At 44.8% G+C, this 51,823-nt stretch overlaps 1 protein-coding gene and 1 non-coding gene across 2 annotated transcripts; both read left to right on the forward strand.

Annotated features, from left to right (window-relative positions):
- The first annotated feature begins 10,376 nt into the window (after nucleotides 1-10,376).
- On the forward strand, nucleotides 10,377-42,017 carry LOC132491625 (protein SPATA31F1-like). Its single transcript, XM_060100477.1, is given in 6 exon segments — nucleotides 10,377-10,527; nucleotides 10,921-11,035; nucleotides 38,205-39,921; nucleotides 39,924-40,386; nucleotides 40,389-41,155; nucleotides 41,157-42,017. Coding segments are annotated over 6 exon segments (4,074 nt in total).
- A 2,191-nt stretch (nucleotides 42,018-44,208) lies between these two features.
- Nucleotides 44,209-44,281, forward strand: TRNAA-UGC (transfer RNA alanine (anticodon UGC)). Its single transcript has one exon. It is a non-coding gene; the product is annotated as a tRNA-Ala (tRNA).
- Nucleotides 44,282-51,823: the final 7,542 nt, after the last annotated feature.

A 51,823-nucleotide genomic window follows, 5' to 3' on the forward strand; every position in this document is an offset into this window, starting at 1 on the left:
GGTGGATTCAAGGGAGAATGAAAGAAGAGCAGTTGGTTATAGCAAGTGTAATCAATTCAAGGAGGTTTGTTCCACAGAGGTGCAGAAAAACAAGCATACAGCTGTAAGAGGAAGTGGGACGCAGAGACGGGTTTTTTTGAAGGTGAGAGACGTAAAGTATTTGATGTTGACACAAATTATGCACTTGAGGAGTGAAAAACTGATGATGCAGGAGAGCAAAGGGAGAATGCTGGAGCCCTGTGGTGGTTACAGGTGAGGGGATGAGAGCAAATGTCCAAGTCCAGGAGATGGCCTTGGAAAAAGCACAGAAATTTTGCTGGTGGTTAATAGAGAGAAGGAAGCATTAATGAGGTAAGACTTTGAATATTAGAAGAAATATTGTTCCCACATGTACGAGAGTGTGGGCAAAGACTCAAAAGGGTAAGTGAGGAGCTGGGAAGGGACCATAGCTGGGGGTGGATGGAGGGGTATGAAGAACCAAAGCTGAAAGCCACAGATGGAGATGAATTCTGGAAGTTACCAGGGAAAATTACTATTACAGCGTATGCAGTGGGTGTCCAAGGTGGTTGAGTTGCTGATCATGTGTGTGAAGAAGGTGCTCTTGGAAGACAGGCAGCAAGAAAGATTGCAGAGAGGTTCTAGATGCAGGCAGCCTTGGGCATGAGGCTAGAGGCACAGTGCAGGTGTGGCATCCTAGTGTCCATCCAGAGACTGGGGATGTCTGAGGGTAGGAAGCAGAAAGACAAAGAGGCTGCCCTGAGTGGACGGAAGGGACCTCTGTTTTGGACACCTCATTTCTCTCAGAAGGTGGCACGTCTGCATTTCCACCTTCTGACCTACCACAGAGGAGCCAAAAGCTGAAATAAGGGCAGGAAGTGCTGTAGCTTCCTCGTGGTGTGGTATGGCAGACTGTGGGATGCCCCTGCCTCACTGATTCCTAAGGAAATCCAGGATGGCTCCACATACCATCAACCCAGGAGGTGGGGCAGGACTCTTCCTCTGATAGGACCCAGCACTTAGCACAATGTGTCCTGTTAGCAGAATGCAGAAAAGCCAGGATGCGGAGAAGCATGACTGTGTCCCTCCTCTGAAGGGTGATCCTGTGCCTAACAGATGGGAGTTCAGGCCCTGCTGTGGCCCCCCAAGGTGAGGAGGCACAAGGCCCAGGCCTGCTGAGCCACACCCTCCACTGTTTTCCCAAAGCATCCCCAAAGATCATAGGAGGTCTTGTGGCAGGCACATCCTCCATGCCCGGTGGGAGCTGGGCAGAGAGCCACAGAGCAAGGAGAGGAGAGGGAGGCCCGGAATGAAGGGAGTTGACTCAGAAGGGTCACAGCAGCGTCACGTCACGTGGGAAGCTGAGGTTAATGTGCACACATCCTGGCTTAGGTGGAGCGGGTCCTTCCCTTGTATCCTACCTGCCATGTGCCAGCATTGGCTGACGCTGCTGACCAAGTTTTGCAACAAAGGGCTAGGGGCAGAGAGATGAGCTGGAACCAAGACCTTCAGGATTCTCAGTTCTCAGCAAAATCAAGAGCTGAGAGAAGACAGGGTCAGAGCCTATGATTCATGCAGGATGTTGTAGAGGGATGAAGCCTTGCTCATCCCATCCTATAACCCTAGCCCCGGCCCCACCTTCCAGCTCCCCCTCAGCTCAAGAAGTAAAATCAGAATGAAAGCTCTCACGGCAGGGCACAAAATCAGGTATTCACTACTCCAGAATTGCTGCTAGATGCTAGGGATATAGCAATGCTTGCTTGGGAACTTTGGAGCTCGCCTCTGCCCTCTGAGATACCATGCTGTCGTGGCAAATGGCTCTGACCTTCTGGAGCCCTTCTCCTGGGCTCTGCAGAGAGCATTTCAGAATTCTACAGAGAGCACTTCAGGCAACCGAGTTCCTGCTGTGCGGGAGAATGGCTTCTCCACAAAATCACTTCTCTTGTTAAACACCAAGTCCCAGCAAATAGGGACCGGGGCTGCTTTGTTATTGTACCTCCTCACTGCAGCCCACGCAGGGAGGGCAACGACCACAGGATGCGCACAGGAGCAAACCCCAAGGCGATGCTGCTTCCTGCACCTGCGAGAGGGGCGGAGCCTCTGCTCCTCACCATTCATCCAAAGCCTGCTGCTCCACCTGCTCCTGACACAGGCCTGGGCTGTCACAGAATGAAGGACAAGAGTGGTTCCTGTGTCTACGGCAGGGACAGGAAATAAGGGAGGACAGCCGTGAGTGTGGGTGGGGAGATGAGGAATGAGTAAGGTGCTGGGGGACGCAGAGGACCAGATGCCTAACGGGGCTTGTGGAGGACTGTCCATTCCCATGCGCACAGACAGTGAGGCCAGGAACCTGAATACTTGATCTGGATGAGAGCATGGGGAGGAAAGAGGGGGCCTGAAGGACATCTCTGTTTCCAGTAGGAGGGGTGCATGCTGCCAAATGCCCCCCCCTTTCCCGCCTTGTCCCACTCCTCCACTGTAACTTCTCTGGGTCCACAGCCGGGCAAAGAGCATATTGGGGGGCTTTCCAGAGTGTATCATTCCCAAGCTCAAGCCCCACACAGAGGCCTCAGGGGCAGGGCCCTGGGCAGGCAGCCGGACACATGGGAATCCAGAGAGTGGGAAGGGAAAGGAAGCCAATCTCTTGCAGTAAATAGTGCTGGCAGCTGGGGCGCATCAGGGGAGAGGGTCAGGGGAAAGTGAGAGGCCAGAGCAGAGTCTCACACACAGTCAAGGACACATGCGTACAGACACCTAGCCACACAGACACATACACAGGAGGACATAAAGTCAACAATGCCACTCAGAAGCTAACTCAGAGTGCCCAGAGACATGTTCAGGAAACACACCTACATAGACTCATGAATACCCTGAGTCAGACATGCCCCAGCAGACTCTGGCACCACACACATGCAGACAGACACAGCCCATCTTGCAGGCCCACAAACACAAATGCATTCCCAATCCATCCTTCCCAGCCTTTCTCCCCGATAAAACTTCTAGGCCACCTCAGGCCAGGCCTGTTTATCCACCTCTAAACTCTGGTTTGTCATTTCTGTCCCATTGCCTGTCCTTTAATAAGGACAGTCTTGCATCCACGCGCACACCCCTGGTCTCAACAACTTGGCTGTGTGCTTTTAAAGGAACATAAAGGTCAGCAAGTGAGTCCCCTGCCCTCTTCAGCAGCCCCGTCCTTCACCTACACTCCCATCCCTACCCCCGGGAGCATCCCCAGTTTACTGCAGGCTCCAGACCCTCAGTCTCTCTGATGCAGCAGAAACAGAATCTAAAGGAAGAGTAAACCAGACAGACCTACTCTGTCAAATTCCCCCTCAGGAAACTGTGAAGAACCAGCTCCTGACTCCTCAGGAAGGAGCCCTTGATACAGGGCATGACCACATGGGTCGCTCTACCTCAAACTTCAACTGCAGTCCATGCCTTTCAACCCAAACCCTAACCTCAACTCCAACCGCATTCACAAACAACTCTAAAACCAGTCCTTCAAGTGAGACCCTCAGAATAACTGTACCTCATAAAGGTAATGCTGGTGGGTATTACCCAAAAAATGTCTACATGGCCAGTTAAGTTCAGGATAGAAAACTGTGATGTTCCCTCTCCCCAGGAGCTAGATGCCTACTTCCCTCTAGTCAATCGCAGCTTCAGGGATCATATAGCCATTTATAACTCTCAAGTGCAGAAGACCAGAAAATGTCCAAAACCTCTCATTTAAACCAGATCAATATCACACAATATGCATAAGGTTAAGTCCCTCTCCAGACTATCTTAGAAGCTTAAAACTGACCCCCAACACAAAATTTATCTCCTTGACCCACTTTGATCCCAATTTTAAACTCAAACAGTACCCTACTCCAACCCTAACACAATCCTAATCTAAGATGCACTAGCTCTTTTTTTTTTTTTAAAGATCGAGTTAGCTTTATTGAACAGTTCATGAATTGGGCAGCATCCCATTTAGCAAGTAGAGGGGAGCTTTAAAAGGCTATAGAAGGGCTTCCCTGGTGGCGCAGTGGTTGGGAGTCCGCCTGCCGATGCAGGGGACACGGGTTCGTGCCCCTGTCCCGGAAGATCCCACATGCCGCGGAGCGGCTGGGCCCGCGAGCCATGGCCGCGGAGCCTGTGTGTCCGGAGCCTGTGCTCCGCAACGGGAGAGGCCACAGCAGTGAGAGGCCCGCGTACAGCAAAAAAAAAAAAAAAAAAAAAAAGGCTATAGAAAAAGAGAGGTTTTCAAGAGTATGACAAGGAAGTCAAAAACAAAAAAAGATTATTTCAGGGTTAGGTAATCTATCTATAGGGGATGAAGGAGATCTATGTGCCAGGTTACCTCATCTTCCTTTGGGAGATGGAAAGGATTACCTCACTGGTGCGGACCAGAAATTTCCACACTGATCAGTTTGGATTACATTCTTGGAGAAGGTTGTAACTTCAATAAGGTCAGGCATTAAGTCTTCCTTTTAGCACAAGTGACTCCATTTTGGGCCTGTCATTTCTTTTTTAACAGGGAAATGGTGCCAGATCAACTCAGATAAGACACCCCTACTCCACCCACACTTCAGAGTGCTGGAGAAGAAAGCAGACTTTTATAGAACCTTTCAATTCTCACCATGTAGATAAGCAGATTCTCCAGCTACTATAGGTGAGATCTACAAGATGCACTAGCTCTTATCAACAGGAACCATAAACGCAATTCCAAATCCTACTTTAACGTCACCGTGATTCCAGCCCTATGCTTACCACTACCTACCTCCAATCCGTAACCACTATGTCAGTGCTGTTCCAAGCAAGGCCCTAAGTCTAACCCTGTCCCTAGGTAGCCACACATTGAGTAACATGTGCAACTACACTGGGCACACAAATATCACACGCTTATGAAGGTAATGGGTCATCTGCAGTCCAGGAAAACAGTAGCTTCCTCAGGAACAGCTGCACAGTCATCAGCGCAGCTTGTCCCTGGCGGGCTCAGTGCTCAACTGGGAACCCAGGAGCACCAAGACACCCAGGCCCTTTGACCCTTGTTACACATACAAGTGTACAGGGGCCCAGCTCACCCCAAGCCCTGTTCTAGCCCAGCTTCTGAGCTGAAATTCCTGCCATACCCCTCCCCGGCTCCTGCCTGCCAAGCTGGGAGCATCTGTTGCCCTGAAAGCCCCACCAGCCAGGAACAAATGGGCCTGGGGCCTGGAGCTGAAGGGAATGTGGCCTCTTCCCAACGTGGGCAATTCCAGACTCCTGCAACACCCGCACCTAGGACCTCTACCCCAGAGCCTGGCCCAGGTGCCCGTCCTAAAGAGGTAGTGGGTCTGCCGATACTGGGGGTGAGTAGGGGTGGATTAGCACACCTCCTCTCCCCGGCTCCAGGGTCTCAATCTGGCATTAGGGTGTGTTCACTCTGCGCTCATCAGCAGAGGTAAAGCTGAAGGGAGCCACGTGCACCTCCCTCACCTCTCACCCTCGGCACCAGGACCTCCGCTGTAGCATTCCTCTGTCCCTCGGCCCCCGCAGAGACTGTCAAACACTACCTAGGCTCTCTCGAGAGTTCACACCAAGCCAAAGCCTTCACCCAACAGACTGGAACACTTAGGTGGATACTCACAGGTCAGATGTGTAGCCATCGAGTCTCTGCGTCCCCTTCCTTACCGTCTACATCCAGGCTGGCCTGAGGACCAAGAGAGGGGCTTGGTTCAGGGCTGCAAGTTCCAAGATACGCAAGTGAGGTGCTTGAGAAATTAACAAAATCAGTTTCTAGAAAAACAAGTGATAAGGACTGTCAAGATCTGTGCAGGGTGTGAGATTTTACTCTATTTGTAAGTTAACTAGCTATCCTATTACTGTTCCATAAATGCTGGCAGAAGACACAAGACTCCTGGATCAGATATAAAGGATTTTATTACTCATAGCACAGCCATAGCAAGAGCTTTAGCATGGTTTTTTGCGTCAGTTTCCCATGTCTACCAAGTGCCATGGGGGTGGCACAGGATCTATGATAGATGCCTGCACATACAGTGGGCTGTGTTACAAGAGAGGAACATCTGTAAGGTAGTAAGGCATATGTGTGCAGCACTGAGGTCTGTGATTCACAGCTTATTTTATAGTAAGAAACAAGCCTGATCTTTGTCCAGGGGGAAATGTTGCCTTATCTGTCAAGGTTGAATGTTGCAAATACAATCCTGAGAAATGGCATGGAAAACAAGCAGGGCCTTGTATTCTTGGCATACCCAGTAAGAAAAACATTCAGGAATACTAAAGGTCCATGATGGTTTGCCTCTCTCAACAGTGATTAGCAATGGGTAAAAACAAATCGTTCGTGAAAAAAAAAAAAAAAAGGCTTTCCCTGTGCTGGAAGAAGTCCCAGGAGAGACACTCTGGTTAAAAAAGAAGTCAATTAACAAAGACCCTACAAATTATGCTTATTCATTACTTCTTTAGCTGATAGCTGGAACTAGGGATTTATCTGTCCTTATCAAGGAAGAAAAGAGAGAAGACGTTATCATAGGGACAACATGAATGTTGAAAAATTTGTGGTAACTTGAGAAGGGTTTGGAAAAAACTTCAAAGGTCAGGGGCAGGTGGTGGTAAATAGCAGTGAAACAAGGAAGTAGAATAGGCCCATGTGGCTGAATGAAATGGAAGAAATGAGAGCAGATAACAACCTAAACCTTTCCTTGTTTGCAGAGGCAGTCTCTAAGGTGGCTTCCCCTCATGATTCCCACCTCCTGGTATTCATGCTTTGTGTAATCCCATCCTCGCGAGTGTGGATGGACATGTGATTTGATTCTAATCAACAGCACACAGCAAAGGTGATGGGATGTCATACATATGATTATATTACATTACATAAGACTGTCTTCTAGCATACTCTAGAGACTACTTTCTGGCTTGATGAAGTGGCCACGTTGGGAAACCCCACGTGGCAAAGAACTGCAGGTGGCCTCTAGGAACTGTGGTGGCCTTTATTTCTTTTTTATTTATTTATTTTTTTTGCGGTACGCGGGCCTCTCACTGTTGTGGCCCCTCCCATTGCGGAGCACAGGCTCCGGACGCACAGCCTCAGCGGCCATGGCTCACAGGCCTAGCCGCTCTGCGGCATGTGGGATCCTCCCAGACCAGGGCACGAACCCGTGTCCCCTGCATCGGCAGGCGGATTCTCAACCACTGCGCCACCAGGGAAGCCCTGTGGTGGCCTTTAGATGTTGAGAGTGGCCTCCAGCTGACAGCCAGCAAGAAACTAGGGCTATCAGTCCCACAACTGCAGAGAAATGAATTCTGCCAACAACCGGAGTGAGCTTGGAAGACTCTTCCCCAGTCAAGCCTCCAGATGAGAACACAGCCCAGCTAACACCTTGACTACAGACTTGTAAGACCATAAGCAGAGGACCAAGCTGGACAACTGACCCACAGAGACTATGAGATAATAAATTGTGGGTTGTTTTAAACCACATTTGTGGTAATTTGTTACACAGTAATAGAAAACTAATACACTGCTGTAACCATGAGAGTACGAAAAGCATCTGTAAGGCAGTAAGGCATATATGGGCAGCATGGAATTTGCGTGTATGCAAGGCACACCCTAATTCCACAGTATGAGCTAGGGAAGAAATAGGGAAGGAGAAGGCATCTAGGGAACTCCTCTCCCTCAGCTCATTCTATAAAGACATGTAGCTATGGAGAGCCTGAAGCCCTCCTAATAGGCTGTAACCATCTCATCCTGCATATTAAATGTAAATTATCCTTTTGTGCCTTCATTTGATTCTTGATATGGGACAGGCAGACATTTGTAAAAGGCTCAAAAATGTAACTAACAGTGATCTTTAGAACATGGGGAGGGGTAAACCCCAGGCAGTAATAAAGTGAAAGAAACCTTTGAAAAGGGAAGTAGGGATTTCTCTGATCCCAGGAGAAAGCTACTAAATTTTGGAATTTAGTTAGTTTCCATAACACATCACATTTCTTTTGGATATTTACCCAAGAGTAGAACTGCTAGGTTAGATGGAAGTTCTTTTTAACATTTTGAGGAACCATGAAACATTTTCCACAGCAGCTGCACCACTTTACATCTCTGCCAGCAATGCAGCAGAATTCTAATTTTTCCACATCCTCGCAAACATGTTATTTTCCTTTTTTTTTTCTTTTTGAGAATAGCCTGCTTTGGACGCGAAGTAATATCTCATTGCGGTTTCCATTTGCATTTCCCTAATGACTAATGATGTTGAGCATCTTTTCATGTGCTGGTTGGCCATTTGTATATCTTGTTTGAAGAAATGTCTATACATGTCCTTTCCCCATTTTTGAATTGGGCTGGATTTTTTGCTGTTGTTGAGTTGTAGGAGTTCTTTTTTTAATTGGATATTAATCCCTTATCAGCCATATAAGTTGCAAATATTTCCTCCCATTCCATGGGTTGTCTTCTCACTATCAAATGATAGTGCCCTTTGAAACGCAAAAGATTTAAATTTTGATGAAGTCCAATTTATCTATTTTCTTCTTTTGTTGTCTGTGCTTTTGATGTCATACTTAAGAAACCATTCCCAAATCCAAGGTCACGGAGATTTTCAACTGCTTTCTTCTAAGAGTTTTATAGTTCTAGCTCTTAAATTTAGGCAAACATATACTCTTGCTTCTGTCTCTAATATTTCTTCCCAAATAAAACCTGAAAAACAGATTTCATGATTCCAACCTTTATGACCTTTTTCAAGTTGCTTAATCTAAGTCTCAGTTTAATTATCCCTCAAGGGATAATTTCACGTTATTTTAAGAGTTATACGATTAAACATAGCTAGTATAGTGCCTAGCACACTGGTGCTCAATAATCCTATGTATCCTTTCTTTTTTCCTTCAAAGTACTTTCTTTATAGGACCTGCCAGAGTCAGTTATTCTACCTGATTTTACTGTTTGCTTCCTGAGAGTCAAGCCCAGAGCCTCAAATCTCCTTTCTTTGCTTCAGAGGTCTCTCTGGTCCTCTCCTCTCTTACACCTTGTTCTCTTACATAAGTTCCTGCCTCCACTAAAATCCAGCTTGAAGCCAACTGGGCTACCACGAAGAATACACATTCTAACGGGGTTCGGGGAGGAATGGACAAAGGCGCAGTCCCACAGGGCCCCTGCCTCTCGACCACGTTGGAGGGAGGGATCACAACTTAAGGCACACTGAACCCTCAAGGAGGTCAAGGTCAAAGACCTTTGGGCTTAAGGGATGTTACTCCTGAACCTCTCCTTCCAGTTAGAGATTCCTTCCAGGCAGTTCTTTGGAACAGTCTCAGGTCCTCCTGTATACAGAGGTCCTCTGTGGGGTCCATCCCCATGGTGCAGGCTCCCGAGGCCCCCCATGTTCCCAAATGCTCTTCCACTGAGACAACACCAGAGACCACCCTTGCCGTACCGTACGTACACAGCTGGTCTCTCTGGGGCTGCTGTCCTGCACACAGGGACTCCCCGTGGCAGCAAATGCAGAGAGAGCCCTGAGAGTCTCCATTCGCACGTGCGTCTTCCATGGGGGCGGCTCCGCACACCGTTTCCGGGACGCTCCCAAGGGGTAGAGGCAGGGACACTCGTGGTTCATATACACAGGGACCCCCTCGGGGGCGGCTCCCATACAACACCTCAGAGTCCGCTGCCCGCAGACCCGCCCCTCACGGTGCCTGCCAGGTCCCCGCCGACCCCGACCCCGCTTACCGGGACAGCCAGGATGCGGGACGCTGGTCCGGGGCTGGCTGACTCTGGCCTACCCGGGTTACACCAGTTACCCGAGCGCTGGGAGCAGGCGGCGCGGGCGGAGCAGGACGGTAAGATGGCGTCAGCCCGCGCGTCCAGAGCACACCCACGCTCCGCGCCCCACGCAGGTATGGCGCGTACTCACGCGCGAGAAAACATCCGCGGGCCTGGAGATGTGCGCCCCGCCCTGCCCCGCCCTCCTGCTCCTCCAAGCTCCTCTCTCGCGCTTCACTCGGCGACAGCAAGCGGGATGAGGCGCCAAAGGACGGCTGAGGAGCGGCGGCCCGCCCCGAAGAGCTGTGGGTCCGGGTGCCAGTGGGCGCTCCCCACCAGCGCCGCGGCAGGGTTAGTGCCCGCCCAGAGGAGGCGACCCGGGAGGGGGCTCCTCGGGGGCTGCGGCACCTCCCAGTACCGCCCGCGCCGGGGCGAAGCGTCCGGCCGCCCGCTCCTGCCTGGGGAGGTGAGAATGACTCACCCAGCGGCCTCAGCTGAAGCCAGCCTCTCCTCCCGAGGCCAGCTGCCCACTCAGGCCTCCGGCCCCACGACCCTGGCATCAGGGCATAGACTTTAGCAGTACCGCACAGCGGAGGGTCCAAATGAGCCTCACAAAGTGCTTGGCTGGCCCAACTCTTTCAGTGCGCCGCTTTCTGAGATGATTGGTCTTCTGTCTCCACCAGCAAAGCTATACTCTGATGTGGCCCACATTTTGCTGCAGCACCCTTATCCTTCAGACTATCCAGTTAGCCGTTCGGAGGGCTGTAATGTGCATTTATACCGAACTAGGTACTTTGAAGAAAGTGGGGGTAACAAAAAAAGTTAAAAGTCAAGGGGGCTTCCCTGGTGGCACAGTGGTTGGGAGTCCGCCTGCCGATGCAGGGGACACGAGTTCGTGCCCCGGTCCGGGAGGATCCCACATGCCGTGAAGCGGCTGGGCCCGTGAGCCATGGCCTCTGAGCCTGCGCGTCCGGAGCCTGTGCTCCGCAACGGGAGAGGCCACAACAGTGAAAGGCCCGCGCACCATAAAAAAAAAAAAAAAAAAAAAAAAAAAAAAAAAAAAAGTCATGAAGCCCCCCAACAACTAATTATAAAGCAATAACTAAAGAAATACAAACGATATGCTGAGGCTCTTTTTATTTAAATTATTTTTTAATTTTTTAAATATTTTATTTATATTTTAATATACCCCATGTTTCCAGATGAATTCAATTTCTATGTCACAAGTACAATTCACTTCATCGTGTGGGGAATACAAAGAGGAACTCATTTTGTCCTTACCACCGTGAAACTTACCAGTAGGGAAGACAGTATAAGGTAAGTACAGTGCTATATATTGCTCTCACTTTTAAATGAAATGCCAGACACTAAACAGTGTACATATTAAGTAATTTAAACTTCACAACATCACCATGAAGTACCATACTTTCATTGTTTACATTATACAGATGTAGAAGGTGAGGCACAGAGAGATTAAACAACCTGTCCAAGGTCACCTAGCTAATAAGTGGAATCTGGGTATTCTGACTCCAGAGCCCATACTCCTAACCGTTGGTTTTACTGTACAGCCTCCAGGACCATGTTTACAATATGCAGGATCCCAAGTGAATGTTTTTGCAAGGACCCTGATTATGTAAACAATTTGATTAAAATATGTATTTTGAAATTCATGACCCCATGTGAAGTATAATGTTTTATTAATGAAGATTTGGGGTAATGGGTAAAGAAGTGGGACTTACATATTTGCTTGCTGTCATATCAGTGCACATAAAATTCTTGGTACTAAGAACCTTCTCTTTTTGTCTTTATTTCAGATGCATCATTCCTAGCTAATTTCACATCTCACACAAGAGAAAAAGGTAATGATGGTATTATTACTCACAAGGTCATGACTTTAGAACCTTTTTGTTTTGAAACAATATAGGTCTTCTTGCCTCTCTAGTTTCCTAATACCATTTATTTAATGCTAGTTACATCATTACTTATGCCACCATATCATCCATCTTGCCACCTGTGAATACAGGCTTCTAAAGACTCTTTCATTGGTTGCTACAGTGTTTCATTAATGATGAGCACAAATGCAAATCTTACCCAGAGTATATAGTCAAGTTTGAATGGTAATTTGTTTTCTAGATTGTTAAATTTACCCTTTGGAATTTTATAATGTAAATGTAGAACAATGTACCTCCAACCATGTCTTTTCTTGAATTCTTTAGGCCATAAGCACAACATTCCTAGAATAATCTTTTAGTGTTGACTGAACCCATAGCTTACTCACACTGCTACCAGCAGGGAGAATAGGTGAGAGGCCATTGGCTGATCAAGAAGAGTAATCCCATGGCACAGGATTATCCATCTGTCTTCCAGCATGACATAAGAGCAACCAGGGAACAACCCTTCGTGATAAACACACTCAAAAAACTAGGAGTAAAAGGGAATTTCCCCAGCCTGATAAAGGGCATCTACGAAAAAACCACCACTAACATCACTTAATGGTAAAAGACTGAATACTTTCCCCCCTAAGATCTTGAAAAAGAAAAGAATGTTCATTCTCACTACTTATATTCACATTGTACTGGAGGTTCTGGCCAGGTCTATTAGGCAAGAAAAAGAAATAAAAGGCATCCAGATTGGAAAGGAAAAAGTAAAACTATATCTATTCACAGAACACATGATCTTATACATAGAAAAGTCGTAAGAAATGCACTTAAAACTACCAGAATTAATAAATGAGTTCAGCAAGGTTGCAGATTACAAGCTCATTATACAAAAATCAGTTGTATTTTTATATACTTGCAATGAATAACCTGAAAATGAAATATTTTAAAACTTCCATTCTTAATAGCATCCGGAAGAATGATACTTAGGAATAAATTTACAAAAGGAGTGTGAAATGTACACTCTGAAAACTGAAAAATTATTGAAAGAAATTAAAGAAGATCTAAGTAAGGATTTTTTTATGAATCACTTCACTATATACCAAAACTAACAGCACTGTAAATCAACTATACTTCTATTTTTTAAAAAAGAAATTTAAGGAAAAAAAAGACTTAAAAAAAAATCTCAGGGGCTTCCCTGGTGGCGCAGTGGTTGAGAGTCCACCTGCCAATGCAGGGGACACGGGTTCGTGCCCCAGTCCAGGAAGATCCTACATGCCGCGGAGCGGCTGGGCCCGTGAGCCATGGCTGCTGAGCCTGTGCATCCGGAGCCTGTGCTCCACAACGGGAGAGGCCACGACAGTGAGAGGCCTGCGTACCACAAAAAAAAAAAAAAAAAAACTCAGGTTCATGGATTGGAAGACAACATTATCAAGATGGCAATACTCCCTAGATTGAGCTACAGATTCAACACAACACCTACCAGAATCTCAGCTGACTTCTTTGTAAAAATTGACAAGCTGATTCCAAAACACACATGGAACTTCAAGGGACCTTGAATAACCAAAACAATTCTAAAAAAGAATAAAGTAGGAGGACTCACATTTCCCAATTTCAAAACTTATTACAGGGCTTCCCTGGTGGCGCAGGGGTTTAAGAATCCGCCTGCCAAGGCAGGGGACACGGGTTCGAGCCCTGGGCCGGGAAGATCCCACATGCCGCGGAGCATCGAAGCCCGTGAGCCATAACTACTGAGCCCACGTACCACAACTACTGAAGCCCGTGCGCCTAGAGCCCATGCTCCGCAACAAGAGAAGCCACCGCAATGAGAAGCCCGTGCACCGCAACAAAGAGTAGCCCCTGCTCGCCGCAACCAGAGGAAAGCCCGTGCGCAGCAACAAAGACCCAACACAGCCAAAAATAAAATAAATTTAAAAAAAAACTTATTACAAAGCAACAGTAATTAAGTCAGTGTGTTACTGGCACAAGGAGAGACATACACATCAATGAAATAGAATTAAGAGTCCAGGGATAAACTATCTATGGCCAACTGATTTTTGACAAGAGTGCCAAGACCATTCAATGAGGAAGAACAGTCTCTTCAATAAATGGTGCTGGGACAACTGGATATCTACATACAAAAGAATGAAATTGAACCCTTACCTTACACCATATACAAAAATTAACTCAGTGGACAAAGACCTAAACATAGGAGCTAAAACTATAAAACTCCTAGAAGAATATATAGGGGAAAATCTTCATGACATTGACTTGGCAATGACTTCTTAGATATGATACCAGAGGGGCAGACAATAAAAGAAAGATAAATTGGATTTCACCAAAATTTAAAACTTCCGTGCATCAAAGGACACTACCAATATTGTGAAAATACAGGACTTCCCTGGTGGTCCAGCGGTTAAGACTCTGCGCTCCCAATGCAGGGGGCCCAGGCTCCATCCCTAGTTGGGGAACTAAGATCCCACATACTGCAACTAAGCCCACCAACTAAGCCCGTGCACCCCAATGAAGACCCAGCACAGCCAAAAATAAATAAAATTTTTTAAAAAGATTGTGAAATGGAATGGGAGAAAACTATTTGCAAATCATGTATCCGATAAGGGACTTGCATCTAGAATATTTAAAGAACTCTTACAACTTAATAACAAAAAGACAACCAAATTCTAAAATGGGCAAAGGATCTGAATAGATGTTTCTTCAAAGATATACAAATAGCCAATAAGTACATAAAAAGAGGCTCAACATCATTAGACATCAGAGAAATGCAAATCAAAACCACAGTGAGCTACCACTTCATAGAATGGCTCAAACCAAAAAGTCAGATAACAACAAGTGTTGACAAGGATTTGGAAAAATGGGACTCATACACTGCTGATGATAATGTAGAATGGTACAGCCACTTTGGAAAACAGTCTGGCACTTCCTCAAATAATTAAACATAGAGTTACCATATGACCCAGCAATTCTACTCTTAGGTATATTCCCAAGAGAAATGAAAACATGTCCACACAGAAACTTGTACACAAATATTTATAGCAGCATTATTCATAATAGCCAAAAGGCAGAAACAACCCACATGTTCATCAGATGAATGGGTAAGCAAAGTGTGGCGTATCCATACAATGGAATATTTTTCAATCATAAAAAAGAATGAAGTACTGATGCATGCTATGATGCACCTTGAAAACATAATGCTAAGTGAAAGAAGCCAATCACAAAAGATTACATACCATATGATTCCATTTATATGAAAGTACAGAATAGGGAAATCTATAGAGACAGAAAGTAGATTAGTGTTTGGTTAGGGCAGGGGTGGGGAGGACATAGCTAAAAGGTATGAAGTTTCTTTCTGAGGTGATGAAAATGCTCTAAAACTGTAGTGATGGTTAAACATATCTGTGAATATACAAAAAGCATTGAACTGTATTCTTTAAATAGGTGAATTTGGTATGTGTGGTATGATATGTGAATTATGTCTCAGTAAATCTGTTTTTTTTTAATTGCATGTGTTCTGGAGTAGAAAGATCTATGTTCATATCCCAAAACTGTAATTAGTAGTTATCTTTCCTTGGCGTTAGCTTCGTAATACCTCTGAGTCTCAGTCTCCTCATCCTGTGAAATAGGAATTAATTAAAATAAGGCATGTAAAGCACTTAGCATAATGCCTGGAATAAAATATATTTAATAAGTGTCAGCCATTATGTTGCCCAAGATTACCAACTTGTTCAATGCTGGAATCCTAATTTCACAAACATTTCTCTGTCCTTTATATAAACTCTGTTTAAGCCTATAGACCTGAGGACATAGTAGGGATGGTATATGGGAATTTGTGTATTTTATGTGATTATGTGTTAGCTTGGAAATGTAGACTTTCTTATTTTGCCATTAACTCACTGCTTTAAATCTTCTTCCCATCACCTCAAACTTATTCATCAAATCAATTTGCTCTTCAGATTAATAAACTGATTTGCAAATGACAGTCAACTCAAACAAATTTGAGGGAAGAAGATACATTTATTGGTTCATATAACAGGAAGTTGGGAAGTCCAGGGATGGAGCTGAGTTCAAGTACTCAAAAAATATAATTTCTCTCCAATCTTGGGTCTGATTTTCTCTCTCTGACCCCCTTAACAGAGAGAGAGAAAGAGTCGCTCCTTAACTCTTTTTCTTGACTGAACTCTCTTCTCAACTAAGCCCAGACTTTTGGGCTTCCATGTTCATCCCTGCATTGTCCAATTTTAGCAAGAATTCTGCTAAGTCAGTTTAACCAGAATCTCCCATCCTTGATATCTTATCACCCTCAATGTCTCATTAGGTTCCTTATCTTCCACCATCCCCCAAGTGATGTCTGATCTCCCTGGCCTGACTTCAGCAAGAATCCTGTTAAGTTGGTTTAGCAGGAACCCCCCTTTACACCTTATGTTTCCTCTTAGTAATTTTCTATCCCCTATCTATCCCCAACCTACTCCTTAGCTATAAATTCCCACTTTTCCTTGTTATGTTTGGAGTTGAGCCCAATCTCTCTCCCCTACTACAAAATCCCACTGTAGTGATGCCCAAACCTATCTGATAGTACCCCTGAATAAAGTCTGCCTTATCATTCTTTAACAAGTATCAGGAATAATTTTTTTTCTTTAACATCACTCCTACTGAGCTTGGGTTTTGCCAAACTGGGACAGCAGGAACATTGCTACAGACAGTTTCAGGATTATGTCATCCCAGTTTACCAGCCCCAGAAGAAAGAGAAAACATCTCTCTCAGCATCTGTAAAAAAAAAAAAAAAAAAAAAAAAAAGATTTCTCACAGCAGCTATGTGAAAGATGCATTTTCAAAGAATGCTTAGGAAAATTTTATCAAGATAGTGCATACTAATGCCATATACAATATTATTGCTTTGGACTATGTGTATTGTTCTTCCCCAGTACTAAAATATTTATCTTGTAGTACTTAAGAGTCTACTACAGCACTAAAATGTATATCTTGTTTTAGTACTTAAAAGGTCTACTACAAGGAGCCAACCCTTACCGACCAATGAAGAGTGTAAAAGGTGCCTATTTCAACTGCGAATCGCATTCTGGCCATCTCTTCATCCTAAAGCATTTTCTTTGAGGCAGGCCCTTTTAATTTTAGACAGTCTGGTGAGATTCTTGACCCTGCTTGATACACCCAGTAGGATAATAGAACCACTCATGCTTCGTGCTGCCAAGCTCCTTAATTTCAAAAGAAACAGGTCCTGGCCCCCTCTTCAACTCCTGTCTTCACATTCCACACCTCACCCCTTTGCTTTTCTCTGACCTAACTCTGGCCTCTTAACTGATTCAGAATATGCTGAGTCCAGAATGTTAGTGGCCTGCTGGGTTGTTGTTTTTGTTTTTGTTTTTTAATACACTTTTTTTTTTACAGCAGTTTTAAGTTCACAACAAAATTGAGTGGAAGGTAGAGAGATTTCCCATATACCCCATGTGGCCCCCCCACCAGCCTCACACATTGTTAACATTACCCACCAGAGGGGTACATTTGTTACAACTCATGAACCTACATCAACTCATCATCCAGAGTCCATAGTTTATGTAAGGATTCACTCTTGGTGTTGTACATTCTATGGGTTTGGGCAAATGTATATATATGTATAATGACATGCATCCACCATTATAGTATCACACAGAGTATTTTTTTTCACTGCCCTAAAACTGCTCTGTGCTCCACCTGTTGATTGCTCCCTCCTCCCTAACCCCTGACAACCACTAATCTTTCTACTGTCTCCACAGTTTTACCTTTTATAGAATGTCATATAGTTGGAATTGTACAATATGTAGCCTTTTCAGATTGGCTTCTTTCACTTAGCAATATGCATTTAAGTTTCCATCATGTCTTTTCCTTTTAGAATTCAGTAAGATATGACTTGCCCACTAAGAAATTACACTTTGACTCAATACCTCTTGGTATATCAAAAAAAAAAAGTGTTTCTCTGGAACGTACCAAGTGTTCTAAAAGATCTGCTCTTTACTCCAGTTTCCCTAGGGTATTTTTGGCAAGGAGTCTTTAATACACATCCAGCTGAGTTGATGCTAATATTTGTCACCACCTGGAATGTAGTTCTTGTCAACCTGAACATACTGCAGATTCCCCAGGGGCTTCTTTTGTACTTGAAAAATAGATAATATTTTTAGATGGCTCACTGCTAGGGCATGGGATATGCATGTCCCCTGAGATACACTATGAAGAAACACACTGAGAGAGTGGGACAGGTAGGTGAGAGAACAAAGTTTTGTTCCAGTTGAATCAGGGACCTATTAGAATTCTGATGGCAGGAAGTCTGCAGACAGGCCATTTGAGGAGAAGGATTTTTGGATGAAGTCAGTAAAGGTCAAAGTGAAACAGAAAAACTCACCCTCAGGACTGTAAGTTTATATTTTGAGGCAAGGTTTGAAGTTTTATAGTGGGCAGCCAGATCAAACAGAGGGGCCACAGAGTCAGCCTTCTTATCATTTAAGATACTGTTACACAGTCCATTCACATTTAATGTTGTTATTGATATGGTTAGATTTATGTCTGCCATTTTGAATTTGTTTTCTCTATGTTTCATATCTTTTTTGTTCTTTTCCTCCTTACTGCCTAGTTTCACATTAAGTGAATATATTCTAGTGTATCCTTTAATGACTTCTTTTGATGATCATACTAGGTAATAAAGTTTTTATATACACTGAATTATTTCCTTAAGATAAATTCCTAGAAGTGGAATTATTGAGTCAAGAAGTTGGCACAGGGGCTTCCCTGGTGGCGCAGTGGTTGGGAGTCCGCCTGCCAATGCAGGGGACACGGGTTCGTGCCCCAGTCCGGGAGGATCCCACATGCCGCGGAGCGGCTGGGCCCGTGAGCCATGGCAACTGGGCCTGTGCGTCCGGAGCCTGTGCTCCGCAACAGGAGAGGCCACAACAGTGAGAGGCCCGCATACTGCAAAAAAAAAAAAAAAAAAAAAAGAAGTTGGCACATTTATAAGCCTTTGATATCCATAGCCACATTTCTCTCCTAAGGAGTCATTGCAGTTTACATTCCCACTAGCAGGGCCTTTATGTGTTGTTGACTGATCCTAGGTATCAGTCTCATAGAGAGTTTAACTTAAGTCATTATAACTGGCTCTTATATAAATGTTGAAATTTGAGCTGAAATCTAGTAAGTTAAGGCTGATTTAATGTTCAGAATTGAGGATCAGCTATGAAATGAGCTTTCTTGGTATTTAGCACCTGTTGTTATTTAATGGTAATTATCTTGATGAATTTCCATGATAAAGTATAGCTTTTCATCTCAGATCCTACCATGTCTCAGCCAATCTCAGAATGAGAATGAGGACAAGGACATATTATTGATCTATTTGACCAAACCTCAACCAAAGTTAATGTTGGAGAGATGTAGCACTTGCTTTCTTTAAAGCAAGTCATTCTGAGTTTGAGGCCTAAATTCCTAACATCTTTCCCTCCATAATGTACAATCAAAATTTTTCTCCTAGTAGTAGTGATGGTTACACCAATTTACATATGTGATAAAGTGCTTAGGACCACACAAACACACAATTTATCAGTGTCACTTTACTGCTTTTCATATGTTACCATAATTGTGTAAAACATAACTATTGGGAGAAATTGGAGAAGGGTACAGGGGACCTCTGTACTATCTTTGTGGTTTCCCATGAGTCTATAATAACTCCACGATAGAAAGTTAAAAAAAAAAACCTTTCTCTAAGAGTTACCAGAGGAGCATTTTAAATTTACTTTTTGCATAGATAATGCCTTCACATGGTTCCAAAAGTCTTGCTTTCTCCCCGCGACCCCATTTCTATTGCTTCTCTTAACTTATTTTCATCTATACTGTTCTAATATATTTTTATGTAATACAAGCAAATATGGATGTATATTCTTACTTTTTCCAGCTTTCCCAAACAAAGGATATGTGTTAGTCTGAGTCCTCTGAAAAGCTGTTGCCAAGACGGAATTAAATGTAAGAGTACTTCCCAGAGTTGTATTTGTTGGGTCAAAGGAAAAATGTATTTGAAATTTATAATATTTCTAAAATTGTTCTCCATAGGTACTGTAACATTTTGTACTCCCACCAGAGAAGTAAGAGATGTTGGTTTCTCTTCAACTTGCCAAAAGCATGTGCTGTCAAACTTTTGGATTTTATGAATCTGGATTTTGTGATGTGATTTTAATTTGCATTTGTGTTATGATGAGTAAGTTTGAGCATCTTTTCATGGTTTTAAAAGTCATTGGTATTTCTTTTTCTATGGACTGTCTGTTCTTTGCTATTATTTCTACTGGGTTAGTAGGTACTCTTTATGTGTAAAGGAGATTAGCCTTTGTCTGTAATGAGATTTGCAATTTTTTCCAAGTTGTAATTTGTCTTTTGTCTTTGTTTATTGTGTTATGCCATTCAGAAGTTATTCTATGTAGTAGAATAAATCCTTTATTCACCAAAAGACAAAATGTATTTGAATGTTCAAAGCAGCATTATTTAAAATAATCTCAAACTAAAAGCAATAAAAATTTTGTTCATCAACAGCAGAATGGATAAATTGTGGTATATTTGTACAGTGGAATACTATACAATGAAAATGAATAAATTACTCCCACATAAAACAATATGAATGAATCTCACAAATATAATGTTGAATAAAGTAATACATATTATATGATTCCATTTATATAAAGTTCAAAAACAGAAATGTTAGAAATCAGAATAGAAGTTACCTTTAGGGAGAAGAGAAGTTGGGAGGTGATTAGGAGGGGATACAATAGGGTTTTGAGGTGCTAGTAATGTTCTATTTCTTGGATATCATGGAGGTGGATATTTAGGTGTGTTCACTTTGTGCTAATTTATTGAGATGTACACTTAAGATTTGTATATTTTTATATATGTATGTCATACTTCAACTGAACTTTAAAAAGTTAACCATGATTGGGCTTCCCTGGTGGCTCAGTGGTTGAGAGTCCTCCTGCCAATGCAGGGGACACGGGTTCGTGCCCCGGTCCGGGGGGATCCCACATGCCACGGAGCGTCTGGGCCCGTGGGCCATGGCCGCTGAGCCTGCGCATCCGGAGCCTGTGCTCCGCAATGGGAGAGGCCACAGCAGTGAGATGCCCACGTACCGCAAAAAAAAAAAAAAAAAAAAAAAAAAGTTAACCAGGATAATCCAAAATTGGAATTAAGAAAACAATTCCATATGCACTAGCATAAAAAAGAATACTTAGGAAAATGTTTAGCAAATGAAGTATAAAATTTATGCTCTGAAAACTACAGAACATTATTGAAAAAATTTAAAAAGACCTAAATAAATGGAAAGATATTCCCTGTACATGGATCCTAAGATTTAATATTGCTAAAAAGGCAATACTCCCCCAAATTGATGTACAGATTCAACATAATCCCTATCAGAATCCCATTTGGCTTCTTTGCAGAAATTCACAAGCTGATCCTAAAACCCATAAGAAAATTCAAGGGTTCTAGAATAGTCAAAACAATCTTGAAAAAGAATGTAGAGTAGTGTAGAAGACTTACACTACCTGCTTTCAAAACTTACTAAAAACCTACAGTAATCAAGACAGTGTGGCATTTCTCTTGGGTATAAACTTAGGGGTGGAATTGCTGGGTCATAGGGAAATGCATGTGGTAAGCTTTAATAGATGCTGCCAAACAGTTTTCCATAGTGATTGTACCAGTTTACACTGCTACCAGGTCTCTGTGGGAGTTTCAGTTGCTCCAGAACCTTGTCATCTGTTGGCATTGTCAATATTTTTAATTTATCCCTTCTGGTAGGCCTATAGCAGTATCTCATTCTGGTTTTAATTATTTATATTTCTGTGATTTCTTTTTTTTTTTTTTGTGGTATGCGGGCCTCTCACTGTTGTGGCCTCTCCCGTTGCTGAGCACAGGCTCCGGACACGCAGGCCCAGCGGCCATGGCTCACGGGCCCAACCGCTCCGCGGCATGTGGGATCTTCCCGGACCGGGGCGTGAACCCGTGTCCCCTGCATCGGCAAGCAGACTCTCAACCACTGCGCCACCAGGGAAGCCCTTTCTGTGATTTCTAATGAGACTGAGAACATTTTCATTTGTTTACCGGCCATTTAGATATCTTTTTCTGTGAAGTGCCTATTCAAGTCTCTTGCACATTTGTCTACTGGGTCGTCTGCCTTTTTCTTATTGATTTAGATATTTTTTCTTTAGATACTCTGGATATAATACATTTATTGACTAAATGTTATATATATATTAAAAACATTAAATATATTATATTATTAATATATATTAGTAATATATAATAATAATATATAATTATAAATTTGTATATTTATAATTATATATAATTATAAATATATAAAAATTATACATAATTATATAATTATAAATATATAGTTATATATATTTTAAAAAATATAATATATATTAATATGTTATATATATTATATATAATATATGTATGTATATATGTGTATAATATATAATATATTGCATATTATTATATATATATATTATTGTATAATATATAATATATATAACATATATATAATGTAACTTCCAGTAAAATGCATTAGAGGTTCTTCCACCTCTGTTTATGGCTTGATAGCTCATTTCTTCTTAGTGCTGAATAATATTTCATTTTCTTAGATGTACCATAGTTTATTTATCCATTCACCTATTGAAGGATATCTGGGTTTCATCCAAGTTTTGAAATTATGAATAAAGTTACTATGAACATCTGCGTGCAGGTTTTTGCATGGGCATAAGTTTTCAACTCCTTTGGACAAATACCAAAGAGTACAATTGCTGGATCATTCAGTAAGAGTATGTTTACTTTTGTAAGAAACTGCCAAACTGTCTTACAAAGTGGCTAGATCATTTTGCATTACCACCAGCAATGTATCAGAGCTCCTGTTGCCCCACATCCTCAACCAGCATTTGGTGGTGTCAGTGTTCCATGTTTTGGCCATTCTAACAGGTGTGTACTGGTATCTTGTTGTTTTAATTTGCATTTCCCTGATGACATATGATGCGGGGCATCTTTTCATATGCTTATTTGCCATCTGTATTTCTTTGGTGAGGCATTTGTTAAGGTCTTTGGCCCAATTTTTAGTGGCGTTGTTTATGCTTATTGTTGAATTTTAAGAGGCTTTTTTGCATATGTTAGATAAAATTTCTTTTGCAAATATTTTCTCCCAGTCTGTGGTTTGTCTTTTCAACCTCTTGACAGTGTCTTTCACAGAACAGACTTTTCATAGATCATGCTTCAAACAGGTTTTTTTTTTGGCTGCGCCGTGTGGCATGTGGGATCTTAGTTCCCCCACCAGGGCTTGAACCTGTGCCCCCTGCAGTGGAAGCATGGAATCTTAACCACTGGACCCTCAGGGAAGTGCCCAGATTTTTTTTTAATTTGTCAGTCTTTCCTAGTTGTTCTTAGGAAGGATGGTCTGAATAAACTTAATCTATCATTGGATTGGCAGCTCCCTAATTGTTTTCTTTGAAATGCTTTTTTTTTTTTTTTTTGCGGTATGCGGGCCTCTCACTGTTGTGGCCTCTCCCATTGCAGAGCACAGGCTCCGGATGCGCAGGCTCAGCGGCCATGGCTCATGGGCCCAGCCGCTCCGCGGCATGTGGGATCTTCCCGGACCAGGGCACAGACCCGTGTCCCCTGCATCGGCAGGCGGACTCAACCACTGCACCACCAGGGAAGCCCCTGAAATGCTTTTTTAAACTATAGAAGTACAGTAGCATGTTCCCAAAAATGGAAAAAATGTACTCACAACTTTATCCCCCTAACAAACACTGCCAACAGTCTGGGCTGTCTCTTTCTGGTCTTTTTTCTTATGGGTACATTTTTACGTAGCTATGCTTGTGTTGCTCAAATAATTTCACATGCTGGTTTTTTTCCCTTACCCTTATCTCATCAGTATTCTACCTAACTACTTCTTATTGTAAATATCAATTTTTTCCAAAAGCTATTAAATTTTTAATCATTGTCCCAAAAGAAGACCCACAACTACTTCTTACACCCAGTGAAGCAGCTAGCCTATGCACAGTGAAACTGAGTGATGGATAGAACATAGAGTGGCCCACGCTGCTGGTCCTCTTGATCATGGCTAATCAGGTTTTGCCAGTGGAGCTGTGGAGCCAAGAAGCCAGGTATAGGGGAGCAGGAATAGGAGATATTATCATAATTAACAATGCCTTAGCTGAGGAGACCTCATATTCAGCCTATTTCAGCTTCCTGCCCTTTACTCTGAGCCACGGAAGTCTGTCAGCCTGCAACTTCCTCTAATCCCTCCTCTGCTTCAGTCTGCTCAGTACGTCCACACAGCTCCTTTAGTATCCATCCCAGCAATGCTATCAGCTTCTGCCCAAGCCTTCCAGTTAAGAGATGGCCTTATCTATTCAGCCCCATGCTAAAGTATTCCCGTCAGTTTATACTTAAACCCGTCTTCTTCAACACCTGTCTATCTGGTGGAGCCGGTGATTAATGAGTATATTATAGGCCTTAATTTAAAAAAAAAAAAAAAACTTGCCAAGTCACGACAGTTGATACTCTCTCCTTCATCTACTAGGAATGTTCCTGTGCCAAAGATTGCCTGATTTTTGAAGGACCTGTTCTTTAGAAAAGCAGCTCTCAACCTTTTTTCTGCTCTGATACATTTGACAAATGATATTTAAATGCTCAGTATACCCCAGTGCACCATTTTCAGCATATGTGCTGTAACTCTACCCCTTTCTGTCTCACACAGCAAAGCACACCTGAATGGAAGTGAGTAAAAATGGCATATTACAGAGATAAACTTAAATTGTCTTTATCTTTCACTGGGTAAAACATTCACAAAATTTGACATGATATTATTTAGTAACAAATCATCAAGGTTGAAAACCACTGCTTTGGAGAAAAGTAGTGATTCTTCTCATCAGAAAGCAGTTACTGAGCACCTTTTGATGCACAGCACAGATCCATGTTGCAACCCAATATGTGGTTGGTCATAAGCAAACTAATTTTGTTATGGTTTTACCCTCAATATAAATTAAACTTACAGCTCCATGATTTTATGCTTTATACTTTTCTCAGTCTTATATATATGTAGTTTATTGGTTCTTCAAAGCCCCAAGCCTGTTTATTTTCCAGTGAAGTCATTGATACAATTCCTAGAATCAGGAATCCAATTGTACTTTGCTCCCCACTGACTGCCCCATGGTCCATCCTTATTTCTAGCCCCTAATCTTGGGTACTTTTGCCATCTTAGAATTAAGATTGCTTGGGATAAATATGGAAAAAGTGAGGAGGGGACAAGCCATTTCTCTAAGGGCAATGATTTGTTAGGCACCTCTACAGGACCCATAGAGTAATGTAAATTCTTTGCCCAAACTCAGGAAGAGCTATATATATAAAAGAGACACTCCTAGGATACTTGAGAGTTGTTTCCTGACATGAGAATGATGGCTAATATCATGGGTCCTTTCCAAAATCCCAGGCAGTTAAAACTATTTCTGGGGGAATTCCCTGGCAGTCCAGGGGTTAGAACTCCATGCTTCTACTGCAGAGGGCACGGGTTCGATCCCTGGTCAAGGAACTAAGATCCCACATGCCTCGTGGCTCAGTAAATAAATAAATAAATAAATAAGCTGAAGTTTAAAAAAAAACCTACTGTAAGTCCCCTACATACGAATGAGTTCCATTCTGAGAGTGAATTTAAGTCCAATTTGTTCATAAGTCCAACAGTTAGCCTAGGTACCCAACTAACACAGTCGGCTATATAGTACTGTACTGTAATAGGTTTATAATACTTTTCACACAAATAATACATAAAAAACAACCAAACACAAAAAATAAAGAAAACATTTTTAATCTTATGGTACAGTACCTTGAAAAGTACAGTAGTACAGTACGACAGCTGGCATACAGGGGCTGGCATCAAGTGAACAGGCAAGAAGAGCTACTGACTGGAAGAGGGAGAGGAGGTGGGAGATGGTAGAGCTGAAGGATCGTCAGCAAAAGGAGACGGAGGGCAAGCTGCAGTTTCACTCAGGCCTGACATTGATGGCACAGTTCCAACAAGGAGCCAGATACACGTTCGCATCTTTGAAAGTTCACAACTTGAAGGTTCGTATGTAGGGGACTTACTGTATTTGTGGCCTTTGTATTTCCAAGGGATAAATGCAGATGAATAGAAATTGTTAAATAGCTTAAAATACTCATTTCTGCAGTTACCTGGAGAGGTGAGAGCAAGAAGCCAATGTGAACATTAGGGTTTAATATGGTTGTAAATAATCCTCCAAAATGGACACTCTGGAGGGGTTTTTACCCCTTTCTGTGTTCAAAATTCAACCTTTCTCATTCTGTATTAAATTGTCTCTTCTTCAGTATAAAAACTGGTGCTAACCTAAAGGTGCTTTACAGAGCTCACTATTTTGTAGAACTGCAATGCCATGTGTCAGGCTTCGATTAAAATATTTACAAAAGATTTGTAAATTTTTTTTTTAATTTGGCCGTGCCACGGGACATGTGGGATCTTAGTTACCTGACCAGGGATCAAACCTGTGTACCCTGCATTGGGAGGGTGGAGTCTTAACGACTGGACCAACAGGGAAGTCCCAAAAGATTTGTAATTTTTGATGAAGGAAAAACTTTTTTACAGCATTTATACCTAGAGATATAAAGTCTTTGAGCACAAGGTATACACCTGCCCAAGGGCTTAGAGAAGATGTGCAATACAAGTGAGAGAATATATCATTACTGAAACAATTTCTCACAGGGTGCCTTTACCTATAGTGCTGTTGTAAGCCACATTTTTCAGATAGTAAATATTTTAGACTCATGGGTCTCTGCTGTGTCTATCCAACTCTGCCCTTGTAGTAAGAAAGCAGCCATAGACAATACTCAACAAATGGGAATGAGTATGTTCCAATAAAACGTTATTTACAAAAACAAGCAGCTTGATACTCAAACTGTACTACATTTTCATGAAGCTTGCCTTTATTATAGGTAATTGTCATGTTAAAGTGCAACTGATTTTTAAATGCAAGTGTTCAGTGCAAATTTGTGTAAATAAAGTGCATAATTTTTCACCTGGCACAAAAAAAGTGTGGGCCCACCATATTCACTGATGTAGTTAGTGGTTATTTTTTTCCCTGTGATAGTTGTGGCAATCAGAAATTAGCTGAGGCAGAGCTCTTTGCTGGGGAGCCTGTAGCAATGTTCCTGATTTGCCTAGAGGTATCTTACGCTGTGGAAATGCTGAGAGAGACCATGGTGAGAGCTGCTACAGGACTGGGCCATGGAGCAGGGTCCAAGTTCATTTTGTTCTTTCTCCCTACTATCCCATAGTCCACTCTCACTCCCAGCTGTGTTATTCTGATCTTGGATTTGTGGAAGAGTTCTGTGGGAGACTTTCATCTACTTATTTTCCAGGTGAGATTCTCTTCTCTATTCATGAAATTGAAAGCTGATTAATATTCCCTTCAGTCTAGACACATTTGCACTGTATCTTGCTAAAATTTCACAAAATATAAATGCCCTTCCTGTACTAAAATAGATTTTCTCCTACTTTTATATTTCCTTGGACATTTCAATAGTGATTTTGAAGAGAAAAGAATGAAATGGAAAAGGAAACTTGTTTAAATGGGTCCAGTGCCCATTGGCAGTTCTTTTATACCATGACTTCTCTTCTCTCAGTACTTTCAAGAGTTTTCTCAGGAGGACAGTACACGGATGGAACACACTGAGCCCTTGCATATCTTAAGAGCACTTTCTTTTCTCTTTCCCCCACCCCCCCTTTAAAAATTTTATCATGAAACAGTTAAGTTATACACTTGGTATTAGCTCCATTTCTCTAGAAAACAGAGCCCAGGGAAAACTTAAGTACTAATTCCTTTTAAGGAGAGTGAGGGAAAAGGGAAACAAGGCAGGAATGACTGGAAAGCAAATATAAGGTGGTGCATTATAGAACCAGCCCAACTGTCACTTAGCCATGCCAGGATGTTTCTGGGCAGGCAAAACAGAAACATTGTGCTTCATAACAATCTGATAGAGATGGAGAATAGAGATAGAATTCATCTGCCTGTCTTGTAGCCAGCCTCCAAGATGGCCCTTAACCACCCCATCATATTTATATTGTATTTGTAATATAAATGTACTACTTATAAATATTATAATTAACATAAATAAATAATATTTGTGTATTTCCCATACTTTTTTCTTCATAAAAATGAGAGGAGGGCTTCCCTGGTGGCGCAGTGGTTGAGAGTCCGCCTGCCGATGCAGGGGACACGGGTTCATGCCCCGGTCTGGGAGGATCCCACATGCCGCGGAGCGGCTGGGCCTGTGAGCCGTGGCTGCTGAGCCTGCGCGTCCGGAGCCTGTGCTCCGCAAAGGGAGAGGCCACAGCAGTGAGAGGCCCGCATACCGCAAAAAAAAAAGAGAGAGAGAGAGAGAGGAAACTATATACACTTGTTTCACTTATGTACAAGAGCATATATACCTACCTCATCCTTTTTAATGGCTGTATAGTATTCCATTGTGTGGATATATCATAATTTATTCAGCCAGCCTCACATTTAACTTGTTTCCACTCTTTCACTATTATAAATAATGATGCAGTGAACACCCTTACACGTAAGTCATTGTGAGTTTATCTATTAGCTAGAAAATTCCAAGAAAGGGAAATGCTTGGTTAAAGGCTATGAGCATTAGCATTATACATTTCCACAGGTACTCCTAAATGGCACTCCAAAAGTTTGTTTCTATTTATGTTCCAACCAGCAGCATGTAAGAAAGCCTCTTTCCACACCGTTCCTAAACATATTTTATAATCAAACATTTTTATTTTTGTCAATCTGAAAAATGAAGGTGGTATCTTATTTGGGTTTTTTTGTTTTGTTTTATAAATTTAATTTTATTATTTATTTATTTTATTCATTTATTTTTGGCTGTGTCAGGTCTTTGTTGCTGCATGCAGGCTTTCTCTAGTTGTGGCGAGCAGGGGCTACTCTTTGTTGTGGTGCACAGGCTTCTTATTGCGGTGGCTTCTCTTGTTGCAGAGCACGGGCTCTAGGCGCACGGGCTTCAGTAGTTGCGGCACGTGGGCTCAGCAGTTGTGGCTCACGGGCTCTAGAGCACAGGCTCAGTAGTTGTGGCACATGGGCATAGTTGCTCCGTGGCATGTGGGATCTTCCCAGACCAGGGCTCAAACCCGTGTCCCCTGCATTGGCAGGTGGATTCTTAACCACTGCGCCACCAGGGAAGTCCTCTTATTGTTTTAATTTGCATTTTCTTGTTATGAATAAGGTTGATCAGTTTCAAGATGATGAATGAATAGGTTTCTTCTAGAAAATCACCTCAGGGACTTCCTTGGTAGTCCAGTGGTGAAGAATCCGCCTTCCAATGCAGGGGACATGGGTTCAATCCCTGGTCAGGGAACTAGGATCCAACATGCCACAGAGCAACTAAGCCCGCACACCACAACTATTGAGCTCACGTGCCTCAACAAGAGAGCCCATGTGCCGCAAACTACAGAGCCCACGTGCCCTGGAGTCCACACACCACAACAAGAGGGAGAAAACCTGCATGCCACAACTAGAGAGAAGCCCAAGCACTGCAACGAAGAGACCGCATGCTGCAACGAAAAATCCTGCATGCCACAACTAAGATGCAACGCAGCCAAAAAAATAAATAAAATTTAAGGAAAAAGAAAATCACCTGAAAACAAGGAAAATGAGAATTGAAAATTGTATCTTAGATAAAACTAGGAAACAGATATAACTCAGAATTATGGCACATGAAAAGTAGTTGGAAGGAATGTAAGTGCTCTGGCTCAGAAAATGTAGTCAAACCCAGGAAGTTCCAGAGTTCCTTTAGGGATTTATTGATGCCATCAAACATCAGGGTCACAAGATGGCTACTCTAGATGTAAGCATTAGTCCAACTTCTTATTCAAAGGCAGAAGGCGAGAGGTCATAGGTTGGGAAGCTATAAGCACGCTCTCATATCTTGTCTCTTTTATCAGAAAATGAACTCTTTCCCAGAAGACCCCCAGCAGATTTCCTCATATGTCTTATTAGTCAGAACTGGGTCCACATGTCCATCCTTAGATGGACATGTGGAAATTGGGAATCTGGAAGAGGGGATCAATTGTTTTGACATATATTATTGATTAATAAACCACTCCCAAAGTGAGTGGCTTAAAAGACAATTACAGTATTTTATTATTACCTCTCATTGTTTGGGTGATTGGGTGAGGTCAGCTAGGCAGTTTTGTTTGGGATCTGTCCACAATTGCAGACAATGCTGGTGTGGGAATCATCAGAAGACTTACTCATCTACACATCTGGTATCTGTGTTGAGAAGATAATCAGTTGGGGCTGGAACCACTGGGGCTCCTTGGGCATCTCACTCTATTTCTCTTACTCATAGTTTTCTGGACTTCCAACATGGCTACTCAGGAATTCAAGGGTACATGTTCTGAGAAAAAGACCTTGGCAGAAGCCATATTGCCTTTTATGACATAACATCAGAAGTCACACATTACTTACTCCATCTTCTGTTTGTCAAGTGAGTCACAAAAGCCTAACCAGTTTCAAGGGGAGAGGAAAGAGAATCCATCTCTTGATGGTGAAGTGACAAGTTTCAGGAAAAGCATGTCACACCGGAAATATTAACATGGCCATTTTTGACAATATACTATCCCTCAATTGGCTTTTACCAATCATGATTCATCCTGAGGAACTAGGCATGTTGCAGCCCTGAGTAAAAATTAGCATTCATCATATATTGCTGGTGGGAATGTAAAATAGTACAGACACTGCTGAAAACACTTTGATGGTTCCTCAAAAAGTTAAACGTAGAATTACCATGCTACCCATCAATTCTACTCCTACATAGATACCCAAGAGAACTGAAAATAAAACCTTGTATAAAGAATGTTCATAGCAGCATTACTCATAATAGCCAAAAGGCAGAAACAACCCAGCTGTCCATCAGCTGATGAATGGATAAACAAAATGTGGTGTATCCATTAAATAGAATATTATTCAGCCATAAAAATGAAGTACTGATACATTCTACAGCATGAGTGAACCTTGAAAACATTATGTTAAGTGAAAGAGGCCAGACACAAAAGGCCACATATCATATGACTCCATTTATATTAAATGTTCAGAATTAGAAATTACATAGATATAGAAAGCAGATTAATGATTGACAGGGGCTGGGGAGACGACTGAATGGGGATTGATGCTTAATGAGTACAGGGTTTATTTTTGAGATGATTAATTTTACCTCACATTTTTTTTTTTTTTTTTTTTTTTTTTTTTTTTTTTTTTTTTTTGCGGTATGCGGGCCTCTCACTGTTGTGGCCTCTCCCGTTGCGGAGCACAGGCTCCGGACGCGCAGGCTCAGCGGCCATGGCTCACGGGCCCAGCCGCTCCGTGGCATATGGGATCCTCCCAGACCGGGGCACGAACCCGTATCCCCTGCATCGGCAGGCGGACTCTCAACCACTTGCGCCACCAGGGAGGCCCTACCTCACATTTTTTTTAAATTGGGGTTCTGTTAGATAAGAAGTGGGAGAATCACTGGTTGGCAGCCAATTTCCTGTTTTATGAAGAAGAGAAAGTTTATTGGTCTAAAAAAGTCTTTATTTCTCTTTAATCTGAATTTTTTTTTTTTTTGCTTAATGTAGAATTATAGGTTGACATTTTTTTCCTTCCAGCCCTTTGAAGGAGTCACTCCACTGTCTTCTGGCTTGCATAGTTTTTTATGACAAGTCAGCTATATTTGTATCTTTGTTCCACTTTATGTAATGTTTCTTTTTTTTCTCAAGCTGCCTTCAAGACATTCTCTTTGTCTTTAGTTCTCAGCAGTTCAAACATGATATCTCTAGCTGTGTTTTTAGTTATCCTGCTTAGTAGTCTCTGATCTTCTTGGATTTGTGGTTTGATATCTGTCATTAATTTTGGAAAATTCTTGGCCATTATTTCTTCAAATATTTCTTCTGTCCCATTTCCTCCCTCTCCTCCTCTTCCTCCCTCCCTCCCTCCCTCTCTCTCTCTCTCTCTCCCCCACCCCCGCCAACTTTCTTCCCTCCCTCCCTCTCCTGGGATGCCAATTGCATATATGTTAGACTGTTTGATATTGTCCCACAGCTCTTGGATACTCTGTTCTGTTGGGGGGTTTTTTTCCCACTTTTTTCTTTGTGTTTCAATTTGGATAATTCTATTGAATTATCTTCAGGTTCACTGATTCTTTCCTTCTCTGTGTCAAGATTACTGATGAGCCAGACAAAAGAAATCTTTATCTGTGTTACCAGGTTTTTCTATTTCTAACATTTCCATTTGATTCTTTCCTAGCATTCTCATCTCTCTGCTGAAATTGACCAATCTGATCATGAACTCTGTCCACTTTTTCTACTAGATCCTTTAACCTATTAATCATAGTTCCCTTCATTTCCCTGTCTGATAATTCCAATATCTGTATCATATCTGAGTCTGATTCTGTTAATTGCTTTGTCTCTTAATAGTGTGTGATTTTTCTCTTCCTTCTTTGTATGCCTAATAATAATACTTTGTTGAAAGCTGGACATCTATTGCAAGGCAGTAAAGACTGAGGTAAATAGTTTTTATGCCTGGAAATGGGCACACCTTTCCTTCTACTAGGATTTAGTGTGAAAGATTGAATCAACCTACTCAGACACTGACTTGTGTTTGGGTTTTGTTTGTGCTATGGATACTGTCAGTGCATAACAGGCTTCAAGTTTCTCTAACATTACCTGTGTTTATGGTTGAGGCAGGTTGTCCACAGGCAATGTCTACCCCACCCTCAGCTTTACACCTTCCCACAGTGCCTGCTCCTCAAAAAATGTCTCCCTCTATACTCTTGATGCTATTTTAGCAGTAGACTGCTGTTGCGTGTTACTCGATACTTACAAACCTCCTTGGCAGGGCAGGGGAGGCATTCTCTGTTTTTCTGATTCATCATCAGTTTAATTTTTTTAAAGACTGGTTTATTATGTTTGATTCAAATTTGTTATATGTAGATTTTTGTTTTGAGACATGTTTTCGCATTTTTAAAAAATTATGTTATTTATTTATGGCTGCATTGAGTCTTCATTGCTCTGCATGGGCTTTCTCTAGTTGTGGTGAGTGGGGGCTACTCTTCGTTGTGGTGCGTGGGCTTACTGTTGCAGTGGCTTCTCTTGTTGCGGAGCATGGGCTCTAGGCATACGGGCTTCAGTAGTTGTGGCTCGCGGGCTCTAGAGCACAGGCTCAGTAGTTGTGGCACACGGGCTTAGTTGCTCCACAGCATGTGGGATCTTCCTGGACCAGGGATTGAACCTGTGTCCCCTGCATTGGCAGGTGGATTCTTAACCACTGCACCACCAGGGAAGTCCCTCAGCATCAGTTTTATATAGGCACTGTACCCCCCGGGTCTTATGGTTAGGGCCTCCTTTATGATCCTACCCCACCCTCTGTTGGAAGACCTCTAATGATCTGGGTCTCACAGGGGTAAGGGTTTTTTTTCACCTTTCTCCAGATGTAGCTGGTCTTCACCAATACAAGACTTGCTACCTGATGACAGGATTTACTGCCCTTCGCCCAGTGGCTTAAGGCTTTGGTTCTATAGGGAAGATAGGGGAGAAGGATCTGGGTAGGGCTTGATGCCTTTCCCTGCAGTGGCTGTCCTTCCTTTCCCAGAGGCCTGTATACCACAAGGGAAACTTTCTCAGGACTTGCACGCTGCCCTGATCTTTCTTGTGAACACATAGTAAGGTCCATGGAGAAGAGTCTGCAAATGAGTGTGAATTGCCCTTGTACTTGTGGCTCCCAGAGTTTCTGTATTCTCACACTGGCCTATATTTGGCATTTAGTGATTCCTTAAAACTTATAGCTGAATTCTTACTAGCTTGATGGTGTCCGGGGGTGGAGTCAGCCCCAAACAAGCAAGTGCATCTGTGCTATATCTCCTTGGAGGCACCTGTCTTTCCTAAGATTAAGATTAGATTGCCCTGGAACATCAGCTCTCTGATAAATTCCAAAAAGTTATGAATTTGCAGATTGTCTTGTGATTTTTTTGTTGTTGTAATAGCTGAAGCAATGCTATTTCCAGCTTCCCTTTGTCCTAAGCAGAATGCAAAAACCCCTGAGAAACTGTTTTATAGCTAAATCTGTTACATGTACTTGAATGCAATTCATAACTAATACAAGTACCAACTAGCAACATTACTCAAAAATAAATTCTAAATGGAGCAAAGGTGTAAGCATAAAGAAATAAAACCGTGAGTACCTAAAGAATTGGGGAGAACTTCTATAACTTCAGAGAGCGCAACCTTTCTAAGTTTTCTTAAAACACAGAAGCCATAAGACAAAATATTAAGGCTAATAAATTTGACTACATAAAATGCAAAATTTTCTGCATGGCAAAAAAAATCATCATTAACATCAAATAACAAAAACATATTTGCAGAGGGCGGAGATCAAGATGGCAGAATAGAAGGATGTGGAGCTCACCTTCTCCCACAAATACACAAAAAATACATCTACACGTGGAACAATTCTCACAGAATACCTACTGAACATTGGCAGAAGACCTCATACAACCAAATCTGCAAGAAAGATCACCATGTAACCGGGTAGGACAAAAGGAAAAAAAGGAATTGGTACAATACCTGCGCCCCTGGGAGGGACCTGTAAAAGGGGAAAGGTTCCCTCACTCTGGGAACCCCCTTCACTGGCTGGGAGATCAACCAGGACAGATAGGGAGCTTCAAAGGCTCAGAGGAGAGTGCAGCAGCTGGCTTGCGGCAGGCAGAACAGAGAGAGACCAGCACAGACAGTCCCAGCCACCTCGCTGCACTCCCCAGCCCGAAACACACGTCTGCTGGTGTGCATTGGGGAGTGGGTGCTGAAACTTGGGCTTCAGCATATGGACCTGGGGAGAGGACTGGGGTTGGCTGCGTGGAGAGGGTCTGAAGGGACTGGAGTGTGGTCCAGGCCACAACCAGGGATGTGCACAGTATGGAGCCCAGGTCCTGCATAGAAGTCGCATTGTTAACATGCATGCAAAGGGAGGGGCAGGGCCCCCGCCCTAGTAACCTCATTCTCTGCGTGTTCACAGTGGGCGAGGGTCCACCTCTCCGAGCTGTGGGAGCACACAAGCACCATCAGGCTTCCCACACACAGAATCGGGGCTGAAATCTGAGCTAATTCCCAGTGGCTGTGCGACTTTTGCAGATTTGCGCCACCAGCGGCTTTGTAAGTGCAGGGGCTGCAGAACATTCAAGAAGATTACTGGTGCTCCCGTGGCTGGAGCAGGTCCAGCATTAGCAGTGGCAGGCTTTGTGGGCCTGCACACACAGAGGCAGGGCTGGGGTCTGGGCTGATTCCTGTAGTTCCCATGGCAGGTCCAGGTGTACAGCTACAAGAGATCTAGGTACTGGACGTCAGCGGATCTGCACCGGCAGCTTTGTGAGCACAGCGCCTGAGGGACATCTAGGCAGATTGCCAGCATTCAGGTGGGGCCAAGGACAGTGCCAACAAGTGTACTTTGTGAGCACACAAAACAAGTGATAGGCGACACCACAGAGTGCACTTCCTAGTGGACAGCTCCTGCAAAGGAATACTCAGTGGCTCCTCTTCCAGTGGGAGCGCTCCAGTCCCACCTACCTCATACTGCAGCTTAGAACCAGATCTGGGGGCTTCTACTCCCACAGCTAGGGAGCAGACCCTGCCCCCGACAGGGACGTGACAACCACAGAGCAAAGAGGAGGCCCAATTCAACATCTGGTGCAGGCTGTGGTTCACCAATACCAATCACACCCCCTATCAAGGGGATAACAGCCAGCACACACTGAGGAAAGCTGTGGAAGGCATCCATACTAAAAATAGCCCTCACACCAAAAACATTAGACTTATGCAGGCTACACAAGGATGCTCCCACATAAAAACAGCCCTTACCACAGTAGATAACTGTTTCTCCTAAATTCATAGTCAGAGAAATATAAGTAAAATGAAGAAGCAGAGAAACCACTCCCAATTAAAAGATAAAGAGAATTCCCCTGAAAGAACAAACAATGAAACAGACCTCTCCAGTCTATTAGACCCCAAGTTCAAAAAGGAGGTAATAAAAATACTGAAGGAATTAAGAAAGTCTATCGATAGAAATGCAGATGACTGTAACAAGGAATTAGAAACTACAAAGATGAGCCAATCAAAATTAGAAAACTCACTTGCCAAGATGAAAACCCAGCTAAAGGCAATAAATAGCAAACTAAATAGTGCAGAAGAACGAATAAGTGATCTGGAAGACAGATTAATAGAAATCACCCAATCAAAACAGCAAATAGAAAGACAATTTTTTAAATGAAAGCAATATACGAGACTTAAGGGATGATATACAGCAAGCCAATCTACACATGATAGGGATCCCAGAAAGAGAAGGAAGAGAAAAATGGATCAAAAATATATTTGAAGAAATTATGGCTGAAAACTTCCCAAATCTAAAGAAGGAAACAGATACCCAGGTACAGGAAACACAGAGGGTCCCAAACAAGATGAACCCAGACACATCTACACCAAGATGTATTATAATAAAAATGGCAAAAGTTAAAGAGAAGCAAGAGAAAAGCAAAATGTTAATCACAAGGGAACCCCCATAAGTCTATTAGCTGATTTCTCTACAGAACATTTCGGGCCAGAAGGGAGTGGCAAGATATATTCAAAGTCCTGAAAGAGAAAAATCTGCAACCTAGTATACCCAGCAAGATTATCATTTAGAATAGAAGGAGAGATAAAGAATTTTTCAGACAAGCAAAAACTAAAAGTATACAGCAATACTAAACCTATCCTAAAAGAAATATTGAAAGGTCTTCTCTAAATAGAAAAGAAGCAAGAATCTATAAGAAAGAGAAAATCACAATAGGAAAAAAAAATCACTTAAAAGAAGATGTGAAAGGGAACACTCTTGCACTGCTGGTGGGAATGTGAATTGGTACAGCCACTATGGAGAACAATATGGAGGTTCCTTAAAAAACTAAAAATAGAACTACCATATGACCCAGCAATCCCACTACTGGGCATATACCCTTAGAAAACCATACTTCAAAAAGAGTCATGTACCAAAATGTTCATTGCAGCTCTATTTACAATAGCCCGGAGATGGAAACAACCTAAGTGTCCATCATTGGATGAATGGATAAAGAAGATGTGGCACATATATACAATGGAATATTACTCAGCCATAAAAAGAAATGAAATTGAGCTATTTGTAATGAGGTGGATGGACCTAGAGTCTGTCATACAGAGTGAAGTAAGTCAGAAAGAGAAAGAAAAATACCGTATGCTAACACATATATATGGAATTTAAGAAAAAAATGTCATGAAGAACCTAGGGGTAAGACAGGAATAAAGACACAGACCTAATAGAGCATGGACTTGAGGATATGGGGAGGGGGAAGGGTAAGCTGTGACAAAGTGAGAGAGAGGCATGGACATATATACACTAACAAACGTAAGGTAGATAGCTAGTGGGAAGCAGCCGCATAGCACAGGGAGATCAGCTCGGTGCTTTGTGACCGCCTGGAGGGGTGGGATAGGGAGGATGGGAGGGAGGGAGACGCAAGAGGGAAGAGATATGGCAACAGATGTATATGTATAACTGATTCACTTTGTTATAAAGCAGAAACTAATAAAAAAATAAAATAAAATAAAAATTCAAAAAAAAAGATGTGGTATACACACACACACACACACATACACACACACACACACACACAATGGAATATTACTCAGCCATTAAAAAAGAGTGAAATAATGCCATTTACAGCAACATGGTTGGACCTAGACATTATCATACGAAGTATGTCAGACAGAGAATGACAAATACCATATGATATCACTTATATCAGCAGCCCCCAACCTTTTTGGCACCAGGGACCGGTTCTGTGGCAGACAATTTTTCCACGGCCCACTGGTGGGGGTGGGGGGGAGGGTTCAGGCGGTAATGCGAGCAATGGGGAGTGATGGGGCGTGACAGGTGATCTCTAGAGAATGGGGATGGACTCTCAAGAGATGTTGTGTACACCCTTTAATCCCCAGAACACAGAATTCCCAAAAGGATCTCCTTTTCTACAGTTTAGAAATACTGAATACCAGGCTGTGGCCTAAGCCCCAAAAGAGAATGACTCCAGGTTCTACCTGGTCATGTTCCTGGTGCTGCCCCATCAGCTAACCATTGGCTCCCCCATCTGCCTGGTTCCTTCTCCTAGTTCAGCTTCTCAACACAGGTCAGCAGGGAACTCACCCACCTCCCAGTCTCTCAAGGCCCTGTGCTTCCAGCTGTTGTCTGAGACCTTGCCCAATAAGCCCCAGGCCCTCAGCCCAGCCCACCATAACTTGCCAAATGGCATTTCCCTAGGGAAAAAAAAAAAAAAAGTATATGAGTAAACACCCAGCGGATGCAGGCCTCAGGGTTTACAGGACTAGGGGAGGGCAGGCACAATCTCCAGGCCACACACTTGCGAAGAGGCAGATGTCACTTCATCAGTAACAAACAGTTGCCATGTTTCCCTCCCAGCCAGGGCTGGCTTCCTCAGGAGGGGAGCGTGCGGCAGCTCCTTTGTGCAGATTCCTGCTGCCAAACCTGCGATGCCATGGCTCTAGAGATTCAGCAGGTGGTGGTGGGTGAGAACACCCTGATCTCCCCCACTTCAAGGAGGCCGTCGCAGGGCTGCTCCTACCTAGAGATTTTGTCCACGTCTAAAGTGTCTTCTGAGCAGAGTCTGGAGCATCGTTCCCCACACTCCAAAGACCTTTCACTTCCATCTGCAACCCTCACAGTGTCACAGAAATCCTTAACCCAGTCAGCTGCCCAGTCAACTGGTGCAGCCAGCATCTGTGATTACTGGGCTGAACACCTCAAGCTAAGGCAGGGATTTCAAGTACCAGAGGTGCCCAAGAGCCCAGAGACTATGTTTTCTTCAAGGTTTGAGGAACCTAAGGTTTCAGTGAACCTGCAGATGATGCAGAGCAACCCCAACATTGTCTATGGGAACCAAGGCCAGCAGCCCTTGAATCCTCAGGTTTCTCTGCTGACCCTGAACCAAGAAATCACAACCTTGACACATGCTATGGCCTTACATATGGTCACTGTCCTCCCTGCCCACCTGTTATTCCTCAGTACTGAAGTCTGGAGGCTTCTTGAGGTACATGTAAAAGGACTGATGCACTTCCAGAGGTGGGGGCTCCCCAGACGTGTGGAAGAGTCCCTGAGGCAGCTTATACCAGATCTGCCATTATTTTACCACCCTGTACATAACCAACCAGTTTCTTTCATCCAGAATACTTCTCAGTTCTCTACTGAGAAATTTGGGACCGTTTCATACCAGAACTGGGGTTCATATATGGCCGGCCAGCCCAGCCAGGTCTTCTGGGTTTCTAAATGGTCCATTATGGACCCAGAACAAAGACACTACTACCAGCAAATCCCAGACAATATGGCTCTAGCCTTGCCCTCTCCAGCCCTTAAAGAATTAAGTGGCCTTTATCTAATGCCTGGGCAACAGACTAACGACTCAGTGGGCCATGTGCAGCTGAAATACAGCCAGCTATTCTGTGGCCTCCCTTCTCTGCACAGTGAGTCCCGGGTTGACACTTTCTTGGGTTCTCAAGGCCTCTCCATGAACAGGAGCATGTCCAAGTCCCCCTTGAAGGATCCTTTTCTCTTCAAGGAGCTCTCCTTCCTCCCTCTGATGCCTAAAACTCTACCCCAGTCAGCTCCACCCTCTTCTCCATCTTCCCCAAATTGGATTGCTCCACCTGAGTACCAACAAGCTCAGATCAATATCCCGTTTCTGACCCTGGATGAGTGTGAAGCCTTGGAGTGGCACCTGCTGCAGAGGCAGCTCCAGCTTCAGTGGGGCTTGCCAGATGTTTTCCAGAGAAATCAGCACACCCAGAGCCCCATGCAGTATAAGCCCTGTGACAAAGCCCAGTCTTCTGAGACTGTAAAAACTTCCTGGTCAGGGCAGCCCATCTCAGTCCTCACAAGGGAACTACTCTTCTTCCCAGAGCATTCCAGGAGGCTGCTGGAATTCCACCTCCAGAGACAGTTGATTCACCATCGCTGGGGCCTGCCCCAGAAGATCCAGCAGTCCATCCATTTGCTCCTGTCCTCTGCTGATGAGCAGACTCTCTCCTGGAGCAGCACAGCCCTAGACAATCTGAACGTCCCCCAACCTACAGCTCTAGAGGGCATTGGCGTTGGCAACCCATTCCCAGCCGTCAAGGACCCAGTGTGTCAGTCCCTGTGCTGCACTTGTTTGACCAGGCCAAGGCAATACTGCAGAGCCACATCGACTCCAAATGTGGGCAGATTCACCAGGGCAAGGTTCCTGTGTGCGTATGTGGCTCCTGGGAATGCAGAATTCCTGGGGGCCTGGAAGTGGCTCCCTTTACCTGCACCCCAGAAAGCAAGCCCCTAGAACTACAGGCAGCAAATGATCCAGACAAACAACAGAAAATTACACCCTGGATGCCAACGGCCCTTGACCAGCAGCAGCAAGCCTCACCAGATGCTATAACTGAACATCCTAAGCTGCCCCAAGCCAAGTCCGAGGGAGCCATTGAAAAACTGGAGACAACTTTACGGCACAAGTATCTGGCCTTCTTGTCAGGGATGTCTGCTCTTTATTATGTGGCTCTCTCCATGACCATGGCCCCAGCAATAACTTCCCAAGCTATGAAAACAGAGATGGTGCCTGGCCTGTCAAATTCCCAGTAGAACCTCTGACTCAGATAACCTTACCTGAAGAGCAGGGTCTAAGTCCTGGGCCAGGCTTTCAAGATGCCAACGAGACTTGTGCACACATTGCAGGTGAATTCCAGGCTGAAATGCAGATGGAAGGAATAATCAAGATGGTGCCTCTAGAAAGCTAGACAGAGCCTGAGAAGCCCTGCTCACTCGGGGAACCCATCTTGGCCAAGCTAAATTTCCATCTGAGAAAGAAGATCCTAGAGATACAATTGGGAATTCCCCTAAAGGCAAGGGAGTCCAGGGAACAAACTGTAGCAATGCCAGAGAACATATGGAGACAGGAGTCTCTTGGGAGTCTAAACAACTACGGAAAAACACTGCTCCACGAACTCCCCATCCCACCAGATATGCCACGTGCCCTGGATCCAGAATGGCTCCACCTCAAACAACAACTGGCCACTGAGTTAAAGGCAGTGCATCAGAAACAGAAGCAACCCAGTTCCAGGGCAGTACCCCATGATTCTGTCCACTGGGCCTCCAAGATCTCACAACCCAGTGGGGACATGACAGAGACCCAGGTGCTTTGTGTTCAGCTGGAGGCCAGTGTGAACAACCCCAGTCTAGAGGAGCCCCAAAGCTCTGACAAGAGCAAGGACTCAGCCTAAGACCCCACACTGGCAGAAAAGAGAGACAAGCCAGGCAAACCCAAAATGGCAGGGGACCACGGAGAAGGGGATGCCGGGTTTGCAGTCTTCTCCACAAGAGAAAAAAAGCCACTCTGCTGAAGCCCAGAGGCCATAAGGGATGCTTCTGAACAGGACACCCTGCAGCCCCTGGCAACAGAGACATCGCTATCACCTTGGTGCTCCCTGTCAGCACAGTCCCCAGCATCACCCTCAGCTTAAATTCCCAGAGGTACCTCCTGGAGTCCCTGAGGGGAAAGACCCTGAGAAGAATGACCTGCAAGACAGTCAAGCCAAGCTCAATGTCATCTTCAAACCAGCAAGGGTTCCTGAGAATGTCCAGCCTGTGGTGCCCCAGGCATCATAGGGCCAGCCTTTCCTGGGCCAACTCATTCCAGGTAAGCCATTGCAGGGCCAAACTCTACAAGGTCAGGTTTTGCAGGGGCAGATGATGCCAGGCTATACTCACAAGAGACACAGCCTTCCAGAATCTGGCTTGAGAAATAAGATGAAATCTTTTCTACACTGTATTAACCCCAAAACAAAAGGCAAAGGGCATGAGGAATCCATGTCCTCCACATGTGAGAAAGTGGCTAACACAAGAAAAGAAAATGTAACAAAGAGCCTGGCTCCAGCCAAAAGTCCCAAGGGGCGAACTAAGACAGAGGAGGCGAGAGGGGACCCAAAGGCCCAATTTCTGCCTACTGAGAAGCAGGTGGGCCTGGCCTTCTTGGATGGTCCTCATTCCCCAGACAGTAAGCTCTGGCACCGCTCCCATTCCCATCAACTCCACTCTGCCTCAGTCCTGGGGATCCTCCGTCGCTGCCCTCAGCACTGTCCTCAAGTGGCTTGTGCCATCCAACCAGGGGACCCACCCTCACTCTCACCTCTCACCTTGGATGGAAACATTGGTCTGCTCGAGAAGACCCAGAGCATTCGAAAGACTCTGTAGTCTCCTCAACGTCTGCATCCCTTGAAGAGGAGTGCTACTGTCGTTTTCATTAATGTACAGGTGGGCAGAGTGCCACCCAAAATATACTCAATATCTCTAAGCAGAGAGGTGTCTGTCTGCTCCTTCTCTCTACTGTGGTGTGTTCAGGGAAGGCATAAGGGAGGTAAATGTCCTTCTTATCTAGGGAAGGAGTTTTAACTCACACTTAAGCTGGGTAGCACTCCACACAACAACCCCCCCTCACTGGACTGTGGATAAAGGAACTGGAGCAGAGAAGGAAGGCCCTTGTCTAAGGTACATTGAAGGTAAAGGTCAGGCTTGACTTATATTATGGCGTCCTTGGGCCCAGAGGAGCAATGTGGACATGAGGATAGTACTGCCAAGAAGGAGTGGCCAGGAATCCCACAGGCAAAATTCACTGATGACTTCTATATATGCCCACAATCTGGAGGGGAGTGCCAGGTTTCCTCCCTTGAGGAGGTGCTTTGTGTTTACCAACAGCATATAGCTAACATGACTAACGTCAAAAGCAAATGGTAGAGGGCTTCCCTGGTGGTGCAGTGGTTGAGAGTCTGCCTGCCGATGCAGGGGACACGGGTTCGTGCCCCGGTCCGGGAAGGTCCCACATGCCACAGAGCGGCTGGGCCCGTGAGCCATGGCCGCTGAGCCTGCGCGTCCGGAACCTGTGCTCCGCAACGGGAGAGGCCACAACAGTGAGAGGCCTGCGTACCGCAAAAAAAAAAAAAAAAAAAAAAAAAAGCAAATGGTAGAATCTCCCCTTTCTGCTCCCTGTTTGTTATTGGTTAGATCTTTCTGGAAAACTCACCTAGGAGGCTGCTGTAGCTCTCTTGCCTATATCCCACTTCCACTGCCTATCAGCTGTATGGAATGAATGACACCTGGAATGAAGATCACAGTAGGACATGGAGAGGGGCTTGTCCCCCACCCCCAAGGGTAGGCAGGGACAGAAGCAGAGAGGAAGACCATGTAAATGGGGGTCTGAGTCCCTGAGATAGAAGCTGACATGTTCCTGGGACTTCCCTGGTGGTCCAGTGGGTAAGACTCTGCGCTTCCAATGCAGGGGACCCAGGTTCAATCCCTGGTCGGGGAAGTAGATCCCGCATGCTGCAAGTAAGAGTCTGCATGCCGCAAATAAGAAGTCCGCATGTCACAACTAAGAAACCCGCATGCTGCCACGAATGTCCCGTGTGCTGCGACTAAGATCAGCACAGCCAGAATAAATAAATAAATAATTTTTAAAAAGAAGCTGACATGTTCCTGAAGAAGCCATGATAAGAGAAAAGGCTGGTTTGCTATGTACTCAAAAGAAGTTTAGCCAGGAAGCCAACCCGATACCCAAGTGCTTTTAGAGGATGGAGAGGAATAAACTGAGTTTTAGTCTGTTGTCCATCGTGTGATGAAAAGCAGTGAGTTGAGCCTTATTGTCCAAAGGCAATGCAAATTAATTCAAAATTCCTGAACACTCACCCTCCACCCAACAAACCTGTTTCCCAATGTCAGGGATTGGTGTAACTATAAATCCATGTTTTTGCTCAGCCCAAACATGAAGTCAGTCACTGTGTTCTAATCTCGATATATCTCAATTTTGCCCTCTTTCTCCTGTGTTTACTGCCTCTGCTTGTTAGGTTTCTCATCCATAGGTAGTTCATTCTTGCCTGAGTAATACAATAGTGTGTTATATCCCCGGGACTTAGGATAGCGGCTGGTGCATAATAATACCTTAATAGTACTTGAATCCAAAGTCGGGGCTGGGGAGGCAGACAAATCATTACATTCATATGATGAGTGCTATGGAATAGGGAATACTGCCACAGGATTACTGGGGTACTCAGCTGATGAGGACCCCAGAAGGGTCACCATAAAAAGAACCTTGAGGGCCTCCCTGGTGGCGCAGTGGTTAAAAGTCCGCCTGCCGATGCAGGGGATACGGGTTCGTGCCCCGGTCTGGGAGGATCCCATATGCCGCGGAGCGGCTGGGCCCGTGAGCCATGGCCGCTGGGCCTGCGCGTCCGGAGCCTGTGCTCCGCAACGGGAGAGGCCACAACAGTGAGAGGCCCACATACCGCAAAAAAGAAAAAAAAAAAAAAAAAGAACCTTGATTATGCTGTACACCTTAAACTTATACAGTGCCGAATGGCAATTATATCTCAAAACTGGAAGAAAGGAGAATTCCCTGGTGGTCCAGTGGTTAGGACTCCGCATTTGCACTGCAGAGGGCACAGGTTCAATCCTTGGTCAGGGAACTAAGATCCCACAAGCCGCTCGGCGTGGCCAAAAAAAACTGGAAGAAAAAAACTTAAAAAAAAAAAACAACCTTGAGAAGTGTCTTATATTCAATTAAAATATTTGCTTACTTACTATATGCAAGGAACTACAGTAAACACAACAAAGACACAGGACTTAAACCATAGAGTTCATGATTTGATGTGATAGACAGTCTCACCTGCCCAAATTGTCTAGTCAACATAAATACTTGAATGTCCAAAATTCACCTCTATAGAACAGTGAACTCCTGATTCCCTATTCCAACCATCATCTAATTACACATCCATGCTCCAGTCACAGTATTCACAACATCAGTTAATAGCAACTCCATCTTTCCAGTTTTCTGAACAAAAACATTGGTGTCATCCTTCACATTCTTTTTCTAACCATCCACATCCAATCCATCCTGTTGTCTCTACCTTATGAAATGAATTCAGAACTCTCTCTGCTGCTATGATTACTGCAGTAGTATCAGACTAATCCCCCAGCTTCTGCCTGAGACCATACTTCCAACAGTCTTTTCTCAACAAAGAAGCTTGATGGTCCTCAGGGAAGGTCCTGGCTGTAGATGATTAGATAGAAAGATAGATTACATAATGATGATGATGATGATGATGAAGAAATGGAGGAAGGGGTGAGGGAGGGGAGGGGAAAAATGAGGGGGAGGGGAGGGGGAGGAGAAGAATTAGGAGAATAAGAATAAGATAGATAGATAGATAGATAGATAAATGGAGATGTAAAACCATGAGACTGGATAAGATCACCAAGGCAATGACTGCAAATGAAGAACAGATCTAGGACCAGGCTTTGGGACACCCCAACATTAAGAAATTGGAGAAAAAAGTGGGAACCAATAAGCAGAGACTGAGAAGTAGTAGCCAGTGAGGCAGGAGGAAAACCAGGAGAGTGTGGCATACTGGAAGGCAAGAGAGGAAGGTGTTTCAAGAAGAAAGTGATCAACTGCATGAAAAGTTACCAATCTGCCAAGTAAGATGAGGACTCAGAGTTGGTCATTAGATTTAACAACACAGAGATCATTCATAGCCTTGAGAAGAATAGACTAAGGTCAGAGATGGAGGTAAAGGCATAACTGGAGTGGATCCAAGACAGAGAGGAAGAGCAACTGGTGATAGCAAGTGTAATCAACTGCTTTAGGGAGTTCTGTTCCACAGAGGGGCAGAAAAATGAGATAGCATCAAGAGGGCTTTTTAAAGGTAGGAGATACAGCTTGTTGGATGTTGATGAAAAAGATCCAGTCAAGAGGAATAAACTGATGATGCAGGAGAGAAAGGGGGAACTGCTAGAGAAATGTCATGGTGCAGAAGTAACGGAATAGGAGTGAGTCCCCAGGTTCAGGGGTTGGCCTTGGCTAAAATCGGTAATCAGTAATGAGGAGGGACCTTGTGTATCATGAAAAGAACGGTTTCCCTACAATTAAGAGAACAGGGTAAATACCTAAAGGGATGAATGAGGAACTGGGAAGGATCGTGGCTAGGGGGAGTGCTGATACAGAGAGCCAAAGCCAGAGATGAAGAGGAATGCTGGAAGTTACCATGGCAAGAGGTCTTTTTAGGGCCTAAGAAGTCAGTAACAGCATGTGAGCCCAGGTGGGCAAAAAAAAAAAATAGTTGAAGTTGGTGATCACATGTGTGAAGAGGGTGTTCTTGGAATATAGGGGGAGAGATGTCAGAAAAAGCTCTAGTTGCACAGAGCAAGAAGAGGATGGGGCTTGAGACTGAGAAAGAGGGCAGGTATGGCATCCTATTGTCCATCCAGAGACTGGGGATGTCTGAGGGTAGGAAGCAGAAAGACAAAGAGGCTGCCCTGAGTGGATGGAAGGGACCTCTGTTTTGGACACCTCATTTCTCTCAGAAGGTGGCACGTCTGCATTTCCACCTTCTGACCTACCACAGAGGAGCCAAAAGCTGAAATAAGGGCAGGAAGTGCTGTAGCTTCCTCGTGGTGTGGTATGGCAGACTGTGGGATGCCCCTGCCTCACTGATTCCTAAGGAAATCCAGGATGGCTCCACATACCATCAACCCAGGAGGTGGGGCAGGACTCTTCCTCTGATAGGACCCAGCACTCAGCACAATGTGTCCTGTTAGCAGAATGCAGAAAAGCCAGGATGCGGAGAAGCATGACTGTGTCCCTCCTCTGAAGGGTGATCCTGTGCCTAACAGATGGGAGTTCAGGCCCTGCTGTGGCCCCCCAAGGTGAGGAGGCACAAGGCCCAGGCCTGCTGAGCCACACCCTCCACTGTTTTCCCAAAGCATCCCCAAAGATCACAGGAGGTCTTGTGGCAGGCACATCCTCCATGCCCGGTGGGAGCTGGGCAGAGAGCCACAGAGCAAGGAGAGGAGAGGGAGGCCCGGAATGAAGGGAGTTGACTCAGAAGGGTCACAGCAGCGTCACGTCACGTGGGAAGCTGAGGTTAATGTGCACACATCCTGGCTTAGGTGGAGCGGGTCCTTCCCATGTATCCTACCTGCCATGTGCCAGCATTGGCTGACGCTGCTGACCAAGTTTTGCAACAAAGGGCTAGGGGCAGAGAGATGAGCTGGAACCAAGACCTTCAGGATTCTCAGTTCTCAGCAAAATCAAGAGCTGAGAGAAGACAGGGTCAGAGCCTATGATTCATGCAGGATGTTGTAGAGGGATGAAGCCTTGCTCATCCCATCCTATAACCCTAGCCCAGGCCCCACCTTCCAGCTCCCCCTCAGCTCAAGAAGTAAAATCAGAATGAAAGCTCTCACGGCAGGGCACAAAATCAGGTATTCACTACTCCAGAATTGCTGCTAGATGCTAGGGATATAGCAATGCTTGCTTGGGAACTTTGGAGCTCGCCTCTGCCCTCTGAGATACCATGCTGTCGTGGCAAATGGCTCTGACCTTCTGGAGCCCTTCTCCTGGGCTCTGCAGAGAGCATTTCAGAATTCTACAGAGAGCACTTCAGGCAACCGAGTTCCTGCTGTGCGGGAGAATGGCTTCTCCACAAAATCACTTCTCTTGTTAAACACCAAGTCCCAGCAAATAGGGACCGGGGCTGCTTTGTTATTGTACCTCCTCACTGCAGCCCACGCAGGGAGGGCAACAACCACAGGATGCGCACAGGAGCAAACCCCAAGGCGATGCTGCTTCCTGCACCTGCGAGAGAGGCGGAGCCTCTGCTCCTCACCATTCATCCAAAGCCTGCTGCTCCACCTGCTCCTGACACAGGCCTGGGCTGTCACAGAATGAAGGACAAGAGTGGTTCCTGTGTCTACGGCAGGGACAGGAAATAAGGGAGGACAGCCGTGAGTGTGGGTGGGGAGATGAGGAATGAGTAAGGTGCTGGGGGACGCAGAGGACCAGATGCCTAACGGGGCTTGTGGAGGACTGTCCATTCCCATGTGCACAGACAGTGAGGCCAGGACCCTGAATACTTGATCTGGATGAGAGCATGGGGAGGAAAGAGGGGGCCTGAAGGACATCTCTGTTTCCAGTAGGAGGGGTGCATGCTGCCAAATGCCCCCCCTTTCCCGCCTTGTCCCACTCCTCCACTGTAACTTCTCTGGGTCCACAGCCGGGCAAAGAGCATATTGGGGGGCTTTCCAGAGTGTATCATTCCCAAGCTCAAGCCCCACACAGAGGCCTCAGGGGCAGGGCCCTGGGCAGGCAGCCGGACACATGGGAATCCAGAGAGTGGGAAGGGAAAGGAAGCCAATCTCTTGCAGTAAATAGTGCTGGCAGCTGGGGCGCATCAGGGGAGAGGGTCAGGGGAAAGTGAGAGGCCAGAGCAGAGTCTCACACACAGTCAAGGACACATGCGTACAGACACCTAGCCACACAGACACATACACAGGAGGACATAAAGTCAACAATGCCACTCAGAAGCTAACTCAGAGTGCCCAGAGACATGTTCAGGAAACACACCTACATAGACTCATGAATACCCTGAGTCAGACATGCCCCAGCAGACTCTGGCACCACACACATGCAGACAGACACAGCCCATCTTGCAGGCCCACAAACACAAATGCATTCCCAATCCATCCTTCCCAGCCTTTCTCCCCGATAAAACTTCTAGGCCACCTCAGGCCAGGCCTGTTTATCCACCTCTAAACTCTGGTTTGTCATTTCTGTCCCATTGCCTGTCCTTTAATAAGGACAGTCTTGCATCCACGTGCACACCCCTGGTCTCAACAACTTGGCTGTGTGCTTTTAAAGGAACATAAAGGTCAGCAAGTGAGTCCCCTGCCCTCTTCAGCAGCCCCGTCCTTCACCTACACTCCCATCCCTACCCCCGGGAGCATCCCCAGTTTACTGCAGGCTCCAGACCCTCAGTCTCTCTGATGCAGCAGAAACAGAATCTAAAGGAAGAGTAAACCAGACAGACCTACTCTGTCAAATTCCCCCTCAGGAAACTGTGAAGAACCAGCTCCTGACTCCTCAGGAAGGAGCCCTTGATACAGGGCATGACCACATGGGTCGCTCTACCTCAAACTTCAACTGCAGTCCATGCCTTTCAACCCAAACCCTAACCTCAACTCCAACCGCATTCACAAACAACTCTAAAACCAGTCCTTCAAGTGAGACCCTCAGAATAACTGTACCTCATAAAGGTAATGCTGGTGGGTATTACCCAAAAAATGTCTACATGGCCAGTTAAGTTCAGGATAGAAAACTGTGATGTTCCCTCTCCCCAGGAGCTAGATGCCTACTTCCCTCTAGTCGATCGCAGCTTCAGGGATCATATAGCCATTTATAACTCTCAAGTGCAGAAGGCCAGAAAATGTCCAAAACCTCTCATTTAAACCAGATCAATATCACACAATATGCATAAGGTTAAGTCGCCCTCCAGACTATCTTAGAAGCTTAAAACTGACCCCCAACACAAAATTTATCTCCTTGACCCACTTTGATCCCAATTTTAAACTCAAACAGTACCCTACTCCAACCCTAACACAATCCTAATCTAAGATGCACTAGCTCTTTTTTTTTTTTTAAAGATCAAGTTAGCTTTATTGAACAGTTCATGAATTGGGCAGCATCCCATTTAGCAAGTAGAGGGGAGCTTTAAAAGGCTATAGAAGGGCTTCCCTGGTGGCGCAGTGGTTGGGAGTCCGCCTGCCGATGCAGGGGACACGGGTTCGTGCCCCTGTCCCGGAAGATCCCACATGCCGCGGAGCGGCTGGGCCCGCGAGCCATGGCCGCGGAGCCTGTGTGTCCGGAGCCTGTGCTCCGCAACGGGAGAGGCCACAGCAGTGAGAGGCCCGCGTACAGCAAAAAAAAAAAAAAAAAAAAAAAGGCTATAGAAAAAGAGAGGTTTTCAAGAGTATGACAAGGAAGTCAAAAACAAAAAAAGATTATTTCAGGGTTAGGTAATCTATCTATAGGGGATGAAGGAGATCTATGTGCCAGGTTACCTCATCTTCCTTTGGGAGATGGAAAGGATTACCTCACTGGTGCGGACCAGAAATTTCCACACTGATCAGTTTGGATTACATTCTTGGAGAAGGTTGTAACTTCAATAAGGTCAGGCATTAAGTCTTCCTTTTAGCACAAGTGACTCCATTTTGGGCCTGTCATTTCTTTTTTAACAGGGAAATGGTGCCAGATCAACTCAGATAAGACACCCCTACTCCACCCACACTTCAGAGTGCTGGAGAAGAAAGCAGACTTTTATAGAACCTTTCAATTCTCACCATGTAGATAAGCAGATTCTCCAGCTACTATAGGTGAGATCTACAAGATGCACTAGCTCTTATCAACAGGAACCATAAACGCAATTCCAAATCCTACTTTAACGTCACCGTGATTCCAGCCCTATGCTTACCACTACCTACCTCCAATCCGTAACCACTATGTCAGTGCTGTTCCAAGCAAGGCCCTAAGTCTAACCCTGTCCCTAGGTAGCCACACATTGAGTAACATGTGCAACTACACTGGGCACACAAATATCACACGCTTATGAAGGTAATGGGTCATCTGCAGTCCAGGAAAACAGTAGCTTCCTCAGGAACAGCTGCACAGTCATCAGCGCAGCTTGTCCCTGGCGGGCTCAGTGCTCAACTGGGAACCCAGGAGCACCAAGACACCCAGGCCCTTTGACCCTTGTTACACATACAAGTGTACAGGGGCCCAGCTCACCCCAAGCCCTGTTCTAGCCCAGCTTCTGAGCTGAAATTCCTGCCATACCCCTCCCCGGCTCCTGCCTGCCAAGCTGGGAGCATCTGTTGCCCTGAAAGCCCCACCAGCCAGGAACAAATGGGCCTGGGGCCTGGAGCTGAAGGGAATGTGGCCTCTTCCCAACGTGGGCAATTCCAGACTCCTGCAACACCCGCACCTAGGACCTCTACCCCAGAGCCTGGCCCAGGTGCCCGTCCTAAAGAGGTAGTGGGTCTGCCGATACTGGGGGTGAGTAGGGGTGGATTAGCACACCTCCTCTCCCCGGCTCCAGGGTCTCAATCTGGCATTAGGGTGTGTTCACTCTGCGCTCATCAGCAGAGGTAAAGCTGAAGGGAGCCACGTGCACCTCCCTCACCTCTCACCCTCGGCACCAGGACCTCCGCTGTAGCATTCCTCTGTCCCTCGGCCCCCGCAGAGACTGTCAAACACTACCTAGGCTCTCTCGAGAGTTCACACCAAGCCAAAGCCTTCACCCAACAGACTGGAACACTTAGGTGGATACTCACAGGTCAGATGTGTAGCCATCGAGTCTCTGCGTCCCCTTCCTTACCGTCTACATCCAGGCTGGCCTGAGGACCAAGAGAGGGGCTTGGTTCAGGGCTACAAGCTCCAGACCCCTACACCAAACTTAAGGTTCGGGTGAGACTGTGAGGTGAGATGAGCCCAAGCCAGCAACCGAGGGCAGAGGAATGGCTGGATGAAAGACCTGGGGCCCCAGAGAAGGATAAGGATAACAACCCCTGTCACCATCTCCGGTCCTTCCCTGGGGACTGCATCTACACCTAAGCTCCACTTCCTTCCAGGTTCTCTTGGTGCCTCTCTCTCCTGCCCCCACCTCCACCCCACAGGCTCAGACACCTGCACCCTAGTGTATGGCAGGGATTTCCTGTCATCTTCTTGCTCTGAGAGTAGCTATTTCCAGCCCTGACTTTATGTCCAGCCAGGTATCTACCTCTGGCAAAGTCCCCACTCTTTCCTTCCCTTCCTTTAGGGCCCCTAAGTTAGGTTCTAAGCCCCAGGAGCAAGTAAGGAGGTCCCAATGCCTCCAGTATGGAACATCCCCCTGAGGCCAGCCTACCACTACAGGCTCAAGTTCAGAAGTAGGGACTTAGGGTAGATCCTAGGAAGAGCTTCCCAAATTGAGGAAAGGCAGTTGAGGATGGGACCTAAAGGGGCTGTGGACACCACCTAACAAACAAGAGGCCCTAAAGATGGCATAAACAAGGGGAATGGGGCAGTATGTCCTGGGAAAGAGAGGGAACCTAAGATTTTAGAAGAGGAAACTTCATAGTCCCCAGCTCTTCCCTGTCATGTTCTCCCTCTTTCCACAAGCTGTGCCAGGGCAGAAAGT

Source organism: Mesoplodon densirostris, chromosome 6 (assembly GCF_025265405.1).
Source record: "Mesoplodon densirostris isolate mMesDen1 chromosome 6, mMesDen1 primary haplotype, whole genome shotgun sequence".
Classification (NCBI taxonomy): domain Eukaryota; kingdom Metazoa; phylum Chordata; class Mammalia; order Artiodactyla; family Ziphiidae; genus Mesoplodon; species Mesoplodon densirostris.